The following is a 72,089-nucleotide window of genomic DNA, read 5'->3' on the forward strand; positions in this document are numbered from 1 at the left end:
ATCACTACAGATGGTGACTGCAGCCATGAAATTAGAAGACGCTTACTCCTTGGAAGGAAAGTTATGACCAACCTACATAGCATATTCAAAAGCAGAGACATTACTTTGCCAACAAAGGTTCATCTAGTCAAGGCTATGGTTTTTCCTGTGGTCATGTATGGATGTGAGAGTTGGACTGTGAAGAAGGCTGAGTGCTAAAGAACTGATGCTTTTGAACTGTGGTGTTGGAGAAGACTCTTGAGAGTCCCTTGGACAGCAAGGAGATCCAACCAGTCCATTCTGAAGGAGACCAGTCCTGGGATTTCTTTGGAAGGAATGATGCTAAAGCTGAAACTCCAGTACTTTGGCCACCTCATGCGAAGAGTTGACTCATTGGAAAAAGACTCTGATGCTGGGAGGGATTGGGGGCAGGAAGAGAAGGGGACAACAGAGGATGAGATGGCTGGATGGCATCACTGACTTGATGGACGTGAGTCTCAGTGAACTCCGGGAGTTGGTGATGGACAGGGAGGCCTGGCGTGCTGCGATTCATGGGGTCGCAAAGAGTCAGACACGACTGAGCGACTGATCTGATCTGATCTGATCTGTGATTTGTCAGCGTGGCGTACGGCTGTTGCTTGGATATGCCGCTTGTGCAGTCACATGGGGTCACATGAAGTCCTGAGCTTCAAAGGGTCCACTCTTGGCTCAATGGCTCCGCTAATGCCCTCTTGAAATGCTTAATACATTTTAGGAAAGAGACTGCAGGGCTTCCCTGGTGGTCCAGTGGGTCAAGAATCTGCTTGCCAATGCAGTATTCTTGCCTGGAGAATCCCATGGACTGAGGAGCCTGGTGGGCTACGATCCATAGGATTGCAGAGTTGGACACGACTGAAGAGACTTAGCACGGCACAACGCAGGGGAGATGAGTTCAATCCCAGGTCCGGGAAGATTCCACATGTCATGCGGCAACTACACCTGCACAGCAGAACTACGGAGCCTGTGCTCTAGAGCGTGCGTGCCACAATGACTGAGCCCCGGTCCTGCACCTACAGAGCCCACACGTCCAGAGCACATGGTCCACAAGAGAAGCCACTGCAATGAGAGGCCCGCACGTCACAACTAGAGAGTATCCCTCCCTCCCTGAAAGTAGAGAAAGCCCACGTGCAGCATCAAAGACCTAGCACAACTAAAAATAAAGGAACAAATAAAAATTTTTTTAAAAAATGGCATTTTCGGTTTGCTGTGAGTTCCCTAAATTACATAGCTGGTCCTGCTCAATCTCTCTTGGGAGCTCTTCTTGAAGAAGAGAAATAAGAAAAAAAAACCCTCTTATTTCAGAGCCTATTCATATTTATGATAGATGAGAAAATGTATATGAAGGTATTTTGTTAAGAAAACTTTATAAATATTAGCACAGTTGCTTGCCAAGAAGGTAGCACTTATTTTAAAAGCAAAAGGCATTACCACTCCAAAGTTGCCAGCAGCTACTCTGTCTTCTGGGGGAAGTCAGTAAGTCATTTTAGATAGATCTTCTTGATTCTGTAAAGAATTAGTTAAACATTCTCTTTTAATTATGTAGATGGGAGACATGTAGCAGAGGCAGGTTAGAATATAAATTGTTGCTTTTAAAGAGCTAAGGAGCAAAAGGAATGAGTTTTGTTCTCTTATGAGATGAGTGCAATTGTGACTGAACTGAACTGTGATAGATAGAATATATCTAATAAACTAAAGTATATCATCTTAATATACACTAGCTTAATAAACAAGCCTAATATACCAGCTGGCAAGAAAGAACATTAGGGCTTTCTTGAGCAGGACTGACCATGACAGAGGGCAGATAGACAACTGACCCTTGAAAACTCCCCTGAACCAGCCTCTTTAATCCCAATGAAAAGATTTGAAAGAGAACTCTTTGGTGAATGTAAGTGTAGCGAGTGTCAACTCAGTCCTCTCCTTTCTAAGCCCCTGGAATCTATACTGTCCCCTGGCAGCCCCATTATCTACATCATTGCAGATGGAATGACACCACACTGGCTCCCTAGTGATACTTTCTACAGTGACACCTTGTGGCAACTTGGGAGAACTGAATCTTCGGATTCAGTCCTTACAGAATGCATCAGAAGATCAGAAAGGATATAAGAAAGATGGTTAATTTAAGTAAAACAAAGCGATATGATCTTATTTTGTACCTCAAGCTGGATAAAATGGATGTATCACTAATATGTTCACATTTTTAATGAAACTCAGAAGTACAGAATTAATTACAATGAGTCATGCCACAGGGCTTCCCAGGTGGCGCTAATGGTAAAGAACTCGTCTGCCAGTGCAGCTTAGGCATAGGCGACACCTGTTTGATCCCTGGGTCCGGAAGATCCCCTGGAGAAGGGAATGGCTACCCACTCCAGTATTCTTGCCTGGAGAATCCCATAGACAGAGGAGCCTGGCGGGCTACAGCCCATGGGGTCGCACAGAGTCGGACACGACTGAGGGAACTTAGCACGACCCGGGTCACAATCATGCCATACATCTGACTTGCTTTATTGCTTTGTTTGTAACATAATGAACACCCATGACTGTGAACTAGCTTGACAATAGTGTCCTTATTTCTGTATTCTGCTTTCTACCACCTCAGATAATTACTACACTGAATTTTGTGTTTATCAGTTTTTATGTTCCTTTAATAGATTTATCATGTTATGGTTCATGATTAAATCAAAGTATTGATGGGTTTTGTTTTTTGAATTTCTTATAAAATGGGTATCATGCAATTTGTTGTCTTTTAGAATTTGTTTCGCTCTTATTTTTTCACTTAATTTTATACTATATATAACTGTAGTTCATTCATTTTTATTGTTATATAATAATCTTTTCTCCTATCAAAAGATATTTGAATTATTTATAGTTCTTTTGCTATTATGAATGGTGCTATTTTGAATATTCTTGTGTAAGTTTCTTGATACTAATAGTCAAAAGATTTTCTTGTAAATGTACATGAGAAAATAATTAAGGAGTGAAAGAATGTGAATATTCAGTTTCACAACACTAAACAAATTTTATTCCAAAGTGGCTGTACTACATTCTCACAATAAATATGTAGAAATTCTATTGACTTATACAGGCAGCACATGATATTAACACACTTAAATGTTCAACAATTTAATGAGTGAAGAGTTGTATTTTATTGTAGATTTGATTTGCATTTTCCTGATTTCCAATGAAGGACAGCATTTATTTGTGTGTTTATTGTTGTTTCCCTTCTGTGAAATCCTATTATTTCTTTTTATTTACATTTTCCTTTTCTTCTTGATTTATACAAGCTATTTTTATATCCTTAATAATAACCTTTATCAGTTATTATATATGTAGCAAATATATTTTCCCCATGGATAACTTGCCCTTTCCTTTTAGGTAGTTTTTTGATAAATGAAAGTTCTTTCAAATAGCTAAATTTATCAATCATTTATGCTTTGTAACTTTATTTTAAAAAATCCTTCCCTAGTTCCAAGTCAGAAAAAATGCCATCTAAATTTTCTAGTGAAAATTTAAACATTTTGCTTTTAATATTCAAGTTTTTAATTCATCTGTAATTGTGTATGGTGTGAAGTAAGCAAAAACTTATTTTTTTTTCACATCTTTTTCCAGCTCCAGTTATTGAGTAGAATTTCCTTTCCCCAATGCAGATGTTGTATATCAAAGTCCACACATATCTCTGAGCTCTGCATACAATGCCATCCACTCATTCATTTAATACTGCACAAACACCACATTGGCTTAGTTATCATGGCTTGTAATGACTCTTGATGTTTAATAGAATAAGCCCTTTCCCCCTCCTCCTCCCCCCTCTTCCTCCTCCTTCTTCTTCCTTCCTTCAAAGATGTTAATTATCTTTCCAAGATCCATAAAAATTATGTTGGATTTTGAGGCAATAGCATTAATATCTCTTCACTATTATATCTCATCCATGAGATGGGCTAGATCCACATTTATTTGGTCTTCTGTAATGTTCTATTGAGTAAACTTTCCTAATACTCTACAAATGTGTCTTGCATACCTGCCGGGGTCCAGCCCCGGTGGATCCAGGGAATTCGAAGTGGGGACGGCGTCAGCGAACTGGATACAATAGCTTTAATTAAATATTAATTAGAGATATAAAGATTAATTGAATAAGGATAGCTCAGCAGGAAAATTCAGTGGAGAAAAGTGGCGGAATAACTTGGTTTATGTGGAAAGCTAATAAAATTCCAAAATAAGGAATTTGCGTCACCTACGTAGGCCGCAGGTGTCCTCCCATTCTCCTGAAGGAGAGGAGACACTAAGGCCTCCCTGGTCAGATCTTAGAAGCCCAGGCATAATTCGTAGGCTTGACGAGCCTCCATGCTACAGATGGGAATTCAGCCAGAAGGTGAGAGAAAGAATGACATGGGGAGACCAAGTTTCGGTGAACAAAGCCTGCACTTTATTTTCCAAAGTAGTTTTTATACCTTAAGTTGTGCATAGAGGATAATGAGGGAAGGGGTAGAGTCAGCAGTAAGCCAGGCTTTCTTCCTGCAAACTTATCATATGCAAAAGTTTAGGTGATTTACATCATCTTCTGGCCCGGAGGCCTGTCAACATTTTAAGATCCTTTTTTCAGAAAACTTATTTTTCTCTAAAGGTGATTATTCTAAAGTCAGGTGCCACCCTCCGAAAGCATTAGATAAAGTCGCATTCCTATAGGGCAAAGGTGTGGTGGGCTATAGCAAGAAAAGAATTAACTCAAGGGTCTAAGGTTACAAACATTAAAGCTACTACTTACATTCCTATACACCAATTATATTAATCAATACACTGCCAGGGACACAGTAGGCAAGGGATATGGAAACTTAGCCACAAACATTGGCCCAACAAGTGAAAAACCCTTCACCAATACAAGTTCTAATCAATCTTTTAACTGCTCAAAGGAATCTGTATTTAGACAGTTTAGAACATCTCATGCCTCTCACAGTTGGGAGGCTCTGAACAATCACGTGGCCGGAAGAACCTATTCAGGCAGGCTAGAGGACTTCCAAAGGAGTTTGTAGGTTGAAACACTCTTGTCACGCCCAGGAAGTTTATCAACTGGAGCTGTAAGTTAACTCTTTTTTAGAGAGAAGTAGTGGGGGACAGCCCCCCATAAAGTCAGAGGTGTAAGTGAGAGCACAAAGCAGTAAAGTAGGCAGACTCTGGTTTTGGGGGTAGGTGCTCGAGAATTTCCAGGGGGACTCCTGAGGCTCCATCCTGCCTTTGCGTTTGCCGAACCTCCTTCCTCATGACCTTTGCCACAGGCGGAGTTCCTCACACTGGTTCCTGGCACATACCTTCTGATAATTTTATTCCTGAGTAACTCAATTTTACATTGGTGTATTTTTAAATCCACAGTTTTTTTTGTTGCTTATTACTGGTGCACACATTTAACTGAATTTTGTATTCAGGCAACTTGCTCAATTTTCCTATTATTTGAAAAATTTCTTTGTAGACTCTTGAATTTTCTATGTGGTTAATAATACTACCTGCAAATTATTATGGTTCTATTTCCTCCTCTAATTCTTGAGGCCTTCAATTTCTTGTTCTTAATATACTGTACTAAGATCTTTAGGACAATATTGATTGAGGCTTTATTATAAAATGACTAAGTCACTTTAAAAATGAAACAGTTGCTTCTTATGACATTTAAAAAGTTTATTAGGGACTTCCTTGGAAGTCCAGCCATTAAAACTCCGTGCTCCCATTACAGGGTGCTCGGGTTTGATTCATGGTAGGGGAGCTAAGATCCCATCTGCCTCACGGCCAAAAAAAAAAAAAAATGTCTTTTAAAGATGACATAGCTCAAAATCTTTGGGGGCTCTTTTCTGCCAATTTTCAATTCAGCACACAAAACTTATCTTTTTATTGTAAGCTTATGTCCATTTTCTAGAGAAATAAGAACCATAGCTTATCACCCAGTCAAAACACTAAGATTTTGCTTGAAATGTTTCTTATTGTTTCTGAAAATTCAATTCACATTAAGAATCTTTTAAGCCACTTTAATCTGAAAAAAAAAATAGTACTGGTTCTACCTGAGTCTGATAATGACTGCTCATTCTTCTGAATCACTAAGGCTTCCACGGTGGTGGCCCTCGTCACTCAGACGCTTCCCACTGAGATTTTCCGTTTACACTGCACTGCTATTACTCTGTTTCTACTTTGTGTTGACCCTATCCTCCCCCATCCCATGAAAAACCTCTATTTTAAGCAAGTAATTTTTGCACTACAAGAAAGAGAGAAACTAAGGAAGGAAAGAAAGATGGGAGGGAGGAACACATGCATGATGATTTGCTGCATCGGCTAAACAGATAGAGTGATATAATGCTGTGATCTGAGCTTAAAATTGATAGTCTGGGATGTATTTTTAAATCTCATCTGTGCACCTATGAACCAGGTTGACAATGGCAATGTTAATTATAAGTAATAATAATTTGAATTTCTTGATCTTGTACTATCTCATTTTCAAAAACCTCATTTCGTTTCCATTAACATTTCAGAGAGGTTGAGAACATATTGATATTATTCAGGTCTCTATCCTTAGCATTTAGCTGACACAATGACAGGTATATATCAGGTGCTCAGTAAATTTGTTATGTGAATGAATAAATGACTTAATGAATGAGTAAGTCTTCACTACAACTCTGAAAGTTACATATTACCCATTTACAAATAAGGAAACTGAAATTTAAGATTTGGTTAATTGCTTTCTGCTGCCAAACATAGCTGAATAGCTACTAATAACCTGTTTGAGTATAAACTCAAGCCGATATATTTTCAGGATTCATCCCAGAAATTATTCTGGTTTCTTTTGTTTTTAGTTTTATCTGATGGTCGTTACAGGGGTAGGAAGAAGAAAATTTAGATGATTCAATTACCTGGGTAATGACTATCATTTTTCACTTCTTTGTTAATTAGAACAAACATTATTCTAGTTATACATATTCAAATTTAGCATTGTGATAATAGCCCCTCTAGTCTACTCATGTAAAGCAGATGTTAGTATGTTATTTTGTTGTGTTGTATTTTGTTTTATTGTTCTTGCAACATGAACCATGGAAGAAAAATCAATGGATTATCTGAGTGTTTTTCCTTATTCTGCCAACTTTTAATAATTTTATGCACTTGGGAGAATTATACAGACAAAATGTAAACGCTAGGCCATTTAAAAATAGTTATTAGCACATTTCAAACTTATGATATCACTGTTTTCAAACTCTTCTGTTTGTTAAAAGTAAAGTCTTATGAGAATTGCTAATAGCAGTGATTAAATGTGTTGATTGGATATTTACCAATGTCCACAGTACTTCATTTACAGTTTGACACTTGGAACCTGCAATTCGAGCTCATAGTCCAAAGAGACCAGTATAAGCAGCATTTCTCTCTTTACTCTCATTTGCTAAACTTTTGAGTAAATAGACACCGGAGGGCATCATTAACACATTAGCTGTTCTGCCTTGATTGTGATGGGAAATAATTTCACACTATTATTCATTGGGGAAGTAGTTGTACTTAGTGGAGACAAGAACACATTTATCACAGAACTGTGTTTGAAGAACCAAATGTTTGGGGACTTCTACAGATTATTAAGCAAAGTGCATATCTGAGAAAGAAAACTTTAGCTGATGCAAGAGAGATAAAATAGTGACCTCTGTCTTAGTCTATCTTCTTATTTGATGTAAATGTGTTTACAGAGCTGGTATCATGAATGAAAAACAAAGAATCACTTATCTGGAAGATTTCAGAAATCTCAGAAAAACCATTCAGCTAACATTACATCTCAACTCTGGTTGGAGATACAAGAAACCTCTTAACTAAATATTCATTTTGTTTGTCCCTTAAGGAGTAATTTCAAATTTTAGAATTGTAATAAATTAAATACATTGAGTAAATTAAGATTCTGTGTCAAAAAAGGGTATAACACAAGAAAAAGACAATTTTTGTCTTCAGTTCAGTTCAGCCACTCAGTCATGTCCAACTCTTTGCGACCCCATGAACCACAGTATGCCAGGCCTCCCTATCCATCACCAACTCCCGGAGTCCACCCAAACCCATGTCCATTGAGTAGGTGATGACATCCAACCATCTCATCCCCTGTTGTCCCCTTCTCCTTCTGCCCTCAATCTTTCCCAGCATCAGCGTCTTTTCAAATCAGTCAGATCTTCGCATCAGGTGGTCAAAGTACTGGAGTTGCAGCTTCAACATCAGTCCTTTCAGTGAACATCCAGGACTGATTTCCTTTAGGATGGACTGGTTGAATCTCCAAAGGACTCTCAAGAGTCTTCTCTAACATCACAGTTCAAAAGCATCAATTCTTTGGTGCTCAGCTTTCTTTATAGTCCAACTCTCATATCCATATATGACTACTGGAAAAACCATAGCCTTGACTAGATGGACCTATGTTGACAAAGTAACGTCTGCTTTTTAATATGCTGTCTAGTTTGGTCATAACTTTCTTTCCAAGGAGTAAGTGTCTTTTAATTTCATGGCTGCAGTCACCATCTGCAGTGATGTTGGAGCCCCCAAAAATAAAGTCAGCCATTGTTTCCACCGTTTCCCTATCTATTTGCCATGAAGTGATGGGACCGGCTGCCATGATCTTATTCTGAATGTTGAGTTTTAAGCCAACTTCTTCACTCTCCTCTTTCACTTTAATCAAGAGGCTCTTTAGTTCTTCACTTTCTGCCATAAGGGTGGTGTCATCTGCATATCTGAGATTATTGATATTTCTCCCAACAATCTTGATTCCAGCCTGTGCTTCCTCCAGCCCAGCGTTTCTCATGAGGTACTCTGCATACAAGTTAAATAAGCAAGGTGACAATATACAGCCTTGACGTACTCTTTTTCCTATAGGGAACCAGTCTGTTGGTCCATGTCCAGTTCTAACTGTTGGTTCCTGCCTGCATAACGGTTTTTTCAAGAGGCAGGTAAAGTGGTCTGGTATTCCCATCTCTTTCAGAATTTTCCACAGTTTATTGTGATCCACACAGTCAAAGGCTTTGGTATAGTCAATAAAGCAGAAATAGATGTTTTACTAGAACTCTCTTGTTTTTTTGATGATTCGATGGATATTGGCAATTTGATCTCTGGTTCCTCTGCCTTTTCTAAAATCAGCTTGAACATCTGGAAGCTCACAGTTCACATGTTGCTGAATTCTGGCTTGGAGAATTTTGAGCATTACTTTACTAGTGTGTGAGATGAGTGCAATTGTGTGGTAGTTTGAGCATTCTTTGGCATTGCCTTTCTTTGGGTTTGGAATGAAAACTGACCTTTTCCAGTCCTATGGCCGTTGCTGAGTTTTCCAAATTTGCTGGCATATTGAGTGCAACACTTTCACAGCATCATCTTTCAGGATTTGGAATAGCTCAACTGGAATTCCATCACCTCCACTAGCTTTGTTCGTAGTGATGCTTTCTAAGGCCCACTTGACTTCACATGCCAGGATGTCTGGCTCTAGATGAGTGTGAGTGATCACACCATCGTGATTATCTGGGTCGTGAAGATCTTTTTTGTACAGTTCTTCTGGGTATTCTTGCCACCTCTTCTTAATATCTTCTGCTTCTGTTAGGTCCATACCATTTCTGTCCTTTATTGAGCCCACCTTTGCATGAAGTGTTCCCTTGGTATCTCTAATTTTCTTGAGATCTCTAGTCTTTCCCATTCTGTTGTTTACCTCTATTTCTTTGCATTGATCACGGAGGAAGGCTTTCTTATCTCTTCTTGCTATTCTTTGGAACTCTGCATTCAGATGCTTATATCTTTCCTTTGCTTTTCCCTTCTCTTCTTTTCACAGCTATTTGTAAGGCCTCCTAGCAAGAATTCTTTTGCTTGCATTGGTTGTGGCCTTTGTCATCTATTTTCATTGAATTTTAAGCATAGGTTATAAGTGGTCCTTAAAACTTTAATTTCTTCAATGATTGGAGCTGTCCTGATGCTTCCATGGTATGCTGCAGGCTCACCATCAACTCTTACTGCCAAAACACCTTTCTTGCTTCAAGGGATATTAACAATGTAGAATAGTGGATTTGGGGATTTCACAAAAAGAAAGTTTTAAACATGGGGGCAAATGTGCCGCTACACTGTACTGTGCTGTCGCTTCTGTTGTGTCTGACTCTGTGCAACCCCATGGACTGTAGCTCGCCAGGCTCCTCTGTCCATAGGGATTCTCTAGGCAAGAATACTGGAGTGGGTTGCTGTGCCCTCCTCCAAGGGATCTTCCCAACCTTGGGATCAAACATAAGCTTGTCAAATAAGATCCTTGTCAAAATGTTTTGTCTGTTATTACTATATTTTCTTTCATGAAAAGAACATCTTAATCCTGGAAATTTAGTAAGGAATGATCTTAGTCAAGAGACAGTCTATTAATTTGAATGCATATTCCATAATGAAAAACTCTTACACTGTGTTTATTTTCTCACTTCATAATGACTGGTAAAAAGTGTGTCATAGCCAATGCTAGTCTTCAAACTGGGAAAATTTGAGAATCCCTGAGTTAGATGATCAAGGCATTATTAGTTTGACAAAATAACATTAAAATGCTTAAATTTCAAAACATAACTTTAGAAATAGTTTTTCCCACAGGAACTCTACTTGGTGCACTGTGGTGACCTGAATAGGAGAGGAGGGGATACATGTATAAGTACAGTTGATTAACTTTGCTGTACAGTAGAAACTAATGCAACACTGAAGCAACTATAAAGTGAAGTCGCTCAGTCGTGTCTGACTCTTTGCGACCCCATGGACTGTAGCCTATCAGGCTCCTCAGTCCACGGGATTTTCCAGGCAAGAGTACTGGAGTGGGGTGCCATTAATTTAATAAATAAATAATTAATTAAAAATTTTAAAATGTTGCACTCAAATAGTTAGTTATCTTTCTTCTCTCCCTTCCTTGGACAAATGTTCTTGGAGCAACTATCTGGCCCAGGCCCTGTGGCAGATGCTGGGGAAAACTGAGTCCCTAACTCACAGGAGCTCATAGCCAGGGCTTCTGAGCTCATTTTAAAATACATTGTGCTATTCATTATTCCTCTGAATTTTCACTGTACAATATAAACTTAATTTTTTTTATTCCTTTTTTTTAACATCTAAGGAAATGGTGCTTAGGAGAAATGTGATCCAAGGAGCATGGGCTGCTGCTGTTTGAAACTGCAGATTTCTGAATCTCAGTCCAATCAACCCTAAATAATTCCAAACAGTTAGGAATTCAACATCAGCCTCGGTAGTAGCTCATATGCTAAATCTAGTTAGCAGTTTCAGAACCAGCTTTTTAAATAATTTAACCATTAAAATCTTTTCCTACCATAAATAATACATATTTATTGCCAAAATTAAAGTCATACAGGCACATCTGCTTAAACTTGACTGGAGATAAAACTATGAGTCCTGATAGTTGCTTCATATTTGACCTGAAGTAGGAAAGAGGGTAGAGTTTGGGCCAGACAGACTTGGATTCCAATCTGTCTCTAACTTGCATTAACACTATACCCTTGAATTTCTTATTTCCCCTGATTCATCTATTCCCCTTAAAAATGTGCTTTGAGTGACTTCTCTGTCCCAGGTCTGGTGCTGAGTATGGAGTAGAAGAATGAATAAGAAACCGTCCTTAACTTCTGTAGTTCACACTCCAGTGGGGACAGAGGGCATTTGAAAAATAAGCGGGCAGTGTATTGATGAGAGACTTCCCCAGTGGCTCCTGGGTTAAAGAATCCACCTGCAATGCAGGCGATGCAGATTTGATCCCTGGGTTGGAAGATCCCCTGGAGGAGGGCATGGCAACTCACCCCACTACTCTTGCCTGGAGAATCCCATGGACAAAGGAGCCTGGTGACCTACAGTCCATGGGATCACACAGAGTCTGAAGTGACTGAGCGTGCACATATAGATAAGTGCAGGGCACAACATTGGGAGGTTTTTTGGTTTTGTTTTGCTGCTGCTGCTGCTGCTAAGTCGCTTCAGTCGTGTCCGACTCTGTGCAACCCCATAGACGGCAGCCCACAAGGCTCCCCAGTCCCTGGGATTCTCCAGGCAAGAACACTGGAATGGGTTGCCATTTCCTTCTTCAGTGCATGAAAGTGAAAAGTGAAAGTGAAGTTGCTCAGTCTTTTCCAACTCTCTTTTCCAACTCTCAGCGACCCCATGGATTGTAGCCCACCAGGCTCCTCCATCCATGGGATTTTCCAGGCCAGAGTACTAAGTTGGTTTGTTTGTTTGTTTTTTGATGTGGACAATTTTTAAAGTCTTTATTGAATTTGTTACAATATTGCTTCATTTTTATGTTTGGGTTTTTAGGTTGTGCAGCATGTGGGATCTTAGCTCCCTGATCAGGAATTGATTGCATTGGAAGTTGAAGTCTTAACCACTGGATCACCCAAGGAAGTCTGCACATTGGGGGATTCAGAGAAGACCCCTACTTGATCTTAGAGAATTTAGATGGATTCCTGGAGAGGCAATCCTCAAGATGAGTCTTTTAAAATGAGTAAAAGTCATGGAGATGGAAGAGGGGAAGGAGGCGTTTCAGCCATGGGGGCTGCAGGAGCAAAGACATAAGCAGGGAAAGCACAGGAACCACGAGGAAAATGGACTTGACCTCACACTTGTCTGGTTTCAAAGCCTGAGGCCATCCCTCTATGCGGGGAACTTCAGAAATCTGGCTCTAGACCAGCAAGCTTCAGAGCTTATACAAAGTGTTCATCCAAATTCATTAACTACTTGGACAATAAGTAGGTATTTTGCAGGTAAATATCAATACTATATATGTAGATAGAAATATATAGTTATGTTCATATATGCCTTCTATAGAAATTATTTTTAAAGAAATAAAAATTCCCAATATGCGAAACTGCCGCAGACTAATGCAGAAATGTATCACCAGGTTAACTTTCTTCTTCATAGAACTTGGAATAAGTCTGATATTCTTTTCCATAATTTTAATTGTGGAATTTACTGGGAAATAGGATGATGTAATGTTGCTCTAGTCTTTTTTTTTTTTTTTAAAGATATGTAATATCTGCCAGGTACTCCATGTGTACTAAGCATATTCTGAATGAACACTAGCATAGCACATACCAATAAAATGACAGAGAATAATGCTAATAAAATGTATTTGCTGAGTATTTTTATGTGCAAGGCCGCATGCTAGGCAGTATCTCTCATGTAATGATTAATGGTCCAGTGAGACAATATTATTGTCCTTATTTTGCAGGTGAGTAATTCACTGGGAGCTTACAGACTTCATAAAGGGATTTTACGAGGAGAGGAATATGGAACAGAAGGTCAGGACCTGTCAAAGACAAATTTACCTTCTCTAAATGCTTGTTTACAGTTGGCCATGTACTCAATGACCTGTTTGAAACACTTTGGGAAATGAATATATACTTTATCTTTAAAAAAAAAAAACTTCAATTTGATTCTTACATTACTTAGATTATTTGAGTGCAACACTCAAAATATCTCTCAATACTGTTTTTTTTTTTGTATACTTTATAGTCTACTAAATTTAAAAACATAAATCACTCTTCATGAATCTTTAAACATTTCAGTTAATATTCACACTCTGATTGACAGTGTACAGTTAAACAAACTGATTCACCAAAATCCACAATTTATGGGAGTTTATATAGTTTGCTTTACTTTTTTGACAAAAATTATGACTCTCCAAAAATTGGATTATTGACTTCAAGAACCAAGTTTAAAATCAGGCTGGAACTTCCACTGCACTGATCTCTTAAGATGGCAATATTATTATTACAAAAAAATCAGTTCCGACAAGTTCCTTGCTAAAACATTTTTATTTTTATCTCTTCTTCAATGGAAATTTATTTGAATATTTCTCTTTGAGAAGGGAGTGGAATATGATACTGTTTTGAACGGACATTGTTTGGACTAGGAAATAATGTTCTATTGTGTTGTAACAACTGCTTTCTTTATGTTTACCATAATATCGTATGTCAAGTTCAAGTTCTTCTCGTGCATGCAACCAAAAGCTATTCCTACTGTGAATTCATTAGAAGACTATCTGGGAGTCATGAAATCCATGAGAGAATGGACAACTCAGTTTGGAAATGAATACTTGGGTATCTGTGGAATCTGGGAGGCATGAACTCCAACAACACCAAGAGCAGTCAGGTCACAGTCTCACCATATGAATAGAATGGAAACCCACATTTTTTTGTTTGTTTGTTTTCTGCTAATGATTCTGCTAAAAATAGTTGTCTTTTTCCCTTCTTTTAAGGTTCAGTTTCTAAAGAAAGACCTTCTGAAATTTTTAGTGTAGGTTTTCTACCCATCTGTTTAGTTAAGGGGAAAGGCAGAAGGCCACTCTCTTCCTTACAGTTTCAACAAATTATATCTAGTCTGGATGAGAAATTTCCCAAAGCTAATCGAATTCCAGTTGAGAAGCAGATTCTGGACAACCAAAAGACTAAAATACCTCTGCATGGAGGAATGGAAACTAGAATAAAGCTGCACATAGGGAAAGACAAGGTGAGCCTTTCTTCTTGTTTGCTGAAAGGATGGGTTACTGGTTGTTTTTTATTAAGAGTATTAAAAACAGAGGCTACAAAGAGAAATAGGCTATAGGGGATTTAGTACTAAGTCTAAAAGGTAGAATTATCTGAGTCATAAACTTGTTCCAAGAAAAATGTGGTCTCAATAGTCATTTAAAATAGATGGAAGACAAGGATGACTTATATCAACATTGTCAATGCTTAGTTGCTGAGTCGCTTAGTCATGTCCAATTCTTTGTGACCCACTGGACTATAGCATATTGCTCTAAAAATTCTGACTCATGAAGTACAGCAAAGACTGTAGATAAGAATAACTATTAGAAAAGAGATAAAGTTTAGCATTTTTTGAGGATACTATGACTGTATAATGAAAATCCAAGCAAGTCAACTGAAAAACTAGAATAAATTTTACTATACACAAGCAATAATAATTATATAGAAAATATGATGACTTTAAAAAGATATATTCATAACAGGCAAGACACACACACACGAAAGTATAAAACATCTAAGAATGTGTGGGAGCAAATGAAGAAAACCACAGAAACTTGCTATAAGGTATAGTCAGTCAGTCAGTTCAGTCACTCAGTTGTGTCTGACTCTTTGTGAGCCCATGAACCACAGTACACCATGCCTCCCTGTCCATCACCAACTCGTGGAGTCCACCCAAACTCATGTCCATTGAGTTGGTGATGCCATCCAACCATCTCATCCTCTGTCGTCCCCTTCTCCTCCTGCCCTCAATCTTTCCCAGCATCAGGGTCTTTTCCAATGAGTCAGCTCTTTGCATCAGGTGGCCAAAGTATTGGAGTTACAGCTTCAACATCAGTCCTTCCAGTGAACACCCAGGACTGATCTCCTTTAGGATGGACTGGTATAGAAAACTATCTAAATGCTTTTGTTCCCTTTTTAAAATTTAACAAAAATAGTTTCACAAGTAGAAGAGTCAAGATAGTTTCTGAAACCAGGAGTGATTAGGGACAACTTTCTTACCATATACTAAATGAAAAAGGTTTTCAAACTGCTTTTAAAATCTATGAGAACAAAATCTAGTCACATCAAGGAAACTAAATATACAGTCCTGAAAGAGATTGTAATAGATAGAAGGGTTTGTGAACAGAAATGCATATACAGGAACATGCATTTTTAAATTTTATTTAAAATTAACTGCCTCACCCTAACTTACCCATGAGCATAAGTCACAATTGGGAAACAAATAAATTCAAATCCGTGGTGCTGCTTAACACGATACAAATTACATGAAGTCTAGATTAGAAACAGTTCAAATGCAAATTGATATTTATGATTAAGAATGCTTGCTCACTTCTATTAGGGGATCTTACTTGAAATCACTATTTCTCCTTATTTTTCTTTTCTATATGCCATAGTAATAGACATGGGATACACTGTGTCCAATTATAGCTCTTCTTTGCCTCATGTTTAGCTGCTCTGATGAATAACTGCTTCTCTTTCAGTGTAGCTTGGCACCCAACAAGTGAATTTGCTTTATTTCCTACAGCTTGTATTTTGAGTCCTATCACACCAGGCATGACCTTGAAATGTGATGAAATCCTCCCAGACGTTTTTGTGGGCTTCAATAACAGGTGCTGTGTGCTTAGTTGCTCAGTTATGTGTCCAACTCTTTGCAACCCCATGGTCCTTTAGCCCACCAGGCTCCTCTGTCCATGGGCAAGTGGGTTGCCATGTCCTCCTCCAGGGGATCTTCCCAACCCAGGGATCGAACCAAGGTCTCCTGCATTGCAGGCAGATTCTTTACCATCTGAGCCACTAGGGAAGCACAGGTAACAGGCATTTAATTTAAGCTGTTCAAAAAAAAAAAAAAAAAGGAATCAAAATGAACTAAGTGGTCAACAGTGGGAAAATGGTTAAAAAAATTTTTGTGCATTCATACAATTTAACATTTTGCAGTCATTACAAAATGATGTTTTTAAGAACTTCGAATGATATGGTTCTTAAGTAAGCTATGAATGATATTTTTATTTTTATTTTGTTTCTATATATTATTTTTATTTTCCTCTATTTTCCAAATTTCCTACAAGTATGAAAATCAGAAAAAAACATTTAAAAAATGTAAACATCAATAGATTTAAAAATCAGAATATGTATTAATAATTAGTAATAAATAGCAAATTATGTGTAAGCAATAGTAATATTCAATGTACACTTTTAGTTGACTTTAAAAAAAGGCATATATATCCAAGCAAATGAATGACAAAGTCCTTCTAATTGCCATCTCCAAATGTAGCCTCTTAGTTTCCACCACGGAACAACTGAGTAAGGTACCACTGTCGGTTTCATGGCAGTTCGTGTAAGAGTAGGAAGTGTTCTTTAAAATTTTAAGTTCTTAATTTCTGGACTTGTAAAGCTTCAATATACATAATACGAATGGCAAATAAAAAGCAAGATGTAAGCATCATATCTCACTGTACAATCTTTGAACCAAATATTTGATAAAAGTCCCTACAATTGGCACATGTGGTTGATATTATGCATGTTCATAATGATCACCAACTATTTTGTAAAACACTCGAAATCAGTCCTTAATATTCATTGGAATGACTGATGCTGAAGCTGAAACTCTGATAATTTGGCCATCTGATTCGAAGAACTGACTCACTAGAAAATACCCTGATGCTGGGAAAGATTGAAGGCAGGAGGAGAAGGGGACAACAGAGGATGAGATAGTTGGATGGCATCACTGACTTGATGGACATGAGTTTGAGTAAGCTCCAGGAGTTGGTGATGGACAGGGAAGCCTGGCGTGCTGCAGTCCATGGGGTCGCAAAGAGTCAGACATAACTGAATGACTGAACTGACTGACTGAAATCATAATAATTCTATGGATTTATTCTGAAAATAATTTGCTCCTAGATGAATCTTTTTGGAAAATTTTACCAACTAGAATTATCTTTAGTGCTTTTCTGAACCAGGGGTAGAAAAATGCATAAATCATTGGATTAAAAGTAGAGTTCAAATAGCCAAACCAAATCAATGCATCGTTCAAAGTAGGTGGGATAGTATAGTCCAGGAAAGGGTCCATGACCATGCAGACAAAGAAAGGACACCAGCATGTTAAGAAAACTCCCATCACAATCCCTAAAGTCTTTGCAGCTTTCCTTCCTCTGCTTCGTGAAATTCCATTTCTCTCTTCCAACCCAATTTGAACCTTCTGCTTTGCATCATGAATTGATCTTGCCTGGCCTTTTGCTATGAAATATATTCTACAATAGATGCACAGCATAATAGAGCCAGGTATATAGAAAGAAGTCATAAAGGCCAGAACCCCAGATGTTTTGCTGAAGAAGACAGAGCAACTCCCTATGCAGTGACTGTGTTTATAATACATCTCTTCAGCTCCTTTGAAGTTTAGCTCCAGAAAGATCATCCCAAATGCAAAAAGAGCAGGAATACTCCAACTAATGAAGATCATCAGAGAAATAACCAAGATGTTGATCTTGGTTTTGTATCTCAGTGGGTCACACACAGCATAGTAGCGGTCAATGGAAATGAAGGACAAGTGAAAAATGGATGCTGAACTCAGCATAATGTCAGTGCTGGTGTGAATTTTACAGAAGACTTCTCCAAAAGACCAGTGGTGCTCAATGGATCTCACCATGCTATAAGGCATGACCAGGCACCCCAGAAGAAAGTCCACAGTAGCCATGGACTGAATGAGCCAATTATTTAGGGTATGCAGTTGCTTGAAGTGTGATATGGAAATAATAACTAGCAGATTGCCAACCACTGTGGTCAGAATTATGAGCACCATTAAACTGTACAGGGAAGCCCGGATGTCATTTGACCAGCTGCTTTTCACACAGGAAATATTAATTTTATTGTGGCAAAGGGACATCATTTCTTAGGACAATGCACTGGTTGTTATCTTTTCCTTAGTGGTTTGAGGAGTCTCTCTTCGAAATCCATGATCAGGTTAGAGTTCCTTCTCTTACTTCCATATATATATATCCCAGAAACCTGTGGGGGGAAAAAAGGAAATTATCAACAGTTTGATTCTTCTCACTTTTAATGCATTTACCTGTTACTTCTTGCTGAAAAATGATTATTTTGAAAAGAGGTTTTATTTCCAAGTTCAGTTCAGTAAGTTCAGTTCCTATAAGTTTTTTTTAACATCTACTTCATGTTAGTCACTGTGTTGGAAATGTAAAGCTGAATTATTAGTTTGACATATATGATTCTGTAATTCTGTAATACTCAGCTAAATTGTGGGGAACTTGCAATATATTTTGCAGTATATGTTTAATGTATATTATGTGTAATATATAACATTATGTTATATACTTGCATATTACAAAGATAAAAAGAGGAGGAGAGAGAGTTCAGAAGAACAAAGTAAATTCTGGTTATCAGTGAATAAGCTGTTATTATATTGGGAAAATGCTAGGAAATAGCAAGAAGTCTTAGAATTCCAGGAATCTACTCTCCTTTTCATCTCTTCTCACTCCCTCTGGGATGACAGTTTAAATCAAGACCACATAAGAATCTAAATTTATCCAAAACTGGAATTGGAGGAATAAAATAACTTTGCCAACAAAGGTCCGTCTAGTCAAGGCTGTGGTTTTCCCAGTGGTCATGTATGGATGTGAGAGTTGGACTGTGAAGAAAGCTGAGCGCCAAAGAATTGATGCTTTTGAACTGTGGTGTTGGAGAAGACTCTTGAGAGTCCCTTGGACTGCAAGGAGATCCAACCAGTGCATTCTAAAGGAGATCAGTCCTGGGTGTTCATTGGAAGGACTGATGCTGAAGCTGAAACTCCAATACTTTGGCCACCTGATGCGAAGATCTGACTGATTTGAAAAGACCCTGATGCTGGGAAAGATTGAGGGCAGGAGGAGAAGGGGATGACAGAGGATGAGATGGTTGGATGGCATCATCAACTCAATGGACATGGGTTTGGCTGGACTCTGGGAGTTGGTGATGGACAGGGAGGCCTTATGTGCTTCGGTTCATGGGGTCGCAAAGAGGGGGACACGACTGAGCAACTGAACTGAACTGAAAATGGATATTTTAATAAATTTGAAACATCTCTCCCCCTAGTCCCTTTCTGCCTTCTATTCCCAGGAGGAAACATATCAAATGCACCTGTAAGATTTATTTTAGTAGACACCCAGGCCCACTTTATGACAGAACAAACAGCAGACTAAATATATTTATATTACTTGAATTGTATAATGTTCAAATTATAATTGAAATTCACTAAATAAATGATGGATTTTTTTTGACTACAAAATTTATGTGCTCTCAACTAAACTAAAATTTAAAGTTTTTTTCTCACTATTGCCCCCTTTTCCTTCTTTATTTTACTTTTGTTGTTGATATATTAAAGGAATCAAACAATGTTTAGAATGTTTGCTAATAATTTCTACCAATTAAGAAAATATCCCTGCCTGGTATCACATTGAGCAGCTTCACTCAGCAGGAACTAGGGTCCAAATATAAGTAAGGGAAGGTGGGGGGAAAAAAACTGACTGCTCAGTTTTAGAAGATTATATTCATAGATGATGAAAGAGTCATCTGGCAAATTTGTATGCCTTGTTCTTCATTCCCAGATAAAAATCAAATGGCTTCCTCCTCATAACGATACATCTTGTTTTCAGAGAAATAAAGCCTGAAGCATTTTATCTGAGAAAGTATTGATAATATCAATGACACTTCAGAAGAATAATCTGTCTGGTCAACTTTAGAACTTTATGCATAAATTTTGTGCAAGTATTTTTAAATGTTATAATTTATTTTTTAAATGCTGCTGCTGCTGCTAAGTCACTTTAGTCATGTCCAACTCTGTGCGACCCCATAGATGGCAGCCCACCAGTCTCCCATCCCTGGGATTCTCCAGGCAAGAACACTGGAGTGGGTTGCCATTTCCTTCTCCAATGCATGAAAGTGAAAAGTGAAAGTGAAGATATTCAATCGTGTCCGACTCTTAGCGACCCCATGGACTGCAGCCTACCAGGCTCCTCCGTCCATGGGATTTTCCAGGCAAGAGTACTGGGGTGTATTTTTTAAATAGATTTATTTAAATAAATGTTCTATGATGATATTATGAGTTGAACACTTATCTAAGAACATGACATAATAGTGGTTTTCTTTTCTTCCAGCTTTAAGAATTTCGCTGGCTAGAAATGATTACTCTCTGTATTTACAAATTACGAAGTAGAACATACTATAGCAATACAGAAAGTTAATCTCTATGATATCTAGCTAGGCTTCCCAGGTGGCGCTAGTGGTAAAGAACGTGCCTGCCAATTCAGGAGACATAAGAAACTCCAGCTGGATCCCTGGGTCAGGAAGATCCCCTGGAGGAGAGCATAGCAACACACTCCAGTATTCTTGCCTGGAGAATTCCAGGGACAGAGGAGCATGGTGGGTTACAGTCTATGGGGTTGTAAAGAGTCAGACACTACTGAAGCGACTTAACATGCATGCTCTGATAACTAGTTAACTCAACAGTTCTTTTCAAATTATCTAATTACCTAATGTTTGAAAATGACACATGATTTTAAAATATATTGTTAGGCATTATAGTTTGAAGTAGATTTGTCTAGCAAGATGGGATTTCACTGGTAGAGTGTCCCCAACTTCCCAATAAAAGGCCATCAATGCTAATTTCACCATGCCATTTGTCCCTGGTTCCTTCAACTACCCATGTCTAATGGCTCAGACTTTCAATCCCATACTAGTCTGTACAATTACTAATGTGAACCTATCTCCTAATCAACTCATCCACTACCCACTCACAAACCCTTCCATGTATTCCGTCTGGAGCTCATGGTCATCACCCTATTTCCTCAGGCTCTTTTTAAAAAACTTCCCTCTCTTTGTTCTAACTGAAACTTTCTTTCCCCTGAGGATATCTCTTTCCCTACATCCTTATCAAAGGTAATTGTTTCCTCTCCTGCATCCTTGGCTATCTTTTCTATTACAGGACTTGGAGGAAAAACATGTCCTCTTGTACTCATTGACATTGCAAACCATTATCCCTCCTTCCTTCCTAACTTCCATCCCTTGCAAACTTTGAAGCTCTGTGTTCAGACTATACCTCCTCTTGCTGCAGACTTCAGACTTCAAGTCATTTTTCTATATCTTGAAGATGTTAGCTCCTGGCCTACTCTCACTTTCTCCAAAGCTACTCCTGCTAAAATTCTTCATAATTTTCTTGTCCACATAAATGATTCAGTAATGGACTTTTTTTTTTAAACTTTACATAATTGTATTAGTTTTGCAGCTCCTTACTCCTCTGTCTTCCAACAAGCATGTCCTCCACACGTTTTCTCTGCATAGCTATCTTACTTTCTTATTTAACTAAAGACACCAGATATGTACTTATGTTCACATTAATACAATACAGAGTTTAACTTTGCATTAGACATAATTTGTTCTCTTCCTATAAATCCAAAACCTCAAATTAACTTAAGAATCTCTTAATTTTGATGACCTAAATCCGATGCACTATTATATTCTGTGTACCATAGTAGAGATGCTCTCAGGTATAGTGTGTTTATCTTATCATAATATTGCTGGAGATGATTTTCTCTCTTATCTATCAGTCTATGCTGATGTCTCCACAAACAGATGGATTTTGCCATTCTTCCTGTTACTTACAGATGGAAACAATTTACTTGCAGGGATGTCCCATCTGGACATTCCATGCTGCTTCTGCTTAGTCACTTCAGTCATGTCTGACTCTTTGTGACCCAATGGACTGTAGCCCACCAGGCTCCTCTCTCCATGGAATTCTCCAGGCAAGAATACTGGAGTGGGTGGCCATGCCCTTCTCCAGGGGATCGTCTCGACCCAGGGATCGAACCCAGGTCTCCTGCATTGCCAGTGGATTCTTTACTATCTGAGTCATCAGGGAAGCCCAATGAGTCATAATTTAAATATTTGGAAATCCTGTGCATGACTAAAAACTGAATCACTGAACTTGCGAATCAAGCAGAGGAATATTACATACTCTAAGCTAAAAGACAAACAGAAAGGCAGTCATTCTTTTTCAAGATATTATAATCAAATGCCTTCCTCCTGTCAGGCACTATGTGCTGAGGCAAGAATGGTGAACAGACACAATGAAATTCCCTGCTCTTCTGGAACTTACATTCCAGTTGAAGGATCAGTCAGTTCAGTTGCTCAGTCATGTCCGACTCTTTGTGACCCCATGAACTGCAGCATGCCAGGCCTCCCTGTCCATCACCAACTCCCAGAGTTTACCCAAACTCATGTGCATCGAGTCGGTGATCCCATCCAGCCATCTCATTCTCTGTAGTCCCCTTATCCTCCTGCCCCAAATCCCTCCCATATCAGGGTCTTTTGCAGTGAGTCAACTCTTCGCATGAGGTGGCCAAAGTATTGAAATTTCAGCTTCAACATCAATCCTTCCAATGAACACCCAGGACTGATCTCCTTCAGAATGGAATGGTTGGATCTCCTTGCAGTCCAAGGGACTCTCAAGAGTCTTCTCCAACACCACAGTTCAAAAGCATCAATTCTTTGGCACTCAGCTTTCTTCACAATCCAACTCTCACATCCATACATGACCATTGGAAAAACCATAGCCTTGCCCAGATGAACCTTTGTTGGCAAAAGTAATGTCTCTGCATTTCAATATGCTATCTAGGTTGGTCATAACTTGCCTTCCAAGGAGTAAGCGTCTTTTAATTTCATGACTGCAATCACCATCTGCAGTGATTTTGGCGTCCCCAAAAATAAAGTCTGACACTGTTTCCACTGTTTCCCCATCTATTTCCCATGAAGTGATGGGACCATATGCCATGATCTTAGTTTTCTGAATATTGAGCTTTAAGCCAACTTTTTCACTCTCCTCTTTCACTTTCATCAAGAGGCTTTTGAGTTCCTCTTCACTTTCTGCCATAAGGGTGGTGTCATCTGCCTATCTGAGGTTACTGATATTTCTCCCGGCAATCTTGATTCCAGTTTGTGCTTCTTCCAGCCCAGGGTTTCTCATGATGTACTCTGCAGAGAAGTTAAATAAGCAGGGTGACAATATACAGCTTTGACATACTCCTTTTCCTATTTGGAACCAGTCTGTTGTTCCATGTCCAGTTCTAACTATTGCTTCCTGACCTGCATACAAATTTCTCAAGAGGCAGATCAGGTGGTCTGGTATTCCCATCTCTTTCAGAATTTTCCACAGTTTGTTGTGATCCACAAAGTCAAAGGCTTTGGCATAGTCAAAAAAGCAGAAATAGATGTTTTTCTGGAACTCTCTCTTGCTTTTTCGATGACCCAGTGGATATTGGCAATTTGATCTCTGGTTCTTCTGCCTTTTCTAAAACCAGTTTGAACATCTGGAAGTTCATGGTTCATGTATTGCTGAAGCCTGGCTTGGAGAATTTTGAGCATTACTCTACTAGCATGTGAGATGAGTGCAATTGTGCAGTAGTTTGAGCATTCTTTGCATTGCCTTTCTTTGAGATTGGAATGAAAACTGACCTTTTCCAGTCCTGTGGCCACTGCTGAGTTTTCCAAATTTGCTGGCATATTGAGTGCAGCACATTCACAGCATCATCTTTCAGGATTTGAAATAGCTCAACTGGATTTCCATCACCTCCACTAGCTTTGTTCATAGTGATGCTTTCTAAGGTCCACTTGACTTCACATTCCAGAATGTCTGGCTCTAGGTGAGTGATCACACCATCATGATTATCTGGGTCGTGAAGATCTTTTTTGTACAGTTCTTCTGTGTATTCTTGACATCTCTTCTTAATAGCTTCTGCTTCTGTTATGTCCATACCATTTCTGTCCTTTATTGAGCCCATCTTTGCATGAAGTGTTCCCTTGGTATCTCTAATTTTCTTGAAGAGATCTCTAGTCTTTCCCATTCTGTTGTTTTCCTCTATTTCTTTGCATTGATCACTGAGGAAGGCTTTCTTATCTCTCCTACTCTTCTTTGGAACTCTGCATTCAGATGCTTATATCTTTCCTTTTCTCCTTTTCACTTCTCTTCTTTTCACAGCTATTTGTAAGGCCTCCCCAGACAGCCATTTTGCTTTTTTGCATTTCTTTTCCATGGGGATGGTCTTGATCCCTGTCTCCTGTACAATGTCATAAACCTCCGTCCATAGTTCATCAGGCACTCTGTCTATCAGATCTAGTCCCTTAAATCTATTTCTCACGTCCACTGTATAACCATAAAGGATTTGATTTAGAAGAGTAGTGGTGTGCAATGCTAAAATTTGGGCTTTCCTGGTGGCTCAGTTGGTAAAGAATCTACCTGCAGTGCAGGAAACTAGGGTTCAATCTCTGGGTCAGGAAGGTCCTCTAAAGAAGGAAAATTCCATGAACAGACTAGCCTGGCGCTGTCCAGTCCACAGGGTCACAAGAGTCAGACACAACTTTAGCAACCAAACTACCGTCACCAAGAATAAAAGCAAACATAGTGAATAATATTATCTAAATAAAGATTTAGTTTATGTCAAAAAGAGTTATGACAATATGACACAATATAATGCTTTCTAAAAAAATTTTTAAATAGAAAAAAGTAAATTTCAAGAAAACACTTAATATTGAAATTTAAATTTTCAGCTATTTCAATAATCTCTCGTTGTAATCAAAGTTAGTGAGTAGCTGTCAAGACACTTCTTGCTGGATCCTAAGATGCAAAATTAATGATTTAATTTTGGAAAATTTCTCCAACTTCATGTTTTAAATTTTAAAATTCCAAGTTGCTTTACCCAGCAAACGTTCAGTGTGATGGTTTTCATAACAGTAACAAAAGTAAAAAGTAAAATCATCTAAACGTATATTAGACACATAAACCTCAGTAGATACATGTTCAAAAAGATGGCAAATTGGTGGAGTTGACTCTTTTTATAATAAGACATAGAGAGATGTCCATGAGATCTTGTCAAGTAAAGAAAAATATGCAGAGTGTTTTAAAGTAGCATGCACTTGAACACACACACTTGTATAAAAGCATGAAGCATAGGCATGGAATAATAGCTCCAACTGCTCAAAGATGGTAAGTTTGAAATTCATTAAATAAATAAATAAATAACAAAATGGGAAAAAATATCAATTTTAGCATTAATTTTTCCTAGGTGAAATAATGGATGAGTTTTACTTTCTTCTCTATAATTTTTACATTTTGCAAGTTTCCTACTATGAAATGCTTCATTTTCATTTTCAGAAAAAAATATTTAATAAAATTAAGTAGGTTGTGAATTGTTTCAAATGAAACTTTAAATGAAACTTTCAAAAAGCTATTGATAAATGATTATTAATAAATTATATTATTTGTGCTTCATGTGTTTGTATAATTCTTCACCTGAGTAAAGAATTTATTATGAAAAATCACACTTTTGCTAAATTTCTTAACTGACCCATATGCTGTTTTTGTTCTGTTATACAAAATTTGGAATCAAAATTAGAAATGGACTTGATAATAATGTTATTCACAAATATGTTTGCAGCTCTGTAATTTATCTAGTGTTTGTTAAAATAATGGAAGTATTTTTGAAAAATATTTATTTTAAAAGAAAGAAAGAGATAAAAGACAGGATTTCCAAATATTTAAGTCATAACTCATGGGGTCTCTAGGTGGAACATCCCTGGAAGCAAATTGTTTCCATCTTTAAGTAACAGGAAGCATGGCAAAATTCATTTGTTTGCTTAGGCATCAGCATAGACCAATAGATAAGACAGAAAACAATCTCCACGATATTATGATAAAATAAACACACTATACCTGAAAGCGTCTCTGCTGTGTTACACAAAAGATAATAGTACATCAGATTTAGGTCATCAAAACTAAGAGATTCTTAAGTTAATGGATCTAATACATGGCACATATAAACACACACGCAGAGGTACACATATTAAAGCACAACATCATTCAGAAATGCACCAGCATTTTCCCCACCAAACAGTATTTGCCACAAATAAGCTTTTAGTTCTGCAGTTTCATATATAATAACAATAAGATACAATTTAATTTGTAATCTTGAAAATTTTCCATGAATACTCCATTATTACATTAAAACTAGCCAAACACAACACGGAATTTCCTTCATTTTACAAGGAAAGAACATTTTTTAAAAATTCTTTTTCGAATTTTCTAGCCACCCACAGGTGAATTTTTAATCAAGGTGAAATATTTTGAAAAGCTCATATAAAGTAAGCTATTTAAAATATATGTAACTATTTTTATCCTCTCCTACTAAAATGACAGTAGAGAATCTTTCCATCAAATAACCCTAAATGTTAATATATTTGTAAGTACGAAACCATTGATAACTCTTACTCCCTTGAGCATTCTCCCTGTAAAAGATCACCTGGGCCTCCCGGCTAATCTCTGGTTTACAAGGCTGTTCATTGTGTTCAGACCTACCTTCTCAGGAAAGGGTCACAGAGCAAGTGGATAAGCAGAAACACTACCTTTGGGAGGAGGCCATCCTCACTCGTGTCCTGTACACCTGCTGCTGGCTTGAGCCACTGCTGATCAATGATAGACTGCAGTTAATGCAGACAGAATGACGCACATATTAACATCTGGAAAAGATAAGCTGATAATAAATCTTTCTGAAACAGGTAACAGTATACTATTGAGAAAAATAGGTGAGAGGTGTGTTTATTCTAAATGAGCACCAGGAAGCTAGCAGTGAGCAAATTAAATAGAGAAGGTAAATATCACTGTTACTTTAAAAAGTATCTCAAGCATGAGCCACCAGGAACCACAGTCATGGATGTTAACGGCATATAAATGAAAACAAATGTCCATTAAGACTGCCTTAATTGTTGATTGATTTGAAAGAAAAAAATACTCCTGTATTAGGCATCTGTACAAAGGAGATAACTAGCACTAAAAAGCAAAAACAAAACCCCCCACTTTCAAAATAGATGACTTGTACTTGATAAAGGGCTGTTTTTAGAGATTAGACTGTTTTTAAACCTAATAACATAACTAGAAAATAATTTGAGTTTTAAATCATGGTAGGAAAAATGCATTTTAGCTCATGACTCAATACATATATAAATATGCATTCATAACAGAAGCAATGCTGTCATTAAAAATACCCTTACCTCATTCAATTCACTCTAATATTCTATTTTATTCAATTTCACTTTTTTAGCTGAGTGGGGTTTGTACCTCAATAATGTTACTAATCACAATTTTAAGAAAACCACTTTAGAGATGATACATATTTAGCCCACCCATTTTAAAATTGCTATATATAGAACTTCCAAAATGACCTTCTTTCAAAACAAGGAGCCAGTGCCTTCAACATGGCAAAATAAATGGGTGAACAGTATAGTTTCTCATCTATTTCTATCAATCTGTTATTCTGCCATAGGAAATCATAGAATCATTATGACAGCTTGATTATTGGTTCCAGTTCTCATTCTTCTAGTATCTCCACCTTTGTCTTTGCTTCACTTGGAATGGAAGGCCCCGCTTCCTGTCCTTTGAATTTGAACTTTGCCATTTAGCTTGTTTTGGCCAAAAGGATGTAGACAGAAATAAAAAGATGCCAGTTCCAAGCTTAGTCATTAAGGGGACTCACCTGTTTATGAATGTCCTGTGTCATCCCCATGAGGAGAACACACCCCAGCGAAGTCCACTTCTCCAAGGAGGTTGAGGGGCATGTAGAGCAAACTGGGGCATGTAGCTACCCAGCATTTGCAGAGCCATCCTTGCTGACCCTACTGATTCATGCACTGAAGTGGCTATTATTTTAAGCTACTGAGTTTGGGTTTTTTTTTTTTTTTTTTTTACACAGCATTTTCATAGGAATAACTAACTGAGTTAAGTTGTATTTCTGAAAGAAGCTACTGAGATCTATTACCCATTCTCTTCCCTGGAGAAACGCTGACACCAGAGAAGTACTGACACCACACGATGGGCCACCTATGATCTAAACAGCCATTAACAAAAGCTGCAACCATACAAAGAAAGAAAGTGTAAAATGAAAATTACCCTTTACTAGATGAAGATGACCTTTTACTAAGTAAATGTAACTCCATCTTCAGAAATTCCTGTATAAAAGGTTACTCAGCCATTAAAAAGAATACATTTGAATCAGTTCTAATGAGGTAGATGAAACTGGAGCCTATTATACAGAGTGAAGTAAGCCAGAAGGAAAAACATAAATACAGTATACTAACGCATATATATGGAATTTAGAAAGATGGTAACAATAACCTGGTGTACAAGACAGCAAAAGAGACACTGATGTATAGAACAGTCTTATGGACTCTGTGGGAGAGGGAGAGGGTGGGAAGATTTGGGAGAATGACATTGAAACATGTAAAATATCATGTAAGAAACGAGTTGCCAGTCCAGGTTCGATGCACGATACTGGATGCTTGGGGCTAGTGCACTGGGACGACCCAGAAGGATGGTATGGGAAGGGAGGAGGGAGGAGGGTTCAGGATGGGGAACACATGTATACCTGCGGCGGATTCATTTTGATATTTGGCAAAACTAATACAATTATGTAAAGTTTAAAAATAAAATAAAATTAGAAGAAAAAAAAAAGGTTAAGAAGTAACACCCAAGTTTATTTCTTATTAACAGTACCTAGAAAATATTATTCGTAGTTCCAAAACTAAGGCCAATGTGTGCCTAATTCACATATATACCTGTCATTTTGTGAATGAGTGAAAAAGCACAATATCTCATGTACTGGAATTTATTAAGTTCCAGGAAATTAAAGATCTTATCTGCTTTGTTCATTTCTGTCTCTCCATCATCTAAAATAGTGCCTTCACATCATAAACATTCAATGCACATTTGGTCTGTGAACATCGGCTTCCTAATTATAAAATGAAGGATTGGTTGATTTCAGTTCCGCCACTGAATGACTCACAGTGAAGACAAGATCCGTGTCTCTGGCCACACAGGCTACCTGCTGATCGTTCAAGTGGGGCACTCTTATAGAATTCATGAGCTCCATGAAGACAGGGAACATATATGCTCTTTCCACTGCTTTATCCTTAGGACCCAGAACATAGTAGGTGCTCAATAACTACTGATCAGTTGACTGAGATTTCTAGCAGATTAGATGAATATTCACATTGGTAGCACAAGAAAAGTCATAGCATGTGGTATTGATTTGGAAGGCAGCAACCTAGTGGTAATAGTTGAAGCTGAATCTGTGGTGGAGGATTAAAAGGAGAGACAGTGAGGAAGAGGGAGGAAATGAGCTGAAAATAAGGTGATAGGTTAAAGAAGTTGCCATTAGGGATTTTGAAGCAATTATCAGTGGATTATTATGGACTAGAGGGAGGAGGTCAAAGGAAAGCTAGATTCATGAGACTAGAAAGATAGTGTGTGTTAGTTGCTCAGTCATGTCCACCTCTTTTGTGACCCCATGAACTGTACAGCCTGCCAGGCTCTTCTGTCCATGGGATTTTCCAGGCAAGGATACTGGATTAGGCTGCCACTTCCTTCTGCAGGGGATCTTCCCGACCCAGGGATCAAACCCAGGTCTCCTGCATTGCAGTCAGATGCTTTACCATCTGAGCTACTAGGGAAGCCCAAGAAAGACAGTGTGCATGGTGAAAAAATAGAAGTAGCTGGATTAAACTTTTTTGAGACATATGACAGTGAAAATAAGATGAAATAGAATATTATTAATATTATTTTGAAGAGATGAAAAGTTCAGGGAAGTATAAGGGCAACTACAAATTCAAAATAAAAGACTTAATTCTCCTTTTTGAAAATCAGGGAAGAGGCTCCCTTCTCTCCCTTTTCTTAGAGCACTTACTTTAGAAAATGTTTAAGTTCTTTCTCTGTCTCTATGAAATATATGTAAATCTTTTTAAAAGCAAAATAAGCTAACTCTTGCCAGCTTTATGACACAGGAGTGTCTTGCCCAAGGACCTGGGAATCACTCTTTGAAACATAATTCTGGAAGATGATGCCACTAGCCCTTAGTTTCTGTGGACTGGTAGGAGCCTAACCTCAATGAACACTTCACTCCAAAGATGAAAGCTATCTTTTGTCATAAAGAAGAGTTTATATTTCCTCTGAATAAAGCCAATTAGTTAGCACAGATGGTCACCCCAACTACCAAGTGAATTTGAATAAACTGTGCGTGACAAATGATGCTTTCAGTCCTTTTTCTTGAGGGCTGTTATTGTTTATCTTGAGCACAGGTATGTATTAGTCAGGGTTCTCAGAAAAACTGAACTAGTGGGTTGTATATACATACATATACGGACAGATTATTATACAGCATGTGTGTGCTTAGTCGCTCAGTGGTGTCCACCTCTTCGCGACCCCATGTACTGCAGCCCGCCAGGTTCCTCTGTCCATGGGGATTCTCCAGGCAAGAATACCAGAGTGGGTTGCCATTTCCTTCTCTGGGGGATTATACAGCATTCACTCCTATAATTATGGATGCTGACAAGTTTCCAGATCTGCAGGGTGAGTTGGAAATTTGGAGACCGAGGAGAGTCAGTAGTGTAGTTCTAGTCCGAAGGATGACAGGCTTGAGACACAAAAAGGGTCCATACTGCAGTTGGAATCCAAAGGCAGAAAAAAGCCACTGTCCTAGTTCAAAACCAGCCACGCAGGAGGAATTCTCTGTTACTGGATAAAGGTTCGCTTTTTGATTCTGCTTAGTCCCTCGACAGATTTGTGGTTACCAGAGTTGGGGGAGGGGAATTGGATGAAAGTGGTCAAAACTAAAAAACTTGCAGTTATAAAATAAGTAAGTTCTTGGGATATAAAGTACAACATGATACATGTAATTAACACTGCTGTATGTCATATGGACTTACCAGGTGGCTCAGATGTGAAATTTCCGCCTGCCAGTGCCCAAGACACAAGAGGTGCAGGTTCAGTCCCTGAATCGGGAAGATCCCCAGAGGAGGAACTGGCATCCCACTACAGTGTTCTTGACTAGGGGATCCCATTGACAGAGGAGTGGTGGGCTACAGTCCATGGGATTGCAAAGAGTTGGACATGACTGAGCACGCATGCATGTATGTTGTATATGAAAACTGAGAAAATCCTAAGAGTTCTTACCTCAAGAAAAAAAATTATTTCTATTTCTTTAATTTTGTATCTATATGAGATTATGAATATGTATGAAATTTATAGTGAAAAACACTTCATAATTTATGTAAGTCATATAACTACGTTGTACATCTTAAATTTGTACAGCACTGTGTGTCAATTATATCTCAACAAAACTGGAGTTAAAAAATAAAGTCAGTTCATCATACACACATACACAGATAGTGTGAAGGCCGAGAAACAAAGTGCTACTTCAAATATTGAGATCAGTTCAGAGCCTTAAGGATAGACCAAATGTTAGCAGGTTTAATAAATCTCTTAAAACTCCATTCAGACAATAGACTGACTCATTAATAAAGTCATCCTGATGCAACTAGCTCTGAATATCTTCATAAATATTGTAGGAAGGATCTTTGGATGGGTTGTTTGTATATACATTGTTTGGCTACCACAAATAGAAGAATGAAAATGTAATGGGGCACATGGCTTATACACTTTAGAAAGGATAGTTTTTCTTTCTTAAGTGATATTAAGACACCACACCTTGAGTGTTAATTTCTTGCTAAACATGAATCTCTGACCCAGATATTATGTTCACATGTATCTATTTTTGTGGGATATAGGTTTTTATACTGAATCCTTCCTCTTGTGCCTGGGTCCAGCCCCAGCAGGATCCAGGGGTACCCTCAGGATGACGGCCTAGGCGAAAGTATAGCAAAGCAGAGAGAGAGAGGCTTGATCTTCCTTGATTAACACAGAAAGCCAATAAAGCTCCTGGCATGGAACTTGCTCTGTTCACGGAGGCCGCAGGTGCCCTCTTGGTGGGGTGAGGACGCAGGACGCCCCCTCCCTGGTGAAGATGCAGGGCGCCTTCCCAATCGGGTCTTAGAAACCCAGGCAAAGAAGTGAACTCAGAGAGCCCCTGTGCCCCAAGGAGTCATCTTGAAAGAAGAACAGAGAGAGAAAAGGAGGGAAAAGGAAAAAAAGAACGACATGGGGAGACCAAGCTTTGGTGAGAGAGGCCCATAACTTTATTTTCAAAAGGAACTTTTATACCTTGACTTGTACATAGAAGGAAATGAAATATGCAAAGTCATACAGAGTCAGCCCAAACACTACATCTGTTTTGTCTTTATCAAAACCAGGATTTTTTCTGCATATCTTTCCCATAAACAATGTTGTGTACATTATCTTCTGGCCTTGGAGGCCTGTGGACATTTTATGATCCTTTTTTGATAAAGGCTGCTCAACCAGAAAACTTATTTTCCCTTGAAGTGTTTTTTCTTTATATTTCTAATCTATGTCAGCCTCAGAAAGTGCTAAACAGAGTTACATTCTCACAGAGCAAAGACGTAGTAAGTTACAACAAAGAAAGAACCAATTAGCTCAAAGGTCTGATGTGGTTAATTGCAAGGCTGCTCCTTGTTTTTCTTACATTCCAACTATGTTAACCAATGCACTCCCAGGTGCACAGTGGGTAAGGGATATGGGCACTTGGCAGCAAGCATTGGCCCAATAATGAAACCCCACACCAGCACTACTCTAATAGTCTTTAACTCTTTGAAAGGCTCTATATTTTTAGAATGTTTTAGGCTTTCCATGTCTCTCACAGTAGGGAGGCTGTGAACAGTCACATGCTTAGCTGCAAGAGTCTAGATAAACCTGTCAGGCAAGCTAGAAAGCCATCAGAGGGGTTTGAATTGAAACACTCTTATCATGTCCATTAACTAAAGCCCTAAGTTGATTTTTTCCAGAGAAAGATGGTCGGGGATAGCCACCTGTTAATGTCAGAAGAGTTGGTGAAAGGCACAAAATAGTAAGACAAACAGATTTTGGTTTTGGGGTGGATGCTCGAGCAGATTCAGGGGGTCCCTTGAGGCCTGATCCGCCTTTGCCTGTCAGGTCTCTTCCGCATGACCTTTGTCATGGGTGGGATCTCCCTTGGTGGCTCCCGGCACTCTTGCCTCCCAAGGACCCTAGAATAGAGTGACCCAGTATTAAACAACTTCAATCTTCTCATTTTTTTCCCCTCAGAGGAGAGGGGAGGAGGAATAAACTAGGACCCTGTGGATTTCCCACATAATAGTGGATTTCCCACACTGTGCTACTCTAGACTTTCCCTTGCATCTTAGGACCTATTGAAGGCAAACCATAAACATACTGCTCCTGGGGACACAGCCTAAGCTTGGTTACTCTCAATAATAATAATAATAAAAGGGAAATAATAAGGAAGAAGAGGAGGGGCAAGAAGAGAGATGAAGAAGGAAGAGGAGAAAATGTGAGTGGAAGAGGAGGAGGAAAAAAGAGTAACAGGAGGGATAGAAGAAAGAAAGTGGAGGAGAAACAACATTTCCTGAAACAGTACCAGTCAATGAGTGAAGAGCCTTATGAGAAAGCTCTAATTTATTTCCATAACAACTCTACAGTAATAGATACTATCTTGATAATTGCTTCACAAAGGAAGGTTATGAGAATTAGATACCTTAATTTATACTAAGGGGCAGCAGTGGATTTTGATTCCAGATTTGTCTGACTCCAGAGTTTCAGCTCCTAACCACGATGAAGAATTTGGGGGAAAAAAGTTTGAGTGAAGGGTTTTCTTTTCTATAGCTGATTTCTCCCTCAGCCCCTTCAAACAGCTAGATAGCAAAAACTGAGATAACCACCCTATTGAGAACTTTGCTTAACATTCATAAGTGTTATGAATAAGTGGACAAGTGAATCATATCATTTACAAGTTAGGACAGGTAATGTTGCAACAAGTTCAGTTAAGACTTTTAAAATGATCTTCATTAAAAAAAAAAAAAAGGCAGATGAGATAATAACATACTAACAGTAATTTGGGGGCTTCCCTGTGGCTCAGATGGTAAAGAATCTGCCTGCAATGTGTGACACTGGAGTTTGATCCCTGGGTTGGGAAGATCCCCTGGAGATCTTCAACCCACTCCAGTATTCTTGCCTGGAAAACCAGTCAATCCTACAGGAAATCAACCCTGAATATTCATTGGAAGGACTGATGTTGAAACTGAAGTTCCAGCACTTTGGCCAGCTGATGTTAAGAACCAACTCATTGGAAAAGACCCTGATGCTGGAAAAGACTGAGGGCAGGAGGAGAAGGGGTGACAGAGGATGAGATGATTGGATGGCATCACCAACTCAATGGACATGAGTTTGCACAAATTCCTGAAGATAGTGAAGTCCATGAGGTGACAAAGAGTCAGACATGACTGAGCAACTGAACAATAGTAATAGCATAGTAACAACAATAGTAATTTCAAAACATTTTCAAAATACTTTTTGTAATTGTTTTTGTCACTAAAATTATATTTTTCTCATCAGTCTCTATAGATAACTTTCACATATTTCAGGTAAAATTAAATTATAAATTTTTTAGGCTAATAGTTTTATTTTCTTGCTATAATGCTTTTATAATTGATCTCTACAACAACTAGTTTCCTAGTACTAAGTACACACAATGTCAGGTGTTTCCTTTTTTTTTTTTTTTTCCACTCATACTGCTATGGCAAATAAATCCTTAGTTGTCTTTGACAGAGCAAGATGAAATTTTATCATAGACAGGAAAAAAGAAATCAGCTGGTTCATAATTTCAGCTAAATCAACATCATAATCCATTAAAACAGAATTTTTGATACTAATGTTTTCATAACTCAAAGTTCATCCTGTCTACAAAGCATATTGCCCAAATATTAACTATTTATCAGATAATCTACCACTATGCTAACAGGTGGCTTTTCTTTGCTTTGGCAGGAGTTCAAAGTTTCCAGAATATATTGATGGCTAAACAGCTATTAACACTGATAAAAGCACTTGCTATATTTCTGCAACCAGACAACCATACGGAACTGATTTCAAAATAGAAAGATTAAAAGAGCTCACTCTTAACACACATAAGGGAACACAATGAACACATTGTCACTGATCCTTCTAAATTTACCTCCCAAGTCCCAAAAATTTCCACTCTTAATGTTGACAGTCCTCTCTCAGTGTCTCAAGGAAAATGTGTATTTTCTATGCCATGTTAACTGATATCATCAACTGAGTTCAATCTTTCTTCAGGGTGTGTATATATATTTTATATTAATTGTGTACTTTCACCTTAGCCCTCTACCTATCACCCTACAATCTACCAAACTCTGTGGCTATTAAAGCTACAAGATTGACTATGAGGAATGTAGTGTGTTGCTCTTACAAAGGTAGTGAAAGTGTGAAAGTGTTAATTACTCAGTCATGTCCGAATCTTTGTTACCACATGGACTGTAGCCCACGAGGCTCCTCTGTCCATGGAATCCTCCAGGCAATAACACTGGAGTGGATTGCCATTCCCTTCTGTAGGGCATCTACAACCCAGGAGTCGAACCTGGGTCTCCTGCACTGCAGGTGGACTCTTAAAAATGCAATTAAAATCTAGCTTTAATAATCATTAAGCAAAACATCAGTACCCAGCACTTTAATCAAACAGGATTAACAGTGAGTCCCTCAGGAAGCTGCAGTCTAGCGTGGCTATCTAAGAAAACACTGATAACCTAGAAAGCTAAAGAATACACTGGACATGAAGCTCAAAGATTCATTTTTGAGAATCTGATACACCCACTTGTTGGCTCTTGGGTGGAGCTTGGTTTCAGTGTTGGTGTGGAGGCTTTTAGATGAGTTCTTGTCGATTAATGTTCCCCGGAGTCAGGAGTTTTCTGGTGTTCTCAAGTTTTGGATTTAAGCCTCCTGCCTCTGGCTTTCAGTCTTATTCTTACAGTAGCCTCAAGACATCTGCATGTATACATCATGGATGATAAAACATCTACGTTAATGGTGAAAAGAGTCTCCACAGTGGGGAAAACCCAGAGAGGTTCACAGAGTTACATGGAGAAGAGAAGAGAGAGGAGGGAGATAGAGGTGACCAGGAGGAGAAGAGGGGGAATCAAAAAGGGAGACTGCAATCTAGCCAGTAATCAATTCTCTATTTGCTCTCCACAGTCTGGAGAGCACTCAGAGAGGTTCAGTGTTCTGCACAGACCAGAACACCTAGAGATTCACAGAGTTAAGTAGAGAAGAGAAGGGAGGGGGAGGAGATAGGGTGACCTGGGGAAGAAAAAGGAGAGTCAAAAGGGGAGAGAGCAGTCAAGCCAGTAATCACACTCCTAAGTAAATGTGGGTACTGAAGATTGGATTCTTAAAGGTACAGAATTGATAACAAATACCAAAAAGCAAAGATTAAAAATCTAGAGTAGAGGTTAGACTCTTAAAAATACAATATTACAAAAACAAAACAGAATCACAAAAGTCATAAAAAATATATATATAATTTAAAAATAGCATCAATTTTTTGGCAAGGTAATAGTAGGTTTTAAAAATGAAAATTAAAGGAGTACTAAACAACTTAAAAATTTTAAAAATTTATTAAAAATGGTAATAGTAAAATATATCTAGAAATTTCTCTGGAGCTGTTGAGGGCAGTGTGGGGTCAATTCAGTTTCAGATAGTTCCTTGTTCCAGCTTATACTTCTCAAGGTCCATAGGTCCCTTCTGAACTAGCCCATCCTAATGGCAAGGTTTTAATCTGTTGCACCTGTCACTTCCAAAGCGGTTCCTTCTTCTTTGTTTATTTTGGCTTCCTCTGTTTGCAAGCCTCTTGCTTCCCTGGTGGCTCAGAGGTTAAAGCGTCTGCCTGCAATGCCGGAGACCGGGGTTCGATCCCTAGGTCGGGAAGATCCCCTGGAGAAGGAAATGGCAACCCACTCCAGTATTCTTGCCTGGAGAATCCCATGGACAGAGGAGCCTGGTGGGCTACAGTCCACGGGGTCCCAATGAGTCAGACACGACTGAGCAACTTCACTTCTCACTTCAGTATCTAACTTCCACCCTGACACAAGGGGGCGAAGGTGGTCATTTATGTAGGTTCACTTGTTAACTTGTGCTGCAGGAGGGAGGAACACTGCAAACATACATCACTGGCGTGTGCGGGGAGTGCTCGCAGTGTCTGGGCCACACTGGGCTTGCTCACAGCGTGTGTGTTTTCCCGTCCATACTGCTCAGGCTCCAGGTTGCTCTGCAGGGGAACTGTCTAAAGCGGGCCCTGGGTTGCGTGCCCTTCCCAGATCTAAGCCTCTCAGGTGCAGGTTCTCGGGTACTCCACAAAGACACAGATTCAGTTGGGCCTGCGTTTTGTGCCCTTCCCAGGTCTGAGCAGCTCAGGTGACCAGGTGCTTGGTGAGTGCACTCTCCCCAGGTGGGCAGTGCGTCTTATCACCTCCCTCCCCCCACAACCCCGTCCCAGCCGCTCAGTTTCCTGGGTGTACAGCAGAAGCACCTTCTCAGGTGTGCTGTGTGTCTCATTTGGGGAGCTTACCTCTGGCTGCGACTCTCCTGGCGATGTCAACTGTCCAGGATCCTAGGAAGACTTGTTTAGCAACTGGGAGCCTGCTCGAAGTTTGGTAGAGGATGCACCTTGCCTTCTGGCTCTGGCTGGTGCCTGCCTGCCTCCCTGCCTCCACCGGGGGTTGGGCGGGTCTGCTGCCAGCTAGCTCTCCTCTGGTATTCGATCAGTCCTTTGTTCTGTGAGCAGGCCTGGCCTTTCCTTAGGTTAGAGCTTTTCACAGGAAAGTTCTCTCTCTCTCTCTCCTCTCTCTCTCTTTTTTTTTTCCTCTCTCTCTGGCTATCCCATGGTTTGGGTTGCTATATCATGTTAGCTCCCTCAGATTGCCCTCAGGGCATTCAGGCCCAGTCTTTACCTTAAGCAATGCAGCCCTGCCTCCCTGTTCAGCCCCCTGCTTGCTGATGTGAGTGTCTGGGCTGCTTCTCAGCTGGGAGTTGCAGTTAGACACATAATCTGTGGGTTTTATTAATTTATTTTTTTCTCCCAGTTATGTTGCCCTCTGAGATTCCAAAACTCCCCCACAGACCCACTGGTGAGAGGGTTTCCTGGTGTTTGGAATCTTCTCCTCTTTTATGACTCCCTCCCTGGGATGGGTCTCCATCCGTAACTCTTGTCTCTTTTTTATCTTATGTATTTTGTCTTACCTCCTTTTGAAGACAATGGGCTGCCTTTCTGGGTGCCTGGTGTCCTCTGCCAGTGTTCAGAAGTTGTTTTGTGGTATTTGCTCAGCGTTCAAATGATCTTTTGATGAATTTGTGGGGGAGACAGTGGTCCCCCTGTCCTATTCCTCTGCCATCTTGGATCGCCGCCAACACTTTGTGAAATAAAAGAAAATGTGCATTAAAATGTTTTTTAAACTACAAAATGCTGTACACAAAACATCAGTGATGCCTTTTACATACGCCTGGCAAGTACAGGTAAAAGTGCCTTTAGATCAATGAAAGATCAATGGAAAGTTTGAGCAACTATTGGTATTGGCTTGCAATTAACATATACATAGGATTGACAACAAAGTAATGGGGCAAGAGGCAAGAAGTATAGGGTAACTATAGATTAGAGAATAAAGGAAGGGTTAAAAACTTAACGTTCAAAAATGAAGATCATGGCATCCAGTCCCATCACTTCATGGCAAATAGATGGGGAAACAATGGAAACAGTGACAGACTTTATTTTCTTGGGCTCAAAATCACTGCAGATGTTGACTTCAGCCATGAAATTAAAAGACACTTGCTCCTTGGAAAAAAAGCTATGACCAACCTAGACAGCATATTAAAAAGCAGAGACACTACTTACTCTGCCAACAAAGGCCTATCTTAGTCAAAGCTGTGGTTTTTCCAGTAGTCATGTATGGAAGTGAGAGCTGGACTATAAAGAAAGCTGAGCACTGAAGAATTGATGCTTTTGAACTGTGGTATTGCAGAAGACTCTTGAGAGTCCCTTGGACTGCAAGGAGATGAAACCAGTCAATCCTAAAGGAAATCAGTCTTGAATATTCATTGGAAGGACTGATGCTGAAGCTGAAACTCTAATACTTTGGCCACCTGATGCAAAGAACTGACTCACTGGAAAACACCCTGATGTTGGGAAAGATTGAAGGCAGGAAGAGAAGGGGATGACAGAGAATAAGATGGTTGGATGGCCTCACCGACTTGATGGACATGAGTTAGAGAAAGTTCCAGGAGTTGGTTATGGACAGGGAAGCCTGGCATACTGCAATCCATGGGTTTCAAAGAGTCCCACAAGACTGAGTGACTGAATTGAACTGAACTAGCACTCTGGTGACTCACAGCAGACATTAATCATTTATTAAGTGATGTCTATATGGTAAAGTTGAAGATGAATGTAAGACACACATTTTTGAAGACTTTACATTCAGTGATAGACATAACTAGCATTAGCCACTATTTATAAATCTCTTCCCTTTCCTGGACATGCAGGGGAATTACACTTCCTATTTATTTAAATTTTTCGTGGCCATATGACTTTCTCTGGCCAATAAAATATGAGTGGAAATGGCAGGTATCACTCTGAGTGAAAGCATTTATAAGACATTGTACAATTTTTTCATGTTCTTTTCATGCTCTAGAAATTATGGGAGCACAGTTGATAAGGAAACGATACAAGGTGAAAAAAGCCTAGAGTTCTGATCTATGACGTAAAGGCTAGCTTCCCTAGAATAGACTCTGAATGAAGTAGACATAAAATTTTGCTTTGATGAGCCAGAATGCTTTTTATATTATTTATTACTGTACCATTCCCTAGTCTTTCCTGACTAAAATACATTCTAAAGAGAGAGAAAGTATAACACCATGAAAGAGTAAACCCCTCCCTCAGTATCCAAGGGGGATTGATTTCAGGATCTCCAGTGGATACTAAACTTCTCAAATGTCCAGGCCCCTTACACAAAATGGTTATTTGAATATAACCTATGCATATCCTCTAGTGCACTTTAAATCATCTGTAAATTGCTTATAATACCTAATACAATGTAAGTGGGTTTTCCAGTGGTGCTAGTGGTAAAGAACCCTCCTGCCAATGAGGGAGATGCAGGAGACTCAGGTTCAACCCTGGATAGGGAAGATCCCCTGGAGAAGGGAATGAAAACCCACTCCAGTATTCTTGCTTAGAGAAGCTCAAGGACAGAAGAGCTTGGCGGACTACAATCCATAGGGTTGCAAAGAGTTGGACACAACTGAAGTAACTTAGTCACACACATAATGTAAATGTTATGTAAACAGTTGCCAGCACATAGAAAATTCTGAAATTCTGAACTTTCTGAAATTTTTTTTCCAAATAATTTCAACCTGCTGTTGGTTGAGTCTGTGGGTACACTAACCACAGATACGAAGGGCCAACTTTACATATAGTTGAGGCAAAAGGAGCTAGATGTTTTAGATTATCTTAACTACTTATTTTTGATTGACTTTGAATATATTATCCTCTCCAAGACTCAATGACACCTTGTAGAATGAAGGCAATAATGCTTATTTAAAGGATTGTTTCATGTGAGAAAGTGCCTGTTTTTAGTAGTAAGTTAATTCAAACAGGAAACCACTAGATTTAGGTGGTTCTAATACCTTAGAAACCTATGTGAGCAAATCAGAACCTAAGCCTGTAAGTGTCTCAAAAGTTAAAAAATCAAAATCTCAGTACAGTTCAGTTCAGTTCAGTTCAGTCACTCAGTCGTGTTTGACTCTTTGTGACCCCATGAATCGCAGCAAGCCAGGCCTCCCTGTCCATCATCAACTCCTGGAGTTTACCCAAACTCATGTCCATCGAGTCGGTGATGCCATCCAGCCATCTCAACCTCTGTCGTCCCCTTCTCCCCCTGCCCCCAATCGCCCCCAGCATCAGGGTTTTTTCCAATGAGTCAACTCTTCGCATGAGGTGTCCAAAGTATTGGAGTTTCAGCTTCAACATCAGTCCTTCAATGAACACCCAGGACTGATCTCCTTTAGGATGGACTGATTGGATTTCCTTGCAGTCCAACAGACTCTCAATAGTCTTCTCCAACAACACAGTTCAAAAGCATCAATTCTTAGGTGCTCAGCTTTCTTCACAGTTCAACTCTCACATCCATACATGACCACTGGAAAAACCATAGCCTTGACTAGATGGACCTTTGTTGGTAAAGTAATATCTCTGCTTTTCAGTATGCTATCTATGTGGTCATAACTTTTCTTCCAAGGAGTAAGTGCCTTTTAATTTCATGGCTGCAATCACCATCTGCAGTGATTTTGGAGCCCCCAAAAATAAAGTCTGATATTCTTTCCACTGTTTCCCCAGATATTTCCCATGAAGTGATGGGACCAGATGCCATGATCTTAGTTTTCTGAATGTTGAGTTTTAAACCAACTTTTTCACTCTCCTCTTTCACTTTCTTTTGTTGTTGTTGTTGTTGTTTCTTTGAATATATTTTTTTTTATTTTTTAAATTTTATTATTATTATTATTTTTACTTTACAATATTGTATTAGTTTTGCCATACATCAACATGTGTCCTCTTTCACTTTCATCAAGAGGCTTTTTAGTTCCTCTTCACTTTCTGCCATAAGAATGGTGTCATCTGCATATCTGAGGTGATTGATATTTCTCCCGGCAATCTTAATTCCAGCTTGTTGCTCTTCCAGCCCAGCGTTTCTCATGATGTACTCTGCAGAGAAGTTAAGTAAGCAGGGTGACGATATACAGCCTTGATGTACTCCTTTTCCTATTTGGAACCAGTCTGTTGGTCCATGTCCAGTTCTAGCTGTTGCTTCCTGACTTGCATATATGTTTTTCAAGAGGCAGGTCAGGTGGTCTGGTATTCCCATCTCTTGAAGAATTTCCCACAGTTTATTGTGATCCACACAGTCAAAGGCTTTGGCATAGTCAATAAAGCAGAAATAGATGTTTTTCTGGAACTCTCTCTTGCTTTTTCGATGATCCAGTGGATGTTGGCAATTTCATCTCTGGTTCCTCTGCCTTTTCTAAAACCAGCTGGAACATCTGGAAGTTCACGGTTCATGTACTGCTGAAGCCTGTCTTGGAGAATTTTGAGCATTACTTTACAAGCGTGTGAGATGAGTGCAAATGTATGGTAGTTTGAGCATTCTTTGGCATTGACTTTCTTTGGGATTGGAATGAAAACTGACCTTTTCCAGTCCTGTGGCCACTGCTGAGTTTTCCAAATTTGCTGGCATATTGAGTGCAGCACTTTCACAGCATCATCTTTCAGGATTTGAAATAACTCAACTGGAATTCCATCACCTCCACTAGCTTTGTTCATAATGCTTTCCAAGGCCCACTTGACTTCACATTCCAGTATTTCTGGCTCTAGGTCAGTGATCACACCATCGTCATTATCTGGGTCGTCAAGCTCTTTTTTGTACAGTTCTTCTGTGTATTCTTGCTACCTCTTCTTAATATCTTCTGCTTCTGTTAGGTCCATACCATTTCTGTCCTTTGTCGAGCCCATCTTTGCATGAAATGTTCCCTTGGTATCTCTAATTTTCTTGAAGAGATCTCTAGTCTTTCCCATTCTGTTGTTTTCCTCTATTTCTTAGCACTGATCGCTGAGGATGGCTTTCTTACCTTTCCTTGCTATTCTTTGGAACTCTGCATTCAGATGCTTATATCTTTCCTTTTCTCCTTTGCTTTTTGCTTCTCTTCTCTTCACGGCTATTTGTAAGGCCTCCCCAGACAGCCATTTTGCTTTTTTGCATTTCTTTTCCATGGGGATGGTCTTGATCCCTGTCTGCTGTAAAATGTCACGAACCTCTGTCCATAGTTCATCAGGCACTCTATCTATCAGATCTAGTCCCTTAAATCTATTTCTCACTTCCACTGTATAATCATAAGAGATTTGATTTAGGTTATACCTGAATGGTCTAGTGGTTTTCCCTACTCTCTTCAATTTAAGTCTGAATTTGGCAATAAGGGGTTCATGATCTGAGCCACAGTCAGCTCCTGGTCTTGTTTTTGCTGACTGTATAGAGCTTCTCCATCTTTGGCTGCAAAGAATATAATCAGTCTGATTTCGGTGTTGACCATCTGGTGATGTCCATGTGTAGAGTCTTCTCTTGTATTGTTGGAAAAGGGTGTTTGCCATGACCAGTGTGTTCTCTTGGCAAAACTCTATTAGTCTTTGCCCTGCTTTATTCTGTACTCCGAGGCCAAATTTGCCTGTTACTCCAGGTGTGTCTTGACTTCCTACTTTTCATTCCAGTCCCCTATAATGAAAAGGACATCATTTTTGGGTGTTAGTTCTAAAAGTTGTGTAGATCTTCATAGAACCATTCAACTTCAACTTCTTCAGCATTACTGATTGGGACATAGGCTTGGATTACTGTGATATTGAATGGTTTGCCTTAGAAATGAACAGAAATCATTCTGTTGTTTTTGAGATTGCATCCAATTACTGCATTTCGGACTCTTTTGTTGACCATGCTGGCTACTCCATTTCTTCTAAGGGGTTCCTGCCCACAGTAGTAGAGATAATGGTCATCTGAATTAAATTCACCCATTCCAGTCCATTTGAGTTTGCTGATCCCTAGAATGTTGATGTTCACTCTTGCCATCTCCTGTTTGACCACTTCCAATTTGCCTTGATTCATGGACCTGACATTCCAGGTTCCTATGCAATATTGCTCTTTACAGCATCGGATCTTGCTTCTATCGCCAGTCACATCCACAACTGGGTATTGTTTTTTGCTTTAGCTCCATCCCTTCATTCTTTCTGGAGTTATTTCTCCACTGATCTCCTGTAGCATATTGGGCACCTACAGACCCAGGGAGTTCCCCTTTCAGTATCCTATCATTTTGCTTTTTCATACTGTTCATGGGGTTCTCAAGGCAAGAATACTGAAGTGGTTTGCCATTCCCTTCTCCAGTGGACCACATTCTGTCAGACCTCTCCACCATGACCCGCCCATCTTGGGTGGCCCCACATGACATGGCTTAGTTTCATTGTTAGACAAGGCTGTGGTCCGTGTGATCAGATTGGCTAGTTTTCTGTGATTATGGTTTCAGTGTGCTTGCCCTCTGATGCCCTCTAGCAACACCTACCATCTTACTTGAGTTTCTCTTACCTTGGACATGGGGTATCTCTTCACAGCTTCTCCAGTCAAGTGCAGCTGCTGCTCCTTACCTTGGATGTGGAGCATCTCCACTCGGCCCTCCTGTGCCCACACAGCTGCCACTCCTTGCATGTGGGGTTGCTCCTCTCGGCTGCCTCAGCCAATTACAAACAGCCCACTAGACTTTCCCAAATAAGCCAATTACTAAGTTATTGCCAATTAAATAGTTTCTTGCTTTGGATCTCCATCTTTCCTGTAAAAGTCTTGTCCCTAACTCCCATCAGAGGACCTCTCCTAACCACTTTTGGTTTGGTGCTGCCCTATTCAAACTAATTTTTGCTCAAATTAACTCTTAGAATGTTTAACATGCCTCAGTTTATCTTTTAACAGTTCATGCTTGAAAATCTTCATTATTATTGTCATTATTGTTCAGTCCTCAGCAATAATAAAATACAGTTGAAATATTTTAAAAATAAACAAAGCTCTTGTTGGTTCTACTACACATAGATGTCCTAATGCAATGGATGCTAAAAAGCTGTTATGGGCTGGAATATAGTGACTATCCTTTGAGAGTGTGAGGGATGGGATATTCCCTGGCTCCAGAAAATAAGGGTGAGGGGCCATGCATTCCTGCTGGGACATTTTTATTTTGCATTTGTTTATTTTTTCCCTTTTTGCAACTTTGAATTTTTTGGGAGATCAGAGATCAAGACAACATGGGAATATCCTTATCACAGTGAGCAGACCACATGCATTTTGAATCCTCTCCAAGGACTGACTACTCTTGGAATCTAGAAATTCTGTTTTATTTATGTTTTTATTTCTTTTAATTTTTATACAGATATATTCCTAGATCTAAGGAACTTTTCCCCTTCAGTATCTTCTTCACCAACTTGAAAGTGAATACTTTTAGTAAAGGAAGAAAGAAAATACTATGGCAACATTTTGACAGTTTGGGGGATTTTTTTTGAAAAAATATGAATTGAGATGGAGAAAATGTCCCTACCTTAAGCCCACACTAATCACTCTCTCCCAACTCCACTGGCTTCATTAAGTCTCTATTAAATAAGCCATTGAAGCAGCTGTCCCATCATCACAAAGATGCATTTAGTAAGGAATAAAGAAAAAGAGAAAGAGTTGGATGAAGAGAGTGACAGTCCATTGGTTCCTCCAGTCAGTGTTCTATGGCAGTTAGAATGTGTCTTCATGATCATAGTCTTCACATTCCAGAGCTATAGCTAGCTGCTTAACTGGCCCAGATCTTGGTCCTGGCATCTGGGTTCTATTCACCCAGCATCCTGTCTCAAACCTGCATGAAGAATCCCATCAGTCCAGGTCAACTGTTGTCAGCACATCACAAGACATGGAGTCCCATTGACCCTAACACCATTCATGTCCCCACGGGGTATGAACCAGATCAAGGAGCCCTTGCTTTCTCCAGCATCCATGCCCAGGAAATATTTGACTGTAAGAAATCTAAGTTTTCTAAGATTAAGCCAAAACCACAGTCCATAGTTAGGAAAGCTCACAAAGTCTTTAACCCTGGCCATTGAAATTTACCAAGTTCTGAACTATGACTAGAAAGAGAAGTACAGCAGCCAAGTGCTCCTGCCATGCCTGGAGGCTGAAGGAACATGAGACTGTGGAGCAGAAGAACTCAGACCTCCAAGTGCAAGTAGGCTTATTTTCCTGTAGGATAGCATTTTTGATTGTTGGCTTTTGAAGAGACACATAGTGTTTCCTGTTTGAGATCACCATACCCAAACAAACCTTTCTCCCATAAGCACTTTTCTAGAAGCACAAACAACACCGACTCACATTTTAATCTGCACCTGTGCCCACCTAGGTGCCCCTTCATAAGTGCTAGGGCCTCTGTGTATGGTCATTGGGTATATCTGTGTGTGTGCATGCAAATGTAGGAATGAACACGCGTCTTTTGCATTATCATCCATTATAAGAGGCTTCATTTTTAGTTTTTAAGGAAAGTGCCATATTTTTATTAAATTATGAAGAATCCTCATGGTTTTCCTCTGCTGCTTTTTTCTTTCCGCCTTCCCATTCAGCACTGTTTCACGTTAGACCTTATTTACTTTTCCACGCGTCTGTCTTTGGATTGAGCTGTTGGTATCAAGTGAGCATCACAAATACTTTCAGCAGAAGAAATAAAAATTACAGTTAAAAAGCACATCAAAACTATCATTAAAAAATCTATATTCATTAAAGAAATCCAGAGTGAAAATAACCAGAGCTGGGTATGAATGTAGTAAATGGCATTTTTTTAGAGTAAATTCACTGCTGCAATGTTTAACTAAAAAAAAAAAATCATTTAAAGACCATGTAGCAAATTTGTCACAGGAAAAAATATCAGACAGTATATTAATATGAGCAATTCTTAAATGATCTCCAGGAAAATTTAATAACTAGGAACTAAAAACTAACGCAACATTGTAAAGGAATTATACTTTCATTAAAATTGTTTAATTAAAAAATAAAATAAAAAATGTTATTTCTTTCAGAAATGTCAGTAAATACCAAATGCAACAAAAGACTATGATGTGGTATCTTAGAATGATTGAATATTAATCATGTTTATAAAATTATATTCACTTGTTTGGGATATTAGCCTATTAAACATATTTGGTCATAAGTTAATCAAGGTAATCTTTTTGTGATGTTAATATAACAGAAAGCAAATGAAAATATTTTATTTCTCTTTGGGTGGAAGAATAAGAAAGACTCAAGGATAATTTGCCCTTATTGGTTTTCAATACTAAGATGCATTGTTCTTTAATACTTTAGAGCAGGAGATGGCAATGTTTCTCTGTAAAGGTAGTAAATATTTTCAGCTTCTTTGGCCGTGTAGTCTATACAGTCTCCATCACAAATACTCAGTTCCACACTGCATCATGAAAAACACCATCAACAGTACTGAACTAATGAACATGGCTTTCTTCAATAACACTTTAGGTATGGAGACAGAAATTTGAATTTCAAATGATTTTCATGTGTCACAAAATATTAGTCTTCTTTTAATTTTCTTTTTCAAATCTTCATAAACCTGAAAACCTTTCTTAGCTCACAGGCCATTATGAAGCCAGATTTGATAAACATCTACTTTATAGTCACCCTATTAATTTGCTTACAGGTTGACAAGACAGGCAAAGCTCTAAATAGGCAGTCAATCACCACTGAAAAGCATATAAAAAATCTTCAGGCTCTCGAGTAGGTTTCTAGATGTAAGCTCAGCTGCTCTCTGGGATACATTAGTGCTAGCTATTCAAGCCACACCCAATTGGCTTTTGAGTTTCTTGACTTTCTAATCAAAATATACAGAGTGGCTGAACTATTAGAAAACATATGCACTTTAACCAATCAGGGATGATAGGAGTTTAGCAATAAATACATCACAATTGGTTTTCCTGTGACAGTCCCATAACATTGTAAAAGTGAACATATATACAATACTTACCATGAGCTGGGAAGTTGTCTAAGCACTTTAACTGTAGTAACTTATTTAATACTCACTAAAAAAAAAAAAAAACCTAACAGATGGGTATAACTGTTGTTCTTTTTCAAAATTTTATCACTTTATCTACTTTATATTGTCTGGTGTGTGTGTGTGTGTGTTTCTAAACAAGAGAAAAAAATGTATTAGCAATTCATTGATATGAATGATCATGAGCACTATTAGCAAAATCCCAGACACATTCTTCTTTTCATTTTTGTTATTTTTAAAATTATCCAAAATAAAAATAGAAAGTTTAAATATTCTACCAATATAATGAGTACACAATAAGTATTATAACTATGAACATTACCCTTAGCGCTTGTGTCGTGAGGTCTGATAAAGTATTTGGTGCACTATCCTTCTCATATAACCTTCCGAAGAGAGTCACTGTCAAAACAGGTCCAGATGTTGGCTTCAGGCTGAACAAGCGTCCATCATTCGATACCTAATTAAAACACAGGGAAGCTGACTGAGAATAACTTTCAGTTGTACAACCTCACAACACACTCTTAAAATTCAGTACAACTGGATGAAGAAACAATGAAAATAATGGCCATATTCTACTGCATCTGAAATACTTGAAAAGGTACGGAGAAAAATTGGAGCTATAGAATTGGTACTTACTGAAATGTCTGTATTCTACATCTTACAATTTACTCCTCTGAGAAGGCATCCCATGAGTTAATAAACACAAAACAATGGATTTGAGAATGTATGAGAGAACTCTTGTTCGCTCAAGCAAGAAAGACTCCTCCAAAGGCTCAGGAGAGCTTGACTAAGGGGCGTTGAGCTGAGCTTCTGTCATCCCTCATACTCATCACAGCCTCCCAATCTGCCCACTGTCCTCAACTCCCCACAGTAACTGTTTGGACCAAGAAAGGGGAGGAAGAGTGGCACCTGCAGGTACAGTCAGTGGGAGAATGTGGCTGAACAGAACACTTGTGCAAGAAGAAATTACTTCTGGCGTATTCTTTTTAAAAGGGTTGCTTCTTGCCAGTTCAGCCACTATCCAATTCTTCAGCTTTTCTTTCTTTCCTTTTCTGGATGGTCACCCAGGGCCTTCGAACACACCATGAAAAGAATTCTTTTCAACTGTTCTAGGCCATCCCTCCCCTAAACAAGGAGGCTTCCTCTGGTAGGACTGGTCCTGCAGCTCTTCTCTAGTCTTCTTTCTACTTGATAGACCTTAAACAGTCCAGCCCACTCCCTGAAGTCCCCACAGTAAAATATATTTCTTTACACTAGTTATTCTCTAAAATAGGGGTCCCCAACCTCCAGGATCTAATGGCTGATGATCTGAGGTGGAAATGATGTAATAATAATAGAAATAAAGTGCACAGTGTCATGTGCTTTTTTGTTGTTGTTCAGTAGCATCCCAAAACCATCCCCCCTACTACCCCAATGGTCCATGGAAAAGTTGCCTTCCATGAAACCAGTCCCTGGTACCAAAAAGTTTGGGGATTGCTGCTCTAAAGGACTTTTAGACAAGAGATTCCACGTGCTCCATGTCCTTGATGAGCCCTAAGTCCAATTTTACTCTCTCCAAATGAAGATTTTCATGATATTTGCAAGCACTTGGACAGGTTTTCTATTCAAAAGATGCTTCTTCTTACATTAAATCATTAAATGATTTGTCAATATTAAGCAAAGGTTTGTACCTGAAATTCTCCAGGTGCAAGCTGAATTTCACTCAGCAACACCTCAGGGAAGACATACTGGGTTCCGAACGTGCCACTGAGGGAGAACATTTCAAACCTGGTGGAAGCAGTCTCAACTGAGTCACCACAAGTGTGTAAGTCTGTTGTTTTACACTTCAGCAGAGTACAAATCTAGGAACAGAATAAGAGAACAGTAAGTTTAAAAACAGTTAAGTCTTAGGAAAGCCAATTGAAACACTCTCTTGATCTAGAAAAAAATGTCTATGTCCTTTTGTTATATTGCTTCCTCATTAGACTAATCTGCTTCGTTGCTGACTATTACTGCAATTAGCAAAAAAGAAAAAAGGACTTTGAGCCCTAATGCTTTCTGTGTACATGGCAAGTCACTTCAGTTGTGTCTGACTCTTTGTGACCCTGTGGACCATAAGCCCACCAGGATCCTCTGTCCATGGGATTTTCCAGGCAAGAATACTGGAGTGGATTGCTGTGCCCTCCTCTAGGGGATCTTCCTAACCCAGGGATCAAACCTTCATCTCTTACATCTATTTCTGCAATTCACTGTAAAAAGATTAAACCACATAAAGAAATCATAGGTCCTTGGTCTATAGCCATGAACAATTATATCTTACTGTTTTCAAGTTAGCCATGCTTTTAGAAATCAAGAGTGTTCAATTATTTTTAACAAGTTTAAACACTAGTTTAATTTCTATCTTATCACCTATTTCTAACAAAGAAGGAACTTTAAAGTTGTAGAGAACCCTAGAGTTGATCTAGAGACAATTCATGGACTGGCAGAGTCACATACCCTACACCTGAGCAAGGGCTGAAAGCGCTTTCGTTATCTGACTTAGTTACACTATACTACACTATATTACAAAGCTATCTGCGTGTAAATCTAAGTGTATGAATCATCTCACCATGTGGATGCAAAACCCCCAAAAGGAAGAACCTTCTTCACTTATCTCCATCTATACTGCATCTTCAAAATTTTACTCCAAGCTACCTTCATTTATGGCCTGACTAAAGCAATGTCCCTTAACTGGTCTTCCTCCTTCCATATTTGAAGTTGGAGAGCAAGTGTTTTTGAGCAAGTGTGTCAAGATGAGATACAAATAACTTTCACATAAAGGTACATGAATACATGCTTCTATTTTGTTCCCTTGCAATCCTACTAGAACAAACATTATTATTATTGTGGAAGATCTGGACCCACAAGATTAGGAGAACAGGAAGAAGACAGACTATAGCAAAAGTTTAGAAGTTTGGGTGTTGACACAAAAATGGTAACTGAGGAAGCAACTCACATACCTATAAATAGACTATTGGATAAAAAGATGTGGTACATATATACAAAGGAATATTTGGAAGGTTTGTTGCTAAGTTGTGTCCAACTCTTCTGCAACCCCATGGACTGTAGCCTGCCAGTCTTTTCTGTGAATGGGATTTCCCAGGCAAGAATACTGGAGTGGATTGCCATACCCTTCTCTAGGGGGTCTTCCCAATCCAGGTATCGAAATGGAGTCTCCTGAATTAGCATGGGGAAAGCCTAGAATCAACCTGTCTACATTGCAGAATAGGCTTCCTCGTGGCTCAGATGGTAAAGAGTCTGCCTGCGGTGCAGTTGGATCCTTCAGGAAGATGTCTTGGAGAAGGGAATAGTCACCCACTCCAGTATTCTTGCCTGGATAATTCCATGGAGCCTGGTGGTACAACCTATGAGGTTACAAAGAGCTGGACATGACTGAGTGACTTTCATTTTTGCTTTCACACTGCAGAATACTCAAAAGATTCCATCCCCGGGAGTACTAGGTATCTCAGTAACTGAGAGTATGTTGGGGTGTTTAATGAAAGGAAAACTGGTAGGAAGTTGTTAAGGGTGCCTCAATGCTGAGTCTCCAGACATGGATGAGCAATGACCCTTCCCCAGTTCCATAAAAGATGGAACCTTTATTACCAGAGAGGGTAAAGCAGACAATGTTTAGATGGAGACTCTGAAAGACTTAGTAAGGGGATTTTTTGAATGAGTCATGCTGAATAGTGATACCATGCCCTTCTACCCTGCATTTCCCCAACTTGATTCTCTTGTTGTTCAGTCACCCAGTCATTTCCAACTCTTTGTGACCCCATGGGCTGCACCATGCCAGATCTCTCTGTCCCTCCCCATCTTCTAAAGTTTGCCCAAGTTCAGGTCCATTGCACTGATGATGCCATCTAGCCATCTCATCCTCTGACACCTTCTTCTCCTTTTGCCCTCAATCTTTCCCAGCTTCAGGGACTTTTACAACGAGTCAGCTGCTGACTCTCTACATTCTGTTAAAAAGGCATTTTTTCCTTCAGGAATAGGGTTTCCTAATAAATTACAGGACAGGAGTCCCAGTTAAATCTGAAGTTTAGGTAAACTAAAAATACCAAAACCAGTTTTTAGTATAAATATGTCCCAACTATTACCTGGGCATTTTTTTTTAATCTGTGTTTATCTGAATTTTGAATTTACTGGGGCACCCTGTATTTTTATTTGCTAAATTAAGCAAACTTATTCAGTAAAGGAATTAGAAGAATTTTGAAATATAGGAAACTGAATCATCCCCAAAGGAAGTCTCTAAAGACATTTGCTTCAGGGATTCTTCTAGTAAAAAGCCCAGCTAGACTGTCCCCCCATGAAGCTTAAAGTTGGCAAGTATCAACCACATGCTCAGAGTTTTCAAACAGTTTCAGTTAAAAAGAAAGAAAAAAAAAAGGTCATCATACACGTGAAGAAATTTTCTAAATTTAGAATTTTAAATTTAAAAGCCTGTCTGGCACCAGTGGCTTAGCTGAAGGATCACTGTTCAGCAATAATAACAGAGAGCTTCTTGGTTTTACTTGGAGCACTAAGCAACCTCCCAACACTAAGAAGAGACCTATGGCTGATCTCCTCAAGTGGAGTCAAGACTCTGGGGCAGGCAGAGAGGCAGATAAGACTGAGAGGGAAGGAGGGAAAAGAGAGGAAGAGTCGAAAGAATGCTGTCTTGTTTTATAATCATTTCTTTAAACCTAAAATAGATCATAAATAATAAAAAATAATATATCCCAATTTTTTTATTTTAAAAAGCAGTATGGCAATAAAATACCACACATATGTACCACAAATATAATGCAATATATGTCAATATGCCATGTAATATATAATATTCATGTGGCAATAGATGCTTTTCTACAACATAAGTTTTTAAACTAGTTTCCAATCATTGGACTTTTTCTACCTGTGTTCTTGATAGCATTTTTTCCCCCTTTCTTCTAGCACCTCAGAGCTCTGAGAAGGAATATTGATTCCTCCCACATTTTCATCCTTTCCTTTTTTGTTGCTCTTTCTCTTAAGCCTATAAAGATAATCAAGTTTCTTTCATCTATTGGAAAAACAGAAACAGCATTATCATGAGTTCTCTGGCTAGCTCCTATCTTGTTTCCTTTCTTCCCGAATCAGATACACTTTTTGAAGTGTATTGATTGATTCACTCATCCTTTCAATATCCTCACTTACTTCTCACTTTTCAACCCACTGCAATCTGTCTTTCACTCTATCATTCTGAGCCCAGGAGATTCCAACAAAATTATATATTATTCATGCAATAATGGTAAACCTATTGCACAAATACACTTCAGTTTCCTCCTTCTGAGAGTCTCTACTTACCTTACCTTTGATAAGAGTTCTCTTTAAATGTTCCTTTATTTCTCAGTCATAATTGCAGGTTCCTATTCTTCTGTTTATTTCCTGCCCAAACACAGGAGCTTCAAAAGATTTCACCTTTAGCTCACTATTCTTTACCATTAGTCGATTTTTGCAATTCACTCTTTCTTGTGGGTTTATTACAACTTTTTTCCTGCTGATTCTCAAAACTGTATTTCTAAATCTAATATCTCCCTTAAGTGTCATATTACATTCAATAGCCTATTGGATACAACTGAATGTCCCCAAAGTAATGAAAAGCCCACACATCCAAAGCTGAATTTACCATCTCTCCCACTACTATCCAATCTGCTCCTCCTCTCGAATCCTGATCCGTCAAAGCATCCCATTTATCCATCTTGCCAAAAAGCTGGTACATTCTAGACCCTTCATTTTGTTTTCCTGTTCCATCTCAAATCAGCTACTAAGATTGGTTTTCTAAATATTTCTTGACTCCATATCCTGATTTTATTCATATGAACATAATCTTGGTTGAAGCCCTAGTAGGACTATTTTAATAATACCACTAGTCATTTTGCCCTACGTTTCATGATCCACAGTGCAACCAAAATGATGTACTCATAAACAGTTGTGACAGCATCATTCCCTGGCTGAACACCTTCTGGCAGAAACCATCACTGATAGAACAAAGTCCACATCTTAGGAATGACAGGTAAGGTCCTGCAGGGTGTGATCCTGGCTCTATGCTCATCTTCCATCCATCCTTGCTTCTTATGCTAACACTTTAGTGACTCAACTGCTTGCTCATTTCTGTACATCCTGCTTTTTGACACATCCACCCCCTTGCTCAGGCTCTTCACCTTATCTTGAATTTCCTCCCACTTTTTTTCACCTGGATAAAATAGCACAAACTCAAGCATCATGTCTTCAGAAACTTTCCTGGATCTCCAAATTAGACTAAATGTAGCTCTTTAGTATTATTACAGCAAAATGTGACTTCTTTGTTGAATCACATGTCAACCTATACTGAAACTATGGTCATCTGTCTTTCTCGGCTACTAAATTCCTCAAGAGGAGGGTCCATACTTACTCATCTTCATCACATTAGTGCTGAATATATATCTGGTATGTGTTTGGCATTCAAGAAATGTTTGCCAAAATGAGCAAGCATTGGACTGACATTTAAGATCAAAAGTTTTAGCAAATAAAAATTTAGGATACCCAACTAAAAGGAAATTTCAAGTAAACAGCCATTTTTTTTAGTATACACATAAATACCAAAGTAGGACATACTCATAATAAAAGTAATCCATTGTTTTTGAAATTCACATTTAACTGGGTGTCCTGTGTTTTATCCAGTAATTCCTCTGCCACCAAAGCAATCATTACCTGTAAATAATAGCTCCCTTCAACAGTATGTAGTCCATCAAATGCCCCCAGGGCATAAACTTCATCTGATCTTTTCTCAGACATCTTGTAACTTAGATGACAGCAGAGATCTCTCTGACAAACTGTGTGATTTCCTCCAATTTCTTTGAGCTCCAAGAAGGTGAATTCATCAAAAAAGATGATGCCTGTAAATTCCTGGTTTCCCACTGAGTGGGCTTCTACACCACTGGCATAGGAAGTCCAATTCACCACCGGTGTGGGGTGTGGGTGCGAGTCCAATTGTGCGAGGAGGAGTTTTCCTTCCTCTGTCTTCATATCATAATGAAATGCTCGTGGAGAATCAGGTGCATAGATTCCACTCCCTGGAAATGATATTTAAAACAGTAAAACAAAAAGGAGTTGCATGGGTGTTATATTCTAAACTCATATGAACATTTTACTTCTTCTAAGCTGTATCTTTCATTAATTTCAGTAAAATATACTGATAAAGTCAGACAGATGAGGTGAAATCCAGTAAAGTATGACACAAAGAATCCAAGAAGAAAATTTCATGTAAGAAGTGGTGAATTTTGAAAAAAAGAAAAAGAGTGTATATTCAAGTTAAATAAAACTAAACCAGTTTATGAAACAATTTGGGTTGAGATTGATTGTACAGCATGTCACCAGCTATATATGCAAACATTAACAGTTGGAGGAATTTTGTTAAGGAGTACATGTTAGCTAGAAAACATATTTTTTTCCTTTTTGATTACATCAAAATCTTAAAGACTACACATTACCTGTCATTTTCTTCAAGGGGTAATGTAGATTGGATGCTAGGAAGTTGACTCTCATGCCCATAGCCCAAGCTGAGTGGAATTCAATAGCTGACAAATGTGGCAAAACATTCATCCAAGCTGTTGGGAAGAGTATGGTGTCCACACGGGAATCTCTCACCAGAGTCACAGCAGGATCGTGGAAGAGAATATCAAAGCACGTGAAAATGCCAAACTTTCCAAAGGTGGTGTTGAAAGTCACGACCTCAGGTTCCTTGGGTGCATTGAATTGATCTTCATTCAAGAAAAGATTTTGCTGCGATAAACAGAAGATGATGGGGGGAAATCTCTTTAAAGAAGTTGGCCCAGATGTCATGGCATCTAAAAAAGTTCAAGCTCACATTTATTAAACTGTGCCAACCTCATCTATGACCACTGTCTCCACAAGGAAAGAACGTTAGAGAATTAGAGATGACTATGCTGATAGGAAACTTTGGCTCAGGTTCCACATTTGATAGATATGTATAAGGAAATCCTTATCTATTAACACCTTCTTGAATATTATTATATAAGACATAAAAGAGAAATGATAGATAGCTTCTATTTGCCAAGTGCACTTAACAATTTTCTGCAGACAAAGAACTTTGCTCCTTTTCTCTTTGAAAACAAGACTGGTAAGTTTTTCATTCTAGCTTTACCCTTTGCCAGGTCATGTCATGAAAAGTACAAAATGTAGGGCTTCTCTGTTGGTTCAGTCCCTGGTCCAGGAAGATTCCACATGCCACAGGGCAATCAAGTCTATGCACCACAGCCACAGAGCCAGTGCTCTAAAGCCCGCGCTCTGCAACAGAAGCCACTGCAGTGAGAAGCCTGCACACTGCAACAAGGAGTAACCTCCACTCACCATAACTAGAAAAAAACCCACATGCAGCAACAAAGACCCAGTGCAGTCAAAAATGAATGAATAAATGTTTTTGTTTTTTTTTTAAAGGAAAATGACCATCCATCATTAAAAAAAAAAAAAAGGACAAGTCCAAAAGGCAACATTTTATTTCAAGTCAGGTCACTCCTATTGACTCCCACACACTTCTAATGACACACTCCTGTGTTCCTAAATGTACAGGAAATATCCTTTTTCTAGGATCTTATCACAAATAATCATTACTTTCTGTGCTTTGTTTATACTGTTTTTAAAATGAGCTTATTATCAGCAATAATGATTGTTTCCCTTCTTGTTCACTTTATTTTGTTAAGCATTGAGTAATTGAATTATTTGCAAATAAATTCTACCTTATGGTAGCGTGCCACCAGTTTTCCCTTAGAATCAAACACCACATCAGTATTGTATTGGTAACGACCGTCAGGGGGACACTGAGGGTCGCTGGCGTTGCATGACTTCTTGTCCCCGATATTTGCCACAATGTAGATGGAGTTATCCTTGGCCAGACAGCTGAGTCTTTGTTGCACTGGGGTGTGACCAAATCTGTTATATATTCATTGGAAGAGGAAAAAAAAACATAAGGCTTAGCTTTTAATAAAATTCAGAATGATAGTTTCTTGAATATATATGTAAACACAAAAATAAATTCTAAATAGCATAGATAGAAGGGAAAGATTAACACAGAAACTTCAGAGGAAGTACATGTTTGTGGCAATTTGGTTGTAGAAAACTATTCTATGATGAGACTCTGGGCTATGCATTTTTTTCATAGCATTTATCATATCTATAATTAATATATTTATGTATATGCTCATCTTAGGCTTCCCTGGTCACACAGCTGGTAAAGAATGCACCTGCAATGCAGGGGAGCTGGGTTGGGAAGATCCCCTGAAGAAGTGAATGGCTACCCACTCCAGTGTTCTTGCCAGGAGAATTCAATGGACAGAGAAGCCTGTCAGACTACAGTCCATAGTGCCGCAAAGAGTTGGACACGACTGAATGACTTTCACTTCATAATGTATATCACATCTTATAGATATTCTGGGACAAAGACCCATATCTCCTGTTTGCTGAACCCATGCCTGAAAGAAAAATGGCATTAAAAGTATTCTGAATGATAGAACAACGTCTTGGAAGTAAGATGATTATAGGAAGAAGGCACCAAGAATCCTATCTTTCTACCTAATTCTAGGACTTCATCCGTTTCTTCCAAGTTGTACAATTTGTTGCATATAATTGTTCTCATGATCCCTTGTATTTCTGTGGTATTGGTTATAAAGTCCCCCCTTTCATTTCCAAAAATATGGAATGCTTCAGGGATTTTCATGCCATCCATGGACAGGGGGCAATGCTAATCTTCTCTGTCTTGTTCCAGTTTTAGCATATGTGCTGCACAAGAGGCGTGCCTGTTTAATGGGTATAGAGTTTGAGTTTTGCTTGATGAAAAGAGTTCTGGAGAAAGAGGACGTGATGGCTGCACAACAACGTGTTTGTACTTAATACCACTGACTACATTTAAGGATGGCTAAGATGGTAAATTTTATGTAATGTGTATTTTACCTCACTTTTTTTAAGTGGAGAAAAAAAAGCCTTGGCAGTAGAAAAGGGAAATCTTGTTCAGGAAACTTGTTCAAGATGCAATAGCATCTTCAGGGGAAAAAAAGGGAATTTTAGAGATGCATTTTGGGTCATATGAGAAGAGCTCTGCATAAGAGGTTAAGAAATCTTTTCCAAGTGTTTTGAGAACAGAAGTCAAATGATATGAATATTCTTCAAGATTAATAGGGCATCGGAACATAGAATGTACTAGAATATCAGAGTATAAATGTGGGGAATCACTAGGAAGCTGTTATCATAGTTCAGTTTAGAAGCAATAAGGGTTGGACTAGAGCAGTAACAGCCTCTATGGAAAAACAGAAATACTGAAATATTTGTTAATGCTTGATTTCTTTATTCCTTATCATGTTACCAGTAGTTGTCCCAGTAAAGCAATTAAAACACAATTTTGAACAGTAAGACCTCAGAATATATAACATATAGCCATATTTATTCCTTATTGGCATTAACACTAAAATAATAAATGGCTAATAGAAGGTACTAAAGAATATGTGACAAAGCTGTGATAACTGTTGGAAGAATGAAAATTTGGTGCCATCTGCTGGCAATATAATCAAAACCGTAGCAATGACCCACAAAACATATCCTTGAAAAAACCAACAAGGATAGAAAACATCTTTTTAAAATTATTGTTTTAATGCATCTATATAAAATGACCATTTAATAATATTTACCTTCACTTGCTTAAATTAATATCTGAAATGCACAGATATAAATATGAGACATTAAACCATTTGAAACATATTTATCTCAAATCTTTTCAAATACTCTAAGTGGTAGAATAGGCACATGAAATAGAAGCCTACTGTTCTGGATTTCTAAAACAGCTGTGATTGCATATTTTCCTCCTGTCTATATTAATTTTGAAAGGGTAGCATATATTCTAACCTATTTCCATCTAAACTAATTGTTCAGACTCTTTGTTATACCCAGAAAGGCTCCAAAATTCTTTGTTAGACCACAAGTTTTGATTTGGAGTTTAAAAATGTATTTTGCTTATGTTAGTCTGAATCTGCTTCTCACTTAATCCATAATATTTTCCAAGCCCTTTATATACACATTTGAATGTAGAGTTCCAAAGAATAGCAAGGAGAGATAAGAAAGCCTTCCTCAGCGATCAATGCAAAGAAATAGAGGAAAACAACAGAATGGGAAAGACTAGAGATCTCTTCAAGAAAATTAGAGACACCAAGTGAACATTTCATGCAAAGATGGGCTCAATAAAGGACAGAAATAGTAGGGACCTAACAGAAGCAGAAGATATTAAGAAGAGGTCCCAGGAATGCACAGAAGAACTGTACAAAAAAGATCTTCATGATCCAGACAATGACGATGGTGTGATCACTCACCTAGAGCCAGACATCCTGGAATATGAAGTCAAGTGGGCCTTAGAAAGCATCACTATGAACAAAGCTAGTGGAGGTGATGGAATTCCAGTGGAGCTATTTCAAATCCTGAAAGATGATGCTGTGAAAGTGCTGCACTCAATATGCCAGCATATTTGGAAAACTCAGCAGTGGCCACAGGACTGGAAAAGGTCAGTTTTCATTCTAATCCCAAAGAAAGGCAATGCCAAAGAATGCTCAAACTACCACACAATTGCACTCATCTCACACGCTAGTAAAGTAATGCTCAAAATTCTCCAAGCCAGGCTTCAGCAATACATGAACCGTGAACTTCCAGATGTTCAAGCTGGTTTTAGAAAAGGCAGAGGAACCAGAGATCAAATTGCCAATATCCACTGGATCATGGAAAAAGCAAGAGAGTTCCAGAAAAACATCTATTTCTGCTTTATTGACTATGCCAAAGCCTTTGACTTTGTGGATCACAACAAACTGTGGAAAATTCCAAAAGAGATGGGAATACCAGACCACCTGACCTGCCTCTTGAGAAACCTATATGCAGGTCAGGAAGCAACAGTTAGAACTAGACATGGAACAACAGACTGGTTCCAAATAGGAAAAGGAGTATGTCAAGGCTGTATCTTGTCACCCTGCTTATTTAACTTCTATGAAGGGGTACATCATGAGAAACGCTGGGATAGAGGAAGCACAAGCTGGAATCAAGATTGCCGGGAGAAATATCAATCACCTCAGATATGCAGATGACACCACCCTTATGGCATAAAGTGCCTCTTGATGAAAGTGAAAGAGGAGAGTGAAAAAGCTGGCTTAAAGCTCAACTTTCAGAAATTTAACGTCATAGCATCTGGTCCCATCACTTCATGGCAAATAGATGGGGAAACAGTGGAAACAGTGGCTGACTTTATTTTTCTGGGCTCCAAAATCACTGCATATGGTGATTGCAGCCATGAAATTAAAAGACACTTACTCCTTTGAAGGAAAGTTATGACGAACCTAGATGGCATATTAAAAAGCATAGACATTACTTTGTCAACAAAGGTCCATCTAGTTAAGGCTATGGTTTTTCCAATGGTCACATATGAATGTGAGAGTTGGACTATAAAGAAAGCTGAGCACCGAAGAATTGATGCTTTTGAACTGTGGTGATGGAGAAGACTCTTGCGAGTCCCTTGGACTACAAGGAGGTCCAACCAGTCCATCCTAAAGGAGATCAGTCCTGGGTGTTCATTGGAAGGACTGATGTTGAAGCTGCAACTCCAATACTTTGGCCACCTGATGAGAAGATCTGACTGATTTGAAAAGACCCTGATGCTGGGAAAGATTGAGGGGAGGAGGAAAAGGGGACGACAGAGTGCGAGATGGTTGGATGGCATCACTGACTCAATGGACATGGGTTTGGGTGGACTCCGAGCATTGGTGATGGACAGGGAGGCCTGGCGTGCTGCGGTTCATGGAATCACAAAGAGTCGGATACGACTGAGTGACTGAACTGAATCGAATAAATGCAGAGCTCTGTCTTCGGTCTACTGGGAACAGAAAAGGTATTTCCTTTTCTGTTTAAAAGGTATTTAAAAGGTATTTAAAGTGTATTTCCTAAGACAAAGCATTCAATCTGAAAATATAATAAAAACTGTCAGTTATGGAAGACAACTTTTACTAACTTTTAAAAAGTGCACATGAAATATTCAGCAAATATTTGTTGGGTCCTACAACTACACAAAGGCTTCCCTGGTGGCTTAGTGCCAAAGATTCTGCCTGCAGTGTGGGAGCCGGAGAAGACATGGGTTTGATCCCTGGGTTGGGAAGATCCCCTGGAGGAGGGCATGGTAACCCACTCCAGTATTCTTGCCTGGAGAACCTCAAGGACAGAGGAGTTGGCAGACTATAGTCCATAGGGTCGCACAGAGCTGAACACGACTGAAGTGACTTAAGATGCACGCAGAGGCATGCACCACTACAGGGAACACCATGCTAGATATGTGGGCGTCTGGGGAAGAGACATTCTATGCAGAGCTGTCCACGCACAGGGTGGGAGATACAGGGTAAAGCAGGGCTGGTGCCCTTCAAAACCCTCTTCAAACTTCTACCATCTTCATCCAAACAGCAGCATTTCTTTGCCTAGCTTACCTTCATAGCTTTTAAATTATCTCCTGCATTTTTACTGATCTTTCTGAAGGCTTGTCTCCACGAGGACACAGGAATGATCCTTATAAAACTGAAGTCAGAGCATGTCACTTCTCTGCTCAAAACTCACCAATGGCTACTTTCTCACCTAAGTACCAAGGTCATTAGCATGGCCCATGAACCCTTATACTATCAGGGCCCTCCAATCTGTCTGCCTTTCTGCCTCCATCTCCTACTTTTCTCCTACTTCTTCACATCATTTCAACCACACTAACTTTGTTGCTGTTTCTAATATGCTAGATATGCACTCTGACCATGGAACCTTGGTATTTAGAATTCCCTTGGCCTGGAAGGTTCTTTTCTCAGAAACCCATATGATTTCCTCCCTCACTTCCTTTAAGTTTTGCTTAGATACCACCAAGAAGCCCTCTGGTGACATAAAAATTTAAACCTCATTCTTTCCACCATATTCATCTTTCCTGTTTTATTTTTTCCTATAATATTTATTTCTACCCCATATTGTAGATAGGTTGACAAGTGATAGATAATTAAACAAATATCTTTTTTTTTTTATTTCAATTGGCTGTTTCCACACTTGAATATAAGCTCCAAAGGACAAAGATTTTTAATTCTTTTTGTTCACTCCACTGTCCAGAACTGTGCTTGGACATAATAGGTATTCAAAAACTGTGTTAAATAAAAGCAAGAACAGAGATGTCATTGGTTGATGGGAAAAAAGAAAGACTACCAAACTTCTTGAAATGGAACAAATGCAACATCCTGGTGGGAATTCTCAGAAGGCCCTAGGAAATTTGGTTCTAGGGAAAAGTCATTCAGAAAGAAAGAAAGGCAATTCCTAATGGAAGTGAGAACAGAAGGCTTGTCATTTAGAACTGAACCTTGAGCATGGGACATGGTTAAATAAGAAATAATTATGATGCGATGCAATGCAATTAAAATAGTTTGTTAATATTAAGGTAAATAATATTGAACTTTGTCAAAAATCAAGGTGTCCCTATATGCAGACATAGTTGTTAGTTTGTGTGGTTTTGAGAGCTTTTCCAAAAAAGGAATTCCTACAATTTTAGCAATAGTGCATTTGGAAATGTGAGTCAACTGACATGATTCTCTTAAATGTATAGTTCATATGTTTTCCTTTATATTATAAGTAATAGTGTACTTTTATCAGACTTCATATTTCTTATTCTAGATTTGATTTAAACCACTTATATGGGACTTCCCTGGTGGTCCAGTGGTTAAGACTCCAGGTTCCCAATGCAAGGGGCCCAGGTTCAATCCCTGGTTAGGGAACTTGATCCTGCATGTAGCAACTAAGCTCCAGAACAGCCATATAAATTTAAAAAATAAAATAACCACCGACACAATTCTGCTCTATCCACCTCCTAGGTCCTCATCTTAAGCTTTAAGAATTTCATATACATTCATGTTATCCAACTATCTTATTGATGAGAAAGGGAAAATTTTAATATTAAGCTGACATGTGACTCTGTTTCACTATTTTCTCACACTGTTTTAAAAGTACAGACCTACACAGGAAAGCAATTTTCTGCTCACTGGTAAGGAGTCAGAAGAGTAGAGTTTGGATATGGTTCTTCCTCTAGCCAAACACCCTGTGACCTTAAGTAGGTTATACTATCATCTCTCCAGATTCATTCCCTCAGTGGAAATTCACATTGGAATTAGATTCTGATGTCATCTTATAGCACTAACTTCATATTCACTTTCTTAATACACATATTTGTAGGAGATGAAAAATTATAAAACTATCCTGAAACTTACAAATGATAGTGAAGCTTATACAATGATCTACAAAGTTTTCTCAGATTAAGTTCATGTTCATGGTTAAATTCTCCATAATACATTTCCTTACCTGTCAGGATTATTACAAGGGATCCAGTTCACTTGAGGGTCTGGGATATCCTCCAAGTATGGGTAGATAGATTCCCTGGTGAAGTTAAAACCATAAATGCCATCTTCTGGGGTCACAATGATATGTGCACCCTGTTACAAATGAAGCAGAATCAATATATTATTCAAATAAGCAAACAATAAAAGAGGAGGCCTGCAAGAGGACCTGAGTGGCTGAGAAAATTTGCTTTTTTTTTTCATCTTATTCTTCTGTTTTTTAATATATTTATAATTTATTTTCTTTGCCCAACCACTTTCATTTCCTAATCCCACAGTTATCATTTCTATGTCACTTTTTCATCATTTCATAGCTGTTAATATTTTTCCAGGCTACTCACAGGCTTGCCACCTGCTGCAGTTGTTAACTATAAACCTATCTCTTCCCTGAATAAAGCCCCTGCCTGACCTTTGGCCAGTTATCTTGCCTGAGTATGTAAGGATACTGATCACTCACTCTTCTGCTCCAGCCTCCCCCACCTCATACCCTACAAATGCAATCCCCATTTCTCAGAAAGGAGCTCTGATATGGTTATCTGAATGGTTCCAGGCCTAGAGGTACAACCTGAGCTCACCTGGGCAACTCTGGTGGAAGAATCACCCTGGAAGCTGCTGTGTGTGTGACCTTTAAGGAAACAGTTGAACTAAAGGTGAAAAAAACCTCAGAATTCTTAATAACCTTTTAAATCTTTGTAGGTACAAGAATGTAGGTTGATAAATACATGTATATGTATACATTCATGACTCTCACCAGACTTTATATATCCCTTATCTTTACCTGCTCTACGCATAATTTATTTCAACCACATTCATTCAAGCCACACATGCAAACTTAACCCTTCATTCAATTCAAGAACTTACTAAGCACTAACATATGTACTTTTGTAATTAGTATGAAGTATATAATATACACTGGTAAGTAATTTGCAACTTAAGTTTGTTTTGGTGTTACAAACTAACCTACAAACTCTTAATAGCACAAAAGTATGCCAGTACTCTAAGAACAGCTATTGATTCCTGACCCATTTATCCTCCAACCCTCCACCTGTAACAGAACAGAGCAACAAAATCAACAAAATAGTTGAATTCATAGCAAGTTCCTCTAAGATTTGTTGTCACTTAATAATAACCAAGTTGTGTTTTCCAAATGTTGCTCTCACTGTTAGGGAAGTATGTAATAATGTCTTTGCCCTAAAAACTAGGAGCAGGGAGGACTTTGATTGCAAAACAAGGTCTTGACTACCCTGAGACATAGGTCATTCAAAGGTGTAATTGACCCTGACAGTGGTTCTTTCTACTAGGATGCCACCCTTTCTCTACATAGGAGCCAGAAGCACACTTGAGAAATGGTACCTGCTTCGATGCTGACGTCACTGCTCCCTCCAGAAGATCCAAATTCCGGTTCATTACTGCCAAGGCCTCTTCAGGAGACACTGGCACGAGGGTGGCATTAGGCAATATGACTGCATGCTCATAAACAGCTGCAATAAAGGTATCCAGGGAGCTGGCTCTGGAGACACAGAAAAACAAAACGGCCACATAGTTGAGCAACTGAGACATAATCATGCTGAAGTCCAGCAACTGCTGAAAAGCAGAGTAAGCGCTGTTATTTATAGAGAGAGAGAACACAGTGAATCACGTGGCTCCCAGAACTTAGTACTTTAAAAATATGTGACAAAAGCTAGCTTCAAGAAAGCCTTGTGATTTTTACACCGCCAGACAAAGATGTAAACAGATCTTACATAACAAGTGACCTTCTCTTCTTACAGGGCTCTGTGAGGATCAAATAAAAAAATGCATGTACTTTCCATCTGCTGGGGTTATCCTAACAAAGTGCCATACACTAGGTGGTTCAAACAATAGAAATGTATTGTCTTGCGGTTTTGGGGGATAGATGTTTCAGAGGACGGGATTAGCAAACTGGCTCCTCCTGAGGGCTGTGAGGGACAGATTTGTTCTGCCTCTTTCGTTGTATTTAGCTGTCTCCTTCCTGTTTGTCTTCACCCAATATTCTCTCTGTGGGCACGTCTGAGTCCCCCAGACTTTTACTTTTTTTACAAGGCCACCAGTCAATGGCTTTAGTGCCCGTCCTACTCCAGTATGACATCATCTTAACTGATTACATCTGAAATGATCATATTTCCAAATAAACTCACATGCTGAGGTGCAGAGGGTTAGAACTTAAACATACGAATTTCTGGAGTTCATACATCTTAGAACTTCAAACCTAGTAGTTTATGTAAATAATTTGAAGAATAAACAGCTTTTCAATTGTGAATTATTATTACTATCACCTTGTGAATATTTGAATTTCATATTTTGTTCACTTTCGTTTCCTCAGAATGGTGAAGACTCAGGACAAAGAGGAATATTCATTGTCTATATGACAAATCACCCCCAAAAAATAATGGCTTCTAAGAGCAAGCTTGTATGATCTCACATTTTCTGTGGGTCAGGAAACCTAGGGCAGCTTGGCTGGGTGCCTCCGTCCCACAATTACCAAAGCTTGACTGGGAAAAGAGTCAGTTCTAGGTTCTAGGCTCACATGGCTCCAGGCAGGCCTCAGGTCCACATTGGCTGTGGCCCAACATGTTCCTTGCTGTGAAGGCCCCTGGTCGCACTAAAAGGAAACTCACATGCTGGCATCCAGCTTCCCTCAAACCCAGATAACAAGAGAACCACCATCCAAGATAGAAGCCGCAGTCTTTAGTAATGTCATCTAGAAAGTGACAGCGCATCAATTTTGTTATATTATATTCATTAGAAGTACGATGCAGGGAACCCAAAGCTGGTGCTCTGTGACAAGCTAGTGGGGTAGGATGGGGTAAGATATGGGAAGGGGATTCAAGAGGGAGGGAACACATGTATACCTATGGTCAATTCATGTTGATATATGGCAAAAACCATCACAATATTGCAAAGCAATTATCCTCTAATTAAAAAGAAATGTAAAAAAAAAAAAAAAACACCCAGTCAGTACACTTGTTGGGAGGGGCTTACTTACCCAAGGGCATATATGAGGCACAGATTACTGTGGACCATCCTAGAGACTGCAAACCACACAAGTCATAGAGGATGAGTATAAAGAATGAGAGTGAGAATAAGAAGGTGATAGAGGGAGAGAGAAGAGGGGGGAAATAATATAAAATAGAAAAAAAGCTTAGAAATTTTGATATGGAGTTAGAAGGCAAATTTTAGTTGTAAATTAAGAAAAACTTTTTTTTTTAATGTTTACAGATTAGTGCTTATGATTGTTTTAGTTTTAGATTTCACTTTGGATGGTGTTTTTATTTGTTCAGGTTGAAGAAGAGTATATATTATTATTTTTTTAAACTTCAGGACTATCGTAACTTTATTCTGTGACTGCCAAAGCAGCCAAGAGGTTGTGTTGACCAGGTCCTCTTAAGTCTGTAGCAAATACCAGCTCCCTCTGCTTGCCGATCTCCTTTGGGTTTTCCCTTCTCAGGTGGTCAGAAACACATGTACTTTAGTACTTCACAAGAGTGTTGACCCAAAACAGACTATGGGATATTTCTCCAGCAAAGACAGGTTTGCAGAGAATTGCAATTCGGGATCTACCACCATGGTGAGCAGGGCAAGAGAAAGAGAACGCTTTTATAGAGATAAAAAAGAAATTGAGAGGACTAGAGTTAACAAAGAGTCCCTAGTTTTTCCTTGGCTGAGTTCTTGCCACAAACAGTCCTTGCCAGGAAAGGAGAGAGTGGTCTTCTTCCTGGATGGCTCTGCTGTTGTCATGGAACATAAGAACTTCCCCTTCTGGTCTCCCAACTCTATTTAATAGAGGTTTCCATTTATCCATTTTTTTTCCTCACAAGGAGATTGTAATCATTCCATAAGAATTTATAAAGGAAGCTCTGAAAGAAAAGTTAAAACTGGAATGAGTCACCTAGAGATTTAAAAAATATACTTCTTTGATCTTATTCAAATTAAAATTTAAATAAGAATCTCCCATTGTGTTTCCAGTCTGATATAACTAGAACTTCAAAGTCCTCTCTCTCATTTTCTCAACCAAAAAAAAAAAAAAAAAAAAACCCACAGCTGAACAACTGAAAAGCAGCAACTTTTTTAGATACTCCAGAGAACTGAAGTCAGCACACATCATTACCCCCAAAGTTAGAGAGACAGGCTTACCTGGGGTAGAAGTCCACTGAGGCAGCTATTCCTGGTACCATCACTCCAGCTGTGTTTGCTAAATTACTGGACAGGCTTGCAAGATAAACACAGGGTCGGGGGGGAGGGTTTGGAGGAGGTTTCAGTATTAGGAGGGTCCTCACATTTTTATAACTTTTACTCCAGAAGCCCAACCAGGTTCTCTGAGGGAATAATGAGGAAGTAAAACATCCTGTGCTGCTTCTTATAGGAGGAGGAAAAATGTACCTACTTTGAAATACATCCAGAGCATTCTGTTCTTTTAACCAAACCTGTCTTCAATGGAAGGACTTCCCTGGTGGCTCAGACAGTAAAGAGTCTGCTTACAATTGAGGGAAGCCCGGGTTCGATCTCTGGGTCAGGAAGATCCTCTAGAAAAGGAAATGGCAACCCACCCCAGTACTCTTGGCTGGAAAATTTCATGGACGGAGAAGCATGGTAGGTTACAGTCCATGGGGTCGCAAAGAGTCGGACACGACTGAGCGACTAAACTGAACTGAACTGAACCTTTCTGGGGGACAGTAAAACCCCATCTCTAATCCCCTTTAACCTGCCTGTCTCAACTAAAGGAGGAAAGAAAACAGCTGAGAAACACTTATGAAGGTCAGAGCCCAGGGACACAATCCTACTAAAAGACAGAGATTTAATAGGGCTATTAAATAGCCCTATTTAAGCTGATGGATGGAATTCTAGTGCAAGAACAACGAAAAATAAACAGATTTAATAGACAGAGGGCTAGATAACTCCTCCCCTTCCCCACATTTACTACTACATCAAGCTGGCAATTCCAGCCTACCTGACACGTACCATTTGGGAGAAATCTTTACGTGGATGATTGTTGTTCTTGCAATAGAATTCCATCCATCAGCTTATACTGGGACTGGTGCGCCAATAGCCTCTCTTAGGATGCCTCAGTTAAATCTTCTGATCCCTAACGTTACCTTAAAACTGGGTTTGCCTCTTGTGTGTTGAGCCAGAAGATATAATCAACCTAAAGGGCAGAGGGAAGGAAGGATTTTTTTACTTGCAACAAATAAGAACACTGAGGATATTTCGAAATGGGGGAAGTTTTACACTAAGGGTACGTTGGTATTCATGAAGGGCCTTGAGCAAAGAAGAATTCAGCATAGGCTTAGGGCCAAAGTTGGCAGACTCCAGGCTCTAGTTGGCTGGAGTTAGGAGTGCTAAATCACTTCAGTCATGTCCGACTCTTTGCAACCCCTTGGACTGCAGCCCGCCAGGCTCCTCTGTCCATGGAATTCTCCAGGCAAGAATACTGGAGTGGGTTGCCATTTCCTTCTCCAGGGGATCGTCCCAAACTAGGGATCAAACCCGTGTCTCTTTTGTCTCCTGCACTGGCAGGTAGGTTCTTTACCACTAGCACCAGGAGGGTCATCATCTCTTCTTAGATTCTAGTCAGCCTGGTGGTTGAGTGAGTGAGTCCTCAGTAGGTGTTTGGATCCTATAAAACAGCTCAAGAATGTGCTTCAGACTGATCTTTACTTTCGGAATTGAACTGGGAGTCTTTACAACTGATATACTGTCTCCAATATAGTCAAGTCATATTTCTGGCCTCTATATAGCTATCCGTTTTTTAATTTTTTTTAATTGGAATATAATCGTTTTATAATGTTGTGTTAGTTTGTACTATACAATGAAGTAAATTGAAGTAGCTATATGCATACATATATCCCCTCCCTCTTGGACCTTCCTTCCACCCCATCCCCATCCGACCCCTAGGTCATCACAGTGCTCTGAACTGAGCTTCCAGTGCTTTACAGCAGCACACACAGCAGTGCATGTATGTCAATGCCAATCTCCTGGTTTGATCTCAGAGGTTCTTTAAAAAAAAAATCTTTAATTTCCTTATTCCCTTAAAATCATTTTCTATGGAGATCTATTCTGCAAAGACAAGCATTGTGGCCAGGTTTAGATCACAAAATGGCTTAGGTCTAAACTGGCTTCTCTCATGTTAAGAAAGCTATGTCTGATTCTTTTCCTCTGGGAAGCCTCCCTATCCTGTCTGTCTACAGGTACACAAAGGAAAAAATGAACGTGGCAGTTTAAGGAATTAGATTAATTCTTGCCCCAGCACTGCCACTAGCTTGCTGTGGGACCTTGGAGAGTTCATTTCCCTTGTCAGTGATCTTCTCAGTTGATCCAGCTAATCTAGTTGATCTAGCTGATCCAGCTATTTTAGGTTCAGTTCAATTCAGTTCAGTTGCTCAGTCATGTCCAACTCTTTGTGACCCCATGAATCTCACCACACCAGGCCTCCCTGTCCATCACAAACTCCTGCAGTTCACTCAAACTCATGTCCATAGAGTTGGTGATGCCATCCAGCCATCTCATCTTCTGTCGTTCCCTTCTCCTCCTGCCTCTAATCCCTCCCAGCATCAGGATCTTTTCCAATGACTCAACTCTTTGCATCAGGTGGCCAAAATATTGGAGTTTCAGCTTTAGCATCAGTCCTTCCAATGAACACCCAGGACTGATCTCCTTTAGGATAGACTGGTTGGACCTCCTTGCAGTCCAAGGGACTCGCAGGGTCTTCTTCAACACCACAGTTCAAAAGCATCAATTCTTTGGCGCTCAGTTTTCTTCACAGTCCAACTCTCACATCCATACATGACCACTGGAAAAACCATAGCCTTGACGAGACGGACCTTTGTTGGCAAAGTAATGTCTCTGCTTTTGAATATGCTATCTAGGTTGGTCATAACTTTCCTTCCAAGGAGTAAGCATCTTTTAATTTCATGGCTGCAGTCACCATCTGCAGTGATTTTGGCACCCCCAAAAATAAAGTCTGACACTGTTTCCACTGTTTCCCCATCTATTTGCCATGAAGTGATGGGACCAGATGCCATGATCTTAGTTTTATGAATATTGAGCTTTAAGCCAACTTTTTCACTCTCCTCTTTCACTTTCATCAAGAGGCTTTTGAGTTCCTCTTCACTTTCTGCCATAAGGGTGGTGTCATTTGCGTATCTGAGGTTATTGATATTTCTCCCAGCAATCTTGATTCCAGCTTGTGCTTCTTCCAGCGCAGCGTTTCTCATGATGTTCTCTGCAGAGAAGTTAAATAAGCAAGGTGACAATATACAGCCTTGACATGCTCCTTTTCCTATTTGGAACCAGTCTGTTGTTCCATGTCCAGTTCTAACTGTTGCTTCCTGACCTGCATACAGGATTCTCAAGAGGCAGGTGAGGTGGTCTGGTATTCCCATCTCTTGCAGAATTTTCCACAGTTTATTGTGATCCACAAAGTCAAAGGCTTTGGCATAGTCAATAAAGCAGAAATAGATGTTTTTTCTGGAACTCTCTTGCTTTTTCGATGATCCAGCAGATGTTGGCAACATGATCTCTGCTTCCTCTGCCTTTTCTAAAATCAGCTTGAACATCTGGAAGTTCACGGTTCACGTATTGCTGAAGCCTGGCTTGGAGAATTTTGAGCATTACTTTACTAGCATGTGAGATGAGTGCAATTGTGTGGTAGTTTGAGCATTCTTTGGCATTGCCTTTCTTTGGGATTGGAATGAAAACTGACCTTTTCCAGTCCTGTGGCCATTGCTGAGTTTTCCAAATTTGCTGGCATATTGAGTGCAGCACTTTCACAGCATCATCTTTCAGGATTTGAAATCACTCAACTGGAATTCCATAACTTCCACTAGCTTTGTTCGTAGTGATGCTTTCTAAGGCCCACTTGACTTCACATTCCAGGATGTCTGGCTCTAGGTCAGTGATCACACCATCGTGATTATCTGGGTCGTGAAGATCTTTTTTGTACAGTTCTTCTGTGTATTCTTGCCATCTCTTCTTAATATCTTCTGCTTCTATTAAGTCCATACCATTTCTGTCCTTTATCGAGCCCATCTTTGCATGAAATGTTCCCTTGGTATCTCTAATTTTCTTGAAGAGATCTCTAGTCTTTCCCATTCTGTTGTTTTCCTCTATTTCTTTGCATTGATTGCTGAGGAAGGCTTTCTTATCTCTCCTTGCCATTCTTTGGAACTCTGCATTCAGATGCTTATATCTTTCCTTTTCTCCTTTGCTTTTTGCTTCTCTTCTTTTCACAGCTATTTGTAAGGCCTCCTCAGACAGCCATTATGCTTTTTTGCATTTCTTTTCCATGGGGATGGTCTTGATCCCTGTCTCCTGTACAATGTCCATAGTTCATCAGGCACTCTATCTATCAGATCTAGGCCCTTAAATCTATTTCTCACTTCCACTGTATAATCATAAGGGATTTGATTTAGGTTATACCTGAATGGTCTAGTGGTTTTCCCTACTCTCTTCAATTTAAGTCTGAATTTGGAAATAAGGAGTTCATGATCTGAGCCACAGTCAGCTCCCGGTCTTGTTTTTGTTGACTGTATAGAGCTTCTCCATCTTTGGCTGCAAAGAATATAATCAATCTAATTTTGGTGTTGACCGTCTGGTGATGTCCATGTGTAGAGTCTTCTCTTGTGTTATTGGAAGAGG

General features: G+C 39.1%; 2 protein-coding genes and 1 pseudogene across 4 annotated transcripts; all 3 read right to left on the bottom strand.

Moving 5' to 3' along the window:
* Window positions 1–13,771: 13,771 nt before the first annotated feature.
* On the bottom strand, window positions 13,772–28,555 carry LOC133254035 (trace amine-associated receptor 1). The gene is made up of 3 exons (XM_061428019.1): window positions 27,220–28,555; window positions 26,958–27,071; window positions 13,772–18,521 (listed from the first exon to the last, which is right to left on the bottom strand). The coding sequence occupies exon 3, from the start codon at window positions 18,400–18,402 to the stop codon at window positions 17,392–17,394; it is 1,011 nt and encodes a 336-aa protein (XP_061284003.1). The 5' UTR covers window positions 18,403–18,521; window positions 26,958–27,071; window positions 27,220–28,555; the 3' UTR covers window positions 13,772–17,391.
* A 17,900-nt stretch (window positions 28,556–46,455) lies between these two features.
* Window positions 46,456–65,086, bottom strand: VNN1 (vanin 1). 3 transcript variants are annotated; one of them, XM_061428010.1, is made up of 8 exons: window positions 64,791–65,085; window positions 63,403–63,533; window positions 56,757–56,949; window positions 55,491–55,782; window positions 54,712–55,073; window positions 49,656–49,826; window positions 48,308–48,442; window positions 46,456–46,636 (listed from the first exon to the last, which is right to left on the bottom strand). In XM_061428010.1, the coding sequence occupies exons 1-8, from the start codon at window positions 65,001–65,003 to the stop codon at window positions 46,628–46,630; spliced, it is 1,506 nt and encodes a 501-aa protein (XP_061283994.1). In that variant the 5' UTR covers window positions 65,004–65,085; the 3' UTR covers window positions 46,456–46,627. The 3 variants fall into 3 exon arrangements, with proteins under 3 accessions (XP_061283994.1, XP_061283993.1, XP_061283992.1); XM_061428009.1 differs by having other exon boundaries at window positions 46,456–46,607; window positions 64,791–65,079; XM_061428008.1 differs by lacking the exon at window positions 46,456–46,636 and having other exon boundaries at window positions 47,203–48,442; window positions 64,791–65,086.
* LOC133254549 (U6 spliceosomal RNA) lies at window positions 57,704–57,801 on the bottom strand (annotated as a pseudogene).
* Window positions 65,087–72,089: the final 7,003 nt, after the last annotated feature.

This window comes from Bos javanicus, chromosome 9 (assembly GCF_032452875.1).
Source record: "Bos javanicus breed banteng chromosome 9, ARS-OSU_banteng_1.0, whole genome shotgun sequence".
Lineage (NCBI taxonomy): Eukaryota > Metazoa > Chordata > Mammalia > Artiodactyla > Bovidae > Bos > Bos javanicus.

Coding starts and splice junctions, on each gene's coding strand:
- LOC133254035 (XM_061428019.1), bottom strand. CDS start 18,402: ATGATGTCCCTTTGCCACAATAAAATTAATATTTCCTGTGTGAAAAGC.
- VNN1 (XM_061428008.1), bottom strand. CDS start 65,003: ATGATTATGTCTCAGTTGCTCAACTATGTGGCCGTTTTGTTTTTCTGT. Junction 55,783..56,756: donor TGGTGGCACGCTACCATAAG/GTAGAATTTATT, acceptor TGTTTATCGCAG/CAAAATCTTTTCTTGAATGA. Junction 48,443..49,655: donor TTGCACCTGGAGAATTTCAG/GTACAAACCTTT, acceptor TGTTTTAATTAG/GTATCGAATGATGGACGCTT.